General features: G+C 38.9%; 3 non-coding genes across 3 annotated transcripts; all 3 read left to right on the forward strand.

Moving 5' to 3' along the window:
- The first annotated feature begins 32,399 nt into the window (after nt 1–32,399).
- Nucleotides 32,400–32,473, forward strand: TRNAN-AUU (transfer RNA asparagine (anticodon AUU)). Its single transcript has one exon. It is a non-coding gene; the product is annotated as a tRNA-Asn (tRNA).
- A 5,771-nt stretch (nt 32,474–38,244) lies between these two features.
- On the forward strand, nt 38,245–38,318 carry TRNAN-AUU (transfer RNA asparagine (anticodon AUU)). The gene has a single exon. It is a non-coding gene; the product is annotated as a tRNA-Asn (tRNA).
- A 2,267-nt stretch (nt 38,319–40,585) lies between these two features.
- On the forward strand, nt 40,586–40,659 carry TRNAN-AUU (transfer RNA asparagine (anticodon AUU)). Its single transcript has one exon. It is a non-coding gene; the product is annotated as a tRNA-Asn (tRNA).
- The last annotated feature ends 25,084 nt before the right edge of the window (nt 40,660–65,743 follow it).

Consider the following 65,743-nt stretch of genomic DNA (forward strand, 5'->3'; position numbering starts at 1 on the left):
TCTTCATTTTCTGGCTTTATTTTTATGCTAACAAATTTGTTCTCTGAAAAGTGTCCACAAAGCCAAGTCTCTGATTAACACCTTTGTAGGGATGGTTTTTCACCTATTACTAAATTAAACTTGCTTCATTGGAAAGGCAGCAAGATGCATCCTCATTTCAATGTCTACTGAAATAATACAGGTTGAAACCAGGAAACATTAACGCCACTGCATCCTTGCTGCTTTCTCATGTGGAAGTCTGTTTAATGTGAAAACAAGGTGATATCTAATTAGCACACAGGTAAGGAATTACGAAAATCTTTATTTAAGGGTGAAGATGTTTCTCACAAAATAGTTGCCCCAATGCATCATTGAAATTTAAGCTGGAAAGATGATTTTAATATATCACTTGTACATTTTGTATTGCTCTTCTGGTGACAATGTAGTTTTTTTTGTCAATTACCATTTTAATAATAGGGTAAAGAAAATTAAGTGGATTTTTGAAAGAAAACTATACTGTCAATATACTATTAAAACAAATTAAAATGGTAAAAGTTATTGTACTTTAAGTAAAAATAAAAGAGCAAAAATATCAATCCCAGTTTTGATTACTTAAATTAACAAAAAAAAATGCATATAGCAAAGGATAGTTTCAATCTGCCTACCTCTGGGTTATGGGTCCAGCATGCTTCCATTGCAGTACTCTGCTGCACATGTAAGTGCAAGAGATCCTGAAGCACTCACTCATCATGGGAAAGTACCAATGTGTTTCTTCGTTGGTTGATGGAAGAAACATCTTACAAAAACTCTCCAGATTATTAACTTTTTAAAGTTTTTATAGGAAACGTTTTAGATGAATGCTTATTAGCCCTTGTCAGTATATACTTTTGCAATGTGTCTCTGTGGCGCAATCAGTTAGTGTGTACGGCTATTAACCAAAAGGTTGGTGGTTCAATCCCACCCAGGTACGTAATTGACCTTGTTATCAGATTTTGGTGATCTTTAAGTAGACAAGTCAAAATTTCAAACCCCCTGTTATGGTGTAGGGTACCTGGCCTTCTCTGATGTAATCAGAGTTAGATTTGATTCAGTGATTTATAAAAACAGCTAGGAAGCACAATTTAGCAGTGGGTTGTAGAGAAAAAGAAATATGCTGGCAGAAAAATCCAATTGAGTGATTAAACAGCTCTTCATTTTCTGGCTTTATTTTTATGCTAACAAATTTGTTCTCTGAAAAGTGTCCACAAAGCAAAGTCTCTGATTAACACCTTTGTAGGGATGGTTTTTCACCTATTACTAAATTAAACTTGCTTCATTGGAAAGGCAGCAAGATGCATCCTCATTTCAATGTCTACTGAAATAATACAAGTTGACACCAGGAAACATTCACGCCACTGCATCCTTGCTGCTTTCTCATGTGGAAGTCTGTTTAATGTGAAAACAAGGTGATGTCTAATTAGCACACAGGTAAGGAATTAAGAAAATCTTTATTTAAGGGTGAAGATGTTTCTCACAAAATCGTTGCCCCAATGCATCATTGAAATTCAAGCTGGAAAGATGATTTTAATATATCACTTGTACATTTTGTATTGCTCTTCTGGTGACAATGTAGTTTGTTTTTGTCAATTACCATTTTAATAATAGGGTAAAGAAAATGAAGTGGATTTTTGAAAGAAAACAATACTGTCAATATACTATTAAAACAAATTAAAATGGTAAGAGTTATTGTACTTTAAGTAAAAATAAAAGAGCCAAAATATCAATCCCAGTTTTGGATTACTTTAATTAACAAAAAAAAATGCATATAGCAGAGGATAGTTTCAATCTGCCTACCTCTGGGTTATGGGCCCAGCATGCTTCCATTGCTGTACTCTGCTGCACATGTAAGTGCAAGAGATCCTGAAGCACTCACTCATCATGGGAAAGTACCAATGTGTTTCTTCGTTGGTTGATAGAAGAAACATCTTACAAAAACTCTCTAGATTATTGACTTTTTTAAGTTTTTCTAGGAAACGTTTTAGATGAATGCTTATTAGCATTTGTCAGTATATACTTTTGCAAAGTGTCTCTGTGGCGCAATCAGTTAGTGTGTACGGCTATTAACCAAAAGGTTAGTGGTTCAATCCCACCCAGGGACGCAATTGACCTTGTGATCAGGTTTTGGTGATCTTTAAGTAGACAAGTCAAATTTCATACTCCCTGTTATTGTGTAGGGTACCTGGCCTTCTCTGATGTAATCAGAGTTAGATTTGATTCAGTGATTTTATAAAAAAAGCTAGGAAGCACAATTTAGCAGTGGGTTGCAGAGAAAAAAAATATGCTGGCAGAAAAATCCGAATGAGTGATTAAACAGCTCTTTATTTTCTGGCTTTATTTTTATGCTAACAAATTTGTTCTCTGAAAAGTGTCCACAAAGCCAAGTCTCTGATTAACACCTTTGTAAGGATGGTTTTTCACCTATTACTAAATTAAACTTGCTTCATTGGAAAGGCAGCAAGATGCATCCTCATTTCAATGTCTACTGAAATAATACAGGTTGACACCAGGAAACATTAACGCCACTGCATCCTTGCTGCTTTCTCATGTGGAAGTCTGTTTAATGTGAAAACAAGGTGATATCTAATTAGCACACAGGTAAGGAATTAAGAAAATCTTTATTTAAGGGTGAAGATGTTTCTCACAAAATCGTTGCCCCAATGCATCATTGAAATTCAAGCTGGAAAGATGATTTTAATATATCACTTGTACATTTTGTATTGCTCTTCTGGTGACAATGTAGTTTGTTTTTGTCAATTACCATTTTAATAATAGGGTAAAGAAAATTAAGTGGATTTTTGACAGAAAACAATACTGTCAATATACTATTAAAACAAATTAAAATGGTAAAAGTTATTGTACTTTAAGTAAAAATAAAAGAGCCAAAATATCAATCCCAGTTTTGGATTACTTTAATTAAAAAAAAAAAAGCATACAGCAGAGGATAGTTTCAATCTGCCTACCTCTGGGTTATGAGCCCAGCATGCTTCCATTGCTGTACTTTGCTGCACATGTAAGTGCAAGAGATCCTGAAGCACTCACTCATCATGGGAAAGTACCAATGTGTTTCTTCGTTGGTTGATGGAAGAAACATCTTACAAAAACTCTCCAGATTATTGACTTTTTAAAGTTTTTCTAGGAAACGTTTTAGATGAATGCTTATTAGCCTTTGTCAGTATGCACTTTCGCAAAGTGTCTCTGTGGCGCAATCAGTTAGTGTGTACGGCTATTAACTAAAAGGTTGGTGGTTCAATCCCACCCAGGGATGTAATTGATCTTGTTATCAGATTTTGGTGATCTTTAAGTAGACAAGTCAAAATTTCAAACCCCCTCTTATGGTGTAGGGTACCTGGCCTTCTCTGATGTAATCAGAGTTAGATTTGATTCATTGATTTTATAAAAACAGCGAGGAAGCACAATTTAGCAGTGGTTTGCAGAGAAAAAAAATATGCTGGCAGAAAAATCCAATTGAGTGATTAAACAGCTCTTCATTTTCTGGCTTTATTTTTATGCTAACAAATTTGTTCTCTGAAAAGTGTCCACAAAGCCAAGTCTCTGATTAACACCTTTGTAAGGATGGTTTTTCACCTATTACTAAATTAAACTTGCTTCATTGGAAAGGCAGCAAGATGCATCCTCATTTCAATGTCTACTGAAATAATACAAGTTGACACCAGGAAACATTAACGCCACTGCATCCTTGCTGCTTTCTCATGTGGAAGTCTGTTTAATGCGAAAACAAGGTGATATCTAATTATCACACAGGTAAGGAATTAAGAAAATCTTTATTTAAGGGTGAAGATGTTTCTCACAAAATCGTTGCCCCAATGCATCATTGAAATTCAAGCTGGAAAGATGATTTTAATATATCACTTGTACATTTTGTATTGCTCTTCTGGTGACAATGTAGTTTGTTTTTGTCAATTACCATTTTAATAATAGGGTAAAGAAAATTAAGTGGATTTTTGAAAGAAAACAATACTGTCAATATACTATTAAAACAAATTAAAATGGTAAAAGTTATTGTACTTTAAGTAAAAATAAAAGAGCCAAAATATCAATCCCAGTTTTGGATTACTTTAATTAACAAAAAAAAAGCATATAGCAGAGGATAGTTTCAATCTGCCTACCTCTGGGTTATGGGCCCAGCATGCTTCCATTGCTGTACTCTGCTGCACATGTAAGTGCAAGAGATCCTGAAGCACTCACTCATCATGGGAAAGTACCAATGTGTTTCTTCGTTGGTTGATGGAAGAAACATCTTACAAAAACTCTCCAGATTATTAACTTTTTAAAGTTTTTCTAGGAAACGTTTTAGATGAATGCTTATTAGCCCTTGTCAGTATATACTTTTGCAATGTGTCTCTGTGGCGCAATCAGTTAGTGTGTACGGCTATTAACCAAAAGGTTGGTGGTTCAATCCCACCCAGGTACGTAATTGACCTTGTTATCAGATTTTGGTGATCTTTAAGTAGACAAGTCAAATTTCATACCCCCTGTTATTGTGTAGGGTACCTGGCCTTCTCAGATGTAATCAGAGTTAGATTTGATTCAGTGATTTTATAAAAACATCTAGGAAGCACAATTTAGCAGTGGGTTGCAGAGAAAAAGAAATATGCTGGCAAAAAAATCAAATTGCGTGATTAAACAGCTCTTCATTTTCTGGCTTTATTTTTATGCTAACAAATTTGTTCTCTGAAAAGTGTCCACAAAGCCAAGTCTCTGATTAACACCTTTGTAGGGATGGTTTTTCACCTATTACTAAATTAAACTTGCTTCATTGGAAAGGCAGCAAGATGCATCCTCATTTCAATGTCTACTGAAATAATACAGGTTGAAACCAGGAAACATTAACGCCACTGCATCCTTGCTGCTTTCTCATGTGGAAGTCTGTTTAATGTGAAAACAAGGTGATATCTAATTAACACACAGGTAAGGAATTACGAAAATCTTTATTTAAGGGTGAAGATGTTTCTCACAAAATTGTTGCCCCAATGCATCATTGAAATTTAAGCTGGAAAGATGATTTTAATATATCACTTGTACATTTTGTATTGCTCTTCTGGTGACAATGTAGTTTTTTTTGTCAATTACCATTTTAATAATAGGGTAAAGAAAATTAAGTGGATTTTTGAAAGAAAACTATACTGTCAATATACTATTAAAACAAATTAAAATGGTAAAAGTTATTGTACTTTAAGTAAAAATAAAAGAGCAAAAATATCAATCCCAGTTTTGATTACTTAAATTAACAAAAAAAAATGCATATAGCAAAGGATAGTTTCAATCTGCCTACCTCTGGGTTATGGGTCCAGCATGCTTCCATTGCAGTACTCTGCTGCACATGTAAGTGCAAGAGATCCTGAAGCACTCACTCATCATGGGAAAGTACCAATGTGTTTATTCGTTGGTTGATAGAAGAAACATCTTACAAAAACTCTCCAGATTATTGATTTTTTAATGTTTTTCTAGGAAACGTTCTAGATGTATGCTTATTAGCCTTTGTCAGTATGTACTTTTTGCAAAGTGTCTCTGTGGCGCAATTGGTTAGTGTGTTCGGCTATTAACCAAAAGGTTGGTGGTTCAATCCCACCCAGGGACGTAATTGACCTTGTGATCAGATTTTGGTGATATTTAAGTAGACAAGTCAAAATTTCACACCCCCTCTTATTGTGTAGGGTACCTGGCCTTCTCTGATGTAATCAGAGTTAGATTTGATTCAGTGATTTTATAAAAAACTGCTAGGAAGCACAATTTAGCAGTGGGTTGCAGAGAAAAAAAATATGCTGGCAGAAAAATCCAATTGAGTGATTAAACAGCTCTTCATTTTCTGGCTTTATTTTTATGCTAACAAATTTGTTCTCTGAAAAGTGTCCACAAAGCCAAGTCTCTGATTAACACCTTTGTAGGGATGGTTTTTCACCTATTACTAAATTAAACTTGCTTCATTGGAAAGGCAGCAAGATGCATCCTCATTTCAATGTTTACTGAAATAATACAGGTTGACACCAGGAAACATTAACGCCACTGCATCCTTGCTGCTTTCTCATGTGGAAGTCTGTTTAATGTGAAAACAAGGTGATATCTAATTAGCACACAGGTAAGGAATTAAGAAAATCTTTATTTAAGGGTGAAGATGTTTCTCACAAAATCGTTGCCCCAATGCATCATTGAAATTCAAGCTGGAAAGATGATTTTAATATATCACTTGTACATTTTGTATTGCTCTTCTGGTGACAATGTAGTTTGTTTTTGTCAATTACAATTTTAATAATAGGGTAAAGAAAATTAAGTGGATTTTTAAAAGAAAACAATACTGTCAATATACTATCAAAACAAATTAAAATGGTAAAAGTTATTGTACTTTAAGTAAAAATAAAAGAGCCAAAATATCAATCCCAGTTTTGGATTACTTTAATTAACAAAAAAAATGCATATAGCAAAGGATAGTTTCAATCTGCCTACCTCTGGGTTATGGGCCCAGCATGCTTCCATTGCAGTACTCTGCTGCACATGTAAGTGCAAGAGATCCTGAAGCACTCACTCATCATGGGAAAGTACCAATGTGTTTCTTCATTGGTTGATGGAAGAAACATCTTACAAAAACTCTCCAGATTATTGACTTTTTAAAGTTTTTCTAGGAAACGTTCTAGATGAATGCTTATTAGCCTTTGTCAGTATGGACTTTTGCAAAGTGTCTCTGTGGTGCAATTGGTTAGTGTGTAAGGCTATTAACCAAAAGGTTGGTGGTTCAATCCCACCCAGGGACGTAATTGACCTTGTTATCAGATTTTGGTGATCTTTAAGTAGACAAGTCAAATTTCATACCCCCTGTTATTGTGTAGGGTACCTGGCCTTCTCAGATGTAATCAGAGTTAGATTTGATTCAGTGATTTTATAAAAACATCTAGGAAGCACAATTTAGCAGTGGGTTGCAGAGAAAAAGAAATATGCTGGCAAAAAAATCAAATTGCGTGATTAAACAGCTCTTCATTTTCTGGCTTTATTTTTATGCTAACAAATTTGTTCTCTGAAAAGTGTCCACAAAGCCAAGTCTCTGATTAACACCTTTGTAGGGATGGTTTTTCACCTATTACTAAATAAAACTTGCTTCATTGGAAAGGCAGCAAGATGCATCCTCATTTCAATGTCTACTGAAATAATACAGGTTGAAACCAGGAAACATTAACGCCACTGCATCCTTGCTGCTTTCTCATGTGGAAGTCTGTTTAATGTGAAAACAAGGTGATATCTAATTAGCACACAGGTAAGGAATTAAGAAAATCTTTATTTAAGGGTGAAGATGTTTCTCACAAAATCGTTGCCCCAATGCATCATTGAAATTCAAGCTGGAAAGATGATTTTAATATATCACTTGTACATTTTGTATTGCTCTTCTGGTGACAATGTAGTTTGTTTTTGTCAATTACCATTTTAATAATAGGGTAAAGAAAATTAAGTGGATTTTTGACAGAAAACAATACTGTCAATATACTATTAAAACAAATTAAAATGGTAAAAGTTATTGTACTTTAAGTAAAAATAAAAGAGCCAAAATATCAATCCCAGTTTTGGATTACTTTAATTAAAAAAAAAAAAAGCATACAGCAGAGGATAGTTTCAATCTGCCTACCTCTGGGTTATGAGCCCAGCATGCTTCCATTGCTGTACTTTGCTGCACATGTAAGTGCAAGAGATCCTGAAGCACTCACTCATCATGGGAAAGTACCAATGTGTTTCTTCGTTGGTTGATGGAAGAAACATCTTACAAAAACTCTCCAGATTATTGACTTTTTAAAGTTTTTCTAGGAAACGTTTTAGATGAATGCTTATTAGCCTTTGTCAGTATGCACTTTCGCAAAGTGTCTCTGTGGCGCAATCAGTTAGTGTGTACGGCTATTAACTAAAAGGTTGGTGGTTCAATCCCACCCAGGGATGTAATTGATCTTGTTATCAGATTTTGGTGATCTTTAAGTAGACAAGTCAAAATTTCAAACCCCCTCTTATGGTGTAGGGTACCTGGCCTTCTCTGATGTAATCAGAGTTAGATTTGATTCATTGATTTTATAAAAACAGCGAGGAAGCACAATTTAGCAGTGGTTTGCAGAGAAAAAAAATATGCTGGCAGAAAAATCCAATTGAGTGATTAAACAGCTCTTCATTTTCTGGCTTTATTTTTATGCTAACAAATTTGTTCTCTGAAAAGTGTCCACAAAGCCAAGTCTCTGATTAACACCTTTGTAAGGATGGTTTTTCACCTATTACTAAATTAAACTTGCTTCATTGGAAAGGCAGCAAGATGCATCCTCATTTCAATGTCTACTGAAATAATACAAGTTGACACCAGGAAACATTAACACCACTGCATCCTTGCTGCTTTCTCATGTGGAAGTCTGTTTAATGCGAAAACAAGGTGATATCTAATTATCACACAGGTAAGGAATTAAGAAAATCTTTATTTAAGGGTGAAGATGTTTCTCACAAAATCGTTGCCCCAATGCATCATTGAAATTCAAGCTGGAAAGATGATTTTAATATATCACTTGTACATTTTGTATTGCTCTTCTGGTGACAATGTAGTTTGTTTTTGTCAATTACCATTTTAATAATAGGGTAAAGAAAATTAAGTGGATTTTTGAAAGAAAACAATACTGTCAATATACTATTAAAACAAATTAAAATGGTAAAAGTTATTGTACTTTAAGTAAAAATAAAAGAGCCAAAATATCAATCCCAGTTTTGGATTACTTTAATTAACAAAAAAAAAGCATATAGCAGAGGATAGTTTCAATCTGCCTACCTCTGGGTTATGGGCCCAGCATGCTTCCATTGCTGTACTCTGCTGCACATGTAAGTGCAAGAGATCCTGAAGCACTCACTCATCATGGGAAAGTACCAATGTGTTTCTTCGTTGGTTGATGGAAGAAACATCTTACAAAAACTCTCCAGATTATTAACTTTTTAAAGTTTTTATAGGAAACGTTTTAGATGAATGCTTATTAGCCCTTGTCAGTATATACTTTTGCAATGTGTCTCTGTGGCGCAATCAGTTAGTGTGTACGGCTATTAACCAAAAGGTTGGTGGTTCAATCCCACCCAGGTACGTAATTGACCTTGTTATCAGATTTTGGTGATCTTTAAGTAGACAAGTCAAATTTCATACCCCCTGTTATTGTGTAGGGTACCTGGCCTTCTCAGATGTAATCAGAGTTAGATTTGATTCAGTGATTTTATAAAAACATCTAGGAAGCACAATTTAGCAGTGGTTTGCAGAGAAAAAGAAATATGCTGGCAAAAAAATCAAATTGCGTGATTAAACAGCTCTTCATTTTCTGGCTTTATTTTTATGCTAACAAATTTGTTCTCTGAAAAGTGTCCACAAAGCCAAGTCTCTGATTAACACCTTTGTAGGGATGGTTTTTCACCTATTACTAAATTAAACTTGCTTCATTGGAAAGGCAGCAAGATGCATCCTCATTTCAATGTCTACTGAAATAATACAGGTTGAAACCAGGAAACATTAACGCAACTGCATCCTTGCTGCTTTCTCATGTGGAAGTCTGTTTAATGTGAAAACAAGGTGATATCTAATTAGCACACAGGTAAGGAATTACGAAAATCTTTATTTAAGGGTGAAGATGTTTCTCACAAAATTGTTGCCCCAATGCATCATTGAAATTTAAGCTGGAAAGATGATTTTAATATATCACTTGTACATTTTGTATTGCTCTTCTGGTGACAATGTAGTTTTTTTTGTCAATTACCATTTTAATAATAGGGTAAAGAAAATTAAGTGGATTTTTGAAAGAAAACTATACTGTCAATATACTATTAAAACAAATTAAAATGGTAAAAGTTATTGTACTTTAAGTAAAAATAAAAGAGCAAAAATATCAATCCCAGTTTTGATTACTTAAATTAACAAAAAAAAATGCATATAGCAAAGGATAGTTTCAATCTGCCTACCTCTGGGTTATGGGTCCAGCATGCTTCCATTGCAGTACTCTGCTGCACATGTAAGTGCAAGAGATCCTGAAGCACTCACTCATCATGGGAAAGTACCAATGTGTTTATTCGTTGGTTGATAGAAGAAACATCTTACAAAAACTCTCCAGATTATTGATTTTTTAATGTTTTTCTAGGAAACGTTCTAGATGTATGCTTATTAGCCTTTGTCAGTATGTACTTTTTGCAAAGTGTCTCTGTGGCGCAATTGGTTAGTGTGTTCGGCTATTAACCAAAAGGTTGGTGGTTCAATCCCACCCAGGGACGTAATTGACCTTGTGATCAGATTTTGGTGATATTTAAGTAGACAAGTCAAAATTTCAAACCCCCTCTTATTGTGTAGGGTACCTGGCCTTCTCTGATGTAATCAGAGTTAGATTTGATTCAGTGATTTTATAAAAAACTGCTAGGAAGCACAATTTAGCAGTGGGTTGCAGAGAAAAAAAATATGCTGGCAGAAAAATCCAATTGAGTGATTAAACAGCTCTTCATTTTCTGGCTTTATTTTTATGCTAACAAATTTGTTCTCTGAAAAGTGTCCACAAAGCCAAGTCTCTGATTAACACCTTTGTAGGGATGGTTTTTCACCTATTACTAAATTAAACTTGCTTCATTGGAAAGGCAGCAAGATGCATCCTCATTTCAATGTTTACTGAAATAATACAGGTTGACACCAGGAAACATTAACGCCACTGCATCCTTGCTGCTTTCTCATGTGGAAGTCTGTTTAATGTGAAAACAAGGTGATATCTAATTAGCACACAGGTAAGGAATTAAGAAAATCTTTATTTAAGGGTGAAGATGTTTCTCACAAAATCGTTGCCCCAATGCATCATTGAAATTCAAGCTGGAAAGATGATTTTAATATATCACTTGTACATTTTGTATTGCTCTTCTGGTGACAATGTAGTTTGTTTTTGGCAATTACAATTTTAATAATAGGGTAAAGAAAATTAAGTGGATTTTTAAAAGAAAACAATACTGTCAATATACTATCAAAACAAATTAAAATGGTAAAAGTTATTGTACTTTAAGTAAAAATAAAAGAGCCAAAATATCAATCCCAGTTTTGGATTACTTTAATTAACAAAAAAAATGCATATAGCAAAGGATAGTTTCAATCTGCCTACCTCTGGGTTATGGGCCCAGCATGCTTCCATTGCAGTACTCTGCTGCACATGTAAGTGCAAGAGATCCTGAAGCACTCACTCATCATGGGAAAGTACCAATGTGTTTCTTCATTGGTTGATGGAAGAAACATCTTACAAAAACTCTCCAGATTATTGACTTTTTAAAGTTTTTCTAGGAAACGTTCTAGATGAATGCTTATTAGCCTTTGTCAGTATGGACTTTTGCAAAGTGTCTCTGTGGTGCAATTGGTTAGTGTGTAAGGCTATTAACCAAAAGGTTGGTGGTTCAATCCCACCCAGGGACGTAATTGACCTTGTTATCAGATTTTGGTGATCTTTAAGTAGACAAGTCAAATTTCATACCCCCTGTTATTGTGTAGGGTACCTGGCCTTCTCAGATGTAATCAGAGTTAGATTTGATTCAGTGATTTTATAAAAACATCTAGGAAGCACAATTTAGCAGTGGGTTGCAGAGAAAAAGAAATATGCTGGCAAAAAAATCAAATTGCGTGATTAAACAGCTCTTCATTTTCTGGCTTTATTTTTATGCTAACAAATTTGTTCTCTGAAAAGTGTCCACAAAGCCAAGTCTCTGATTAACACCTTTGTAGGGATGGTTTTTCACCTATTACTAAATAAAACTTGCTTCATTGGAAAGGCAGCAAGATGCATCCTCATTTCAATGTCTACTGAAATAATACAGGTTGAAACCAGGAAACATTAACGCCTCTGCATCCTTGCTGCTTTCTCATGTGGAAGTCTGTTTAATGTGAAAACAAGGTGATATCTAATTAGCACACAGGTAAGGAATTACGAAAATCTTTATTTAAGGGTGAAGATGTTTCTCACAAAATTGTTGCCCCAATGCATCATTGAAATTCAAGCTGGAAAGATGATTTTAATATATCACTTGTACATTTTGTATTGCTCTTCTGGTGACAATGTAGTTTTTTTTGTCAATTACCATTTTAATAATAGGGTAAAGAAAATTAAGTGGATTTTTGAAAGAAAACTATACTGTCAATATACTATTAAAACAAATTAAAATGGTAAAAGTTATTGTACTTTAAGTAAAAATAAAAGAGCAAAAATATCAATACCAGTTTTGATTACTTAAATTAACAAAAAAAAATGCATATAGCAAAGGATAGTTTCAATCTGCCTACCTCTGGGTTATGGGTCCAGCATGCTTCCATTGCAGTACTCTGCTGCACATGTAAGTGCAAGAGATCCTGAAGCACTCACTCATCATGGGAAAGTACCAATGTGTTTATTCGTTGGTTGATAGAAGAAACATCTTACAAAAACTCTCCAGATTATTGATTTTTTAATGTTTTTCTAGGAAACGTTCTAGATGTATGCTTATTAGCCTTTGTCAGTATGTACTTTTTGCAAAGTGTCTCTGTGGCGCAATCGGTTAGTGTGTTCGGCTATTAACCAAAAGGTTGGTGGTTCAATCCCACCCAGGGACGTAATTGACCTTGTGATCAGATTTTGGTGATATTTAAGTAGACAAGTCAAAATTTCAAACCCCCTCTTATTGTGTAGGGTACCTGGCCTTCTCTGATGTAATCAGAGTTAGATTTGATTCTGTGATTTTATAAAAAACTGCTAGGAAGCACAATTTAGCAGTTGGTTGCAGAGAAAAAAAATATGCTGGCAGAAAAATCAAATTCAGTGATTAAACAGCTCTTCATTTTCTGGCTTTATTTTTATGCTAACAAATTTGTTCTCTGAAAAGTGTCCACAAAGCCAAGTCTCTGATTAACACCTTTGTAGGGATGGTTTTTCACCTATTACTAAATTAAACTTGCTTCATTGGAAAGGCAGCAAGATGCATCCTCATTTCAATGTTTACTGAAATAATACAGGTTGACACCAGGAAACATTAACGCCACTGCATCCTTGCTGCTTTCTCATGTGGAAGTCTGTTTAATGTGAAAACAAGGTGATATCTAATTAGCACACAGGTAAGGAATTAAGAAAATCTTTATTTAAGGGTGAAGATGTTTCTCACAAAATCGTTGCCCCAATGCATCATTAAAATTCAAGCTGGAAAGATGATTTTAATATATCACTTGTACATTTTGTATTGCTCTTCTGGTGACAATGTAGTTTGTTTTTGTCAATTACCATTTTAATAATAGGGTAAAGAAAATTAAGTGGATTTTTGAAAGAAAACAATACTGTCAATATACTATCAAAACAAATTAAAATGGTAAAAGTTATTGTACTTTAAGTAAAAATAAAAGAGCCAAAATATCAATCCCTGTTTTGGATTACTTTAATTAACAAAAAAAATGCATATAGCAAAGGATAGTTTCAATCTGCCTACCTCTGGGTTATGGGCCCAGCATGCTTCCATTGCAGTACTCTGCTGCACATGTAAGTGCAAGAGATCCTGAAGCACTCACTCATCATGGGAAAGTACCAATGTGTTTCTTCATTGGTTGATGGAAGAAACATCTTACAAAAACTCTCCAGATTATTGACTTTTTAAAGTTTTTCTAGGAAACGTTCTAGATGAATGCTTATTAGCCTTTGTCAGTATGGACTTTTGCAAAGTGTCTCTGTGGTGCAATTGGTTAGTGTGTAAGGCTATTAACCAAAAGGTTGGTGGTTCAATCACACCCAGGGATGTAATTGACCTTGTGATCAGATTTTGGTGATATTTAAGTAGACAAGTCAAAATTTCAAACCCCATCTTATTGTGTAGGGTACCTGGCCTTCTCTGATGTTATCAGAGTTAGATTTGATTCAGTGATTTTATAAAAAACAGCTAGGAAGCACAATTTAGCAGTGGGTTGCAGAGAAAAAAAATATGCTGGCAAAAAAATCCAATTGAGTGATTAAACAGCTCTTCATTTTCTGGTTTATTTTTATGCTAACAAATTTGTTCTCTGAAAAGTGTCCACAAAGCCAAGTCTCTGATTAACACCGTTGTAGGGATGGTTTTTCACCTATTACTAAATTAAACTTGCTTCATTGGAAAGGCAGCAAGATGCATCCTCATTTCAATGTCTACTGAAATAATACAGGTTGACACCAGGAAACATTAACGCCACTGCATCCTTGCTGCTTTCTCATGTGGAAGTCTGTTTAATGTGAAAACAAGGTGATATCTAATTAGCACACAGGTAAGGAATTAAGAAAATCTTTATTTAAGGGTGAAGATGTTTCTCCCAAAATCGTTGCCCCAATGCATCATTGAAATTCAAGCTGGAAAGATGATTTTAATATATCACTTGTACATTTTGTATTGCTCTTCTGGTGACAATGTAGTTTGTTTTTGTCAATTACCATTTTAATAATAGGGTAAAGAAAATGAAGTGGATTTTTGAAAGAAAACAATACTGTCAATATACTATTAAAACAAATTAAAATGGTAAAAGTTATTGTACTTTAAGTAAAAATAAAAGAGACAAAATATCAATCCCAGTTTTGGATTACTTTAATTAACAAAAAAAAAATGCATATAGCAGAGGATAGTTTCAATCTAGCTATCTCTGGGTTATGGGCCCAGCATGCTTCCATTGCAGTACTCTGCTGCACATGTAAGTGCAAGAGATCCTGAAGCACTCACTCATCATGGGAAAGTACCAATGTGTTTCTTCATTGGTTGATGGAAGAAACATCTTACAAAAACTCTCCAGATTATTGACTTTTTAATGTTTTTCTAGGAAACGTTCTAGATGTATGCTTATTAGCCTTTGTCAGTATGTACTTTTTGCAAAGTGTCTCTGTGGTGCAATTGGTTAGTGTGTAAGGCTATTAACCAAAAGGTTGGTGGTTCAATCCCACCCAGGGACGTAATTGACCTTGTGATCAGATTTTGGTGATCTTTAAGTAGACAAGTCAAAATTTCAAACCCCCTCTTATTGTGTAGGGTACCTGGCCTTCTCTGATGTAATCAGAGTTAGATTTGATTCAGTGATTTTATAAAAAACAGCTAGGAAGCACAATTTAGCAGTGGGTTGCAGAGAAAAAAAATATGCTGGCAAAAAAAATCCAATTGAGTGATTAAACAGCTCTTCATTTTCTGGCTTTATTTTTATGCTAACAAATTTGTTCTCTGAAAAGTGTCCACAAAGCCAAGTCTCTGATTAACACCTTTGTAGGGATGGTTTTTCACCTATTACTAAATTAAACTTGCTTCATTGGAAAGGCAGCAAGATGCATCCTCATTTCAATGTCTACTGAAATAATACAAGTTGACACCAGGAAACATTAACGCCACTGCATCCTTGCTGCTTTCTCATGTGGAAGTCTGTTTAATGCGAAAACAAGGTGATATCTAATTAGCACACAGGTAAGGAATTAAGAAAATCTTTATTTAAGGGTGAAGATGTTTCTCACAAAATCGTTGCCCCAATGCATCATTGAAATTCAAGCTGGAAAGATGATTTTAATATATCACTTGTACATTTTGTATTGCTCTTCTGGTGACAATGTAGTTTGTTTTTGTCAATTACCATTTTAATAATAGGGTAAAGAAAATTAAGTGGATTTTTGACAGAAAACAATACTGTCAATATACTATTAAAACAAATTAAAATGGTAAAAGTTATTGTACTTTAAGTAAAAATAAAAGAGCCAAAATATCAATCCCAGTTTTGGATTACTTTAATTAAAAAAAAAAAAAGCATACAGCAGAGGATAGTTTCAATCTGCCTACCTCTGGGTTATGAGCCCAGCATGCTTCCATTGCTGTACTTTGCTGCACATGTAAGTGCAAGAGATCCTGAAGCACTCACTCATCATGGGAAAGTACCAATGTGTTTCTTCGTTGGTTGATGGAAGAAACATCTTACAAAAACTCTCCAGATTATTGACTTTTTAAAGTTTTTCTAGGAAACGTTTTAGATGAATGCTTATTAGCCTTTGTCAGTATGCACTTTCGCAAAGTGTCTCTGTGGCGCAATCAGTTAGTGTGTACGGCTATTAACTAAAAGGTTGGTGGTTCAATCCCACCCAGGGATGTAATTGATCTTGTTATCAGATTTTGGTGATCTTTAAGTAGACAAGTCAAAATTTCAAACCCCCTCTTATGGTGTAGGGTACCTGGCCTTCTCTGATGTAATCAGAGTTAGATTTGATTCATTGATTTTATAAAAACAGCGAGGAAGCACAATTTAGCAGTGGTTTGCAGAGAAAAAAAATATGCTGGCAGAAAAATCCAATTGAGTGATTAAACAGCTCTTCATTTTCTGGCTTTATTTTTATGCTAACAAATTTGTTCTCTGAAAAGTGTCCACAAAGCCAAGTCTCTGATTAACACCTTTGTAAGGATGGTTTTTCACCTATTACTAAATTAAACTTGCTTCATTGGAAAGGCAGCAAGATGCATCCTCATTTCAATGTCTACTGAAATAATACAAGTTGACACCAGGAAACATTAACACCACTGCATCCTTGCTGCTTTCTCATGTGGAAGTCTGTTTAATGCGAAAACAAGGTGATATCTAATTATCACACAGGTAAGGAATTAAGAAAATCTTTATTTAAGGGTGAAGATGTTTCTCACAAAATCGTTGCCCCAATGCATCATTGAAATTCAAGCTGGAAAGATGATTTTAATATATCACTTGTACATTTTGTATTGCTCTTCTGGTGACAATGTAGTTTGTTTTTGTCAATTACCATTTTAATAATAGGGTAAAGAAAATTAAGTGGATTTTTGAAAGAAAACAATACTGTCAATATACTATTAAAACAAATTAAAATGGTAAAAGTTATTGTACTTTAAGTAAAAATAAAAGAGCCAAAATATCAATCCCAGTTTTGGATTACTTTAATTAACAAAAAAAAAGCATATAGCAGAGGATAGTTTCAATCTGCCTACCTCTGGGTTATGGGCCCAGCATGCTTCCATTGCTGTACTCTGCTGCACATGTAAGTGCAAGAGATCCTGAAGCACTCACTCATCATGGGAAAGTACCAATGTGTTTCTTCGTTGGTTGATGGAAGAAACATCTTACAAAAACTCTCCAGATTATTAACTTTTTAAAGTTTTTATAGGAAACGTTTTAGATGAATGCTTATTAGCCCTTGTCAGTATATACTTTTGCAATGTGTCTCTGTGGCGCAATCAGTTAGTGTGTACGGCTATTAACCAAAAGGTTGGTGGTTCAATCCCACCCAGGTACGTAATTGACCTTGTTATCAGATTTTGGTGATCTTTAAGTAGACAAGTCAAATTTCATACCCCCTGTTATTGTGTAGGGTACCTGGCCTTCTCAGATGTAATCAGAGTTAGATTTGATTCAGTGATTTTATAAAAACATCTAGGAAGCACAATTTAGCAGTGGTTTGCAGAGAAAAAGAAATATGCTGGCAAAAAAATCAAATTGCGTGATTAAACAGCTCTTCATTTTCTGGCTTTATTTTTATGCTAACAAATTTGTTCTCTGAAAAGTGTCCACAAAGCCAAGTCTCTGATTAACACCTTTGTAGGGATGGTTTTTCACCTATTACTAAATTAAACTTGCTTCATTGGAAAGGCAGCAAGATGCATCCTCATTTCAATGTCTACTGAAATAATACAGGTTGAAACCAGGAAACATTAACGCAACTGCATCCTTGCTGCTTTCTCATGTGGAAGTCTGTTTAATGTGAAAACAAGGTGATATCTAATTAGCACACAGGTAAGGAATTACGAAAATCTTTATTTAAGGGTGAAGATGTTTCTCACAAAATTGTTGCCCCAATGCATCATTGAAATTTAAGCTGGAAAGATGATTTTAATATATCACTTGTACATTTTGTATTGCTCTTCTGGTGACAATGTAGTTTTTTTTGTCAATTACCATTTTAATAATAGGGTAAAGAAAATTAAGTGGATTTTTGAAAGAAAACTATACTGTCAATATACTATTAAAACAAATTAAAATGGTAAAAGTTATTGTACTTTAAGTAAAAATAAAAGAGCAAAAATATCAATCCCAGTTTTGATTACTTAAATTAACAAAAAAAAATGCATATAGCAAAGGATAGTTTCAATCTGCCTACCTCTGGGTTATGGGTCCAGCATGCTTCCATTGCAGTACTCTGCTGCACATGTAAGTGCAAGAGATCCTGAAGCACTCACTCATCATGGGAAAGTACCAATGTGTTTATTCGTTGGTTGATAGAAGAAACATCTTACAAAAACTCTCCAGATTATTGATTTTTTAATGTTTTTCTAGGAAACGTTCTAGATGTATGCTTATTAGCCTTTGTCAGTATGTACTTTTTGCAAAGTGTCTCTGTGGCGCAATTGGTTAGTGTGTTCGGCTATTAACCAAAAGGTTGGTGGTTCAATCCCACCCAGGGACGTAATTGACCTTGTGATCAGATTTTGGTGATATTTAAGTAGACAAGTCAAAATTTCAAACCCCCTCTTATTGTGTAGGGTACCTGGCCTTCTCTGATGTAATCAGAGTTAGATTTGATTCAGTGATTTTATAAAAAACTGCTAGGAAGCACAATTTAGCAGTGGGTTGCAGAGAAAAAAAATATGCTGGCAGAAAAATCCAATTGAGTGATTAAACAGCTCTTCATTTTCTGGCTTTATTTTTATGCTAACAAATTTGTTCTCTGAAAAGTGTCCACAAAGCCAAGTCTCTGATTAACACCTTTGTAGGGATGGTTTTTCACCTATTACTAAATTAAACTTGCTTCATTGGAAAGGCAGCAAGATGCATCCTCATTTCAATGTCTACTGAAATAATACAGGTTGACACCAGGAAACATTAACGCCACTGCATCCTTGCTGCTTTCTCATGTGGAAGTCTGTTTAATGTGAAAACAAGGTGATATCTAATTAGCACACAGGTAAGGAATTAAGAAAATCTTTATTTAAGGGTGAAGATGTTTCTCACAAAATCGTTGCCCCAATGCATCATTGAAATTCAAGCTGGAAAGATGATTTTAATATATCACTTGTACATTTTGTATTGCTCTTCTGGTGACAATGTAGTTTGTTTTTGGCAATTACAATTTTAATAATAGGGTAAAGAAAATTAAGTGGATTTTTAAAAGAAAACAATACTGTCAATATACTATCAAAACAAATTAAAATGGTAAAAGTTATTGTACTTTAAGTAAAAATAAAAGAGCCAAAATATCAATCCCAGTTTTGGATTACTTTAATTAACAAAAAAAATGCATATAGCAAAGGATAGTTTCAATCTGCCTACCTCTGGGTTATGGGCCCAGCATGCTTCCATTGCAGTACTCTGCTGCACATGTAAGTGCAAGAGATCCTGAAGCACTCACTCATCATGGGAAAGTACCAATGTGTTTCTTCATTGGTTGATGGAAGAAACATCTTACAAAAACTCTCCAGATTATTGACTTTTTAAAGTTTTTCTAGGAAACGTTCTAGATGAATGCTTATTAGCCTTTGTCAGTATGGACTTTTGCAAAGTGTCTCTGTGGTGCAATTGGTTAGTGTGTAAGGCTATTAACCAAAAGGTTGGTGGTTCAATCCCACCCAGGGACGTAATTGACCTTGTTATCAGATTTTGGTGATCTTTAAGTAGACAAGTCAAATTTCATACCCCCTGTTATTGTGTAGGGTACCTGGCCTTCTCAGATGTAATCAGAGTTAGATTTGATTCAGTGATTTTATAAAAACATCTAGGAAGCACAATTTAGCAGTGGGTTGCAGAGAAAAAGAAATATGCTGGCAAAAAAATCAAATTGCGTGATTAAACAGCTCTTCATTTTCTGGCTTTATTTTTATGCTAACAAATTTGTTCTCTGAAAAGTGTCCACAAAGCCAAGTCTCTGATTAACACCTTTGTAGGGATGGTTTTTCACCTATTACTAAATAAAACTTGCTTCATTGGAAAGGCAGCAAGATGCATCCTCATTTCAATGTCTACTGAAATAATACAGGTTGAAACCAGGAAACATTAACGCCTCTGCATCCTTGCTGCTTTCTCATGTGGAAGTCTGTTTAATGTGAAAACAAGGTGATATCTAATTAGCACACAGGTAAGGAATTACGAAAATCTTTATTTAAGGGTGAAGATGTTTCTCACAAAATTGTTGCCCCAATGCATCATTGAAATTCAAGCTGGAAAGATGATTTTAATATATCACTTGTACATTTTGTATTGCTCTTCTGGTGACAATGTAGTTTTTTTTGTCAATTACCATTTTAATAATAGGGTAAAGAAAATTAAGTGGATTTTTGAAAGAAAACTATACTGTCAATATACTATTAAAACAAATTAAAATGGTAAAAGTTATTGTACTTTAAGTAAAAATAAAAGAGCAAAAATATCAATACCAGTTTTGATTACTTAAATTAACAAAAAAAAATGCATATAGCAAAGGATAGTTTCAATCTGCCTACCTCTGGGTTATGGGTCCAGCATGCTTCCATTGCAGTACTCTGCTGCACATGTAAGTGCAAGAGATCCTGAAGCACTCACTCATCATGGGAAAGTACCAATGTGTTTATTCGTTGGTTGATAGAAGAAACATCTTACAAAAACTCTCCAGATTATTGATTTTTTAATGTTTTTCTAGGAAACGTTCTAGATGTATGCTTATTAGCCTTTGTCAGTATGTACTTTTTGCAAAGTGTCTCTGTGGCGCAATCGGTTAGTGTGTTCGGCTATTAACCAAAAGGTTGGTGGTTCAATCCCACCCAGGGACGTAATTGACCTTGTGATCAGATTTTGGTGATATTTAAGTAGACAAGTCAAAATTTCAAACCCCCTCTTATTGTGTAGGGTACCTGGCCTTCTCTGATGTAATCAGAGTTAGATTTGATTCTGTGATTTTATAAAAAACTGCTAGGAAGCACAATTTAGCAGTTGGTTGCAGAGAAAAAAAATATGCTGGCAGAAAAATCAAATTCAGTGATTAAACAGCTCTTCATTTTCTGGCTTTATTTTTATGCTAACAAATTTGTTCTCTGAAAAGTGTCCACAAAGCCAAGTCTCTGATTAACACCTTTGTAGGGATGGTTTTTCACCTATTACTAAATTAAACTTGCTTCATTGGAAAGGCAGCAAGATGCATCCTCATTTCAATGTTTACTGAAATAATACAGGTTGACACCAGGAAACATTAACGCCCCTGCATCCTTGCTGCTTTCTCATGTGGAAGTCTGTTTAATGTGAAAACAAGGTGATATCTAATTAGCACACAGGTAAGGAATTACGAAAATCTTTATTTAAGGGTGAAGATGTTTCTCACAAAATTGTTGCCCCAATGCATCATTGAAATTTAAGCTGGAAAGATGATTTTAATATATCACTTGTACATTTTGTATTGCTCTTCTGGTGACAATGTAGTTTTTTTTGTCAATTACCATTTTAATAATAGGGTAAAGAAAATTAAGTGGATTTTTGAAAGAAAACTATACTGTCAATATACTATTAAAACAAATTAAAATGGTAAAAGTTATTGTACTTTAAGTAAAAATAAAAGAGCAAAAATATCAATCCCAGTTTTGATTACTTAAATTAACAAAAAAAAATGCATATAGCAAAGGATAGTTTCAATCTGCCTACCTCTGGGTTATGGGTCCAGCATGCTTCCATTGCAGTACTCTGCTGCACATGTAAGTGCAAGAGATCCTGAAGCACTCACTCATCATGGGAAAGTACCAATGTGTTTATTCGTTGGTTGATAGAAGAAACATCTTACAAAAACTCTCCAGATTATTGATTTTTTAATGTTTTTCTAGGAAACGTTCTAGATGTATGCTTATTAGCCTTTGTCAGTATGTACTTTTTGCAAAGTGTCTCTGTGGCGCAATTGGTTAGTGTGTTCGGCTATTAACCAAAAGGTTGGTGGTTCAATCCCACCCAGGGACGTAATTGACCTTGTGATCAGATTTTGGTGATATTTAAGTAGACAAGTCAAAATTTCAAACCCCCTCTTATTGTGTAGGGTACCTGGCCTTCTCTGATGTAATCAGAGTTAGATTTGATTCAGTGATTTTATAAAAAACTGCTAGGAAGCACAATTTAGCAGTGGGTTGCAGAGAAAAAAAATATGCTGGCAGAAAAATCCAATTGAGTGATTAAACAGCTCTTCATTTTCTGGCTTTATTTTTATGCTAACAAATTTGTTCTCTGAAAAGTGTCCACAAAGCCAAGTCTCTGATTAACACCTTTGTAGGGATGGTTTTTCACCTATTACTAAATTAAACTTGCTTCATTGGAAAGGCAGCAAGATGCATCCTCATTTCAATGTTTACTGAAATAATACAGGTTGACACCAGGAAACATTAACGCCACTGCATCCTTGCTGCTTTCTCATGTGGAAGTCTGTTTAATGTGAAAACAAGGTGATATCTAATTAGCACACAGGTAAGGAATTAAGAAAATCTTTATTTAAGGGTGAAGATGTTTCTCACAAAATCGTTGCCCCAATGCATCATTGAAATTCAAGCTGGAAAGATGATTTTAATATATCACTTGTACATTTTGTATTGCTCTTCTGGTGACAATGTAGTTTGTTTTTGGCAATTACAATTTTAATAATAGGGTAAAGAAAATTAAGTGGATTTTTAAAAGAAAACAATACTGTCAATATACTATCAAAACAAATTAAAATGGTAAAAGTTATTGTACTTTAAGTAAAAATAAAAGAGCCAAAATATCAATCCCAGTTTTGGATTACTTTAATTAACAAAAAAAATGCATATAGCAAAGGATAGTTTCAATCTGCCTACCTCTGGGTTATGGGCCCAGCATGCTTCCATTGCAGTACTCTGCTGCACATGTAAGTGCAAGAGATCCTGAAGCACTCACTCATCATGGGAAAGTACCAATGTGTTTCTTCATTGGTTGATGGAAGAAACATCTTACAAAAACTCTCCAGATTATTGACTTTTTAAAGTTTTTCTAGGAAACGTTCTAGATGAATGCTTATTAGCCTTTGTCAGTATGGACTTTTGCAAAGTGTCTCTGTGGTGCAATTGGTTAGTGTGTAAGGCTATTAACCAAAAGGTTGGTGGTTCAATCCCACCCAGGGACGTAATTGACCTTGTTATCAGATTTTGGTGATCTTTAAGTAGACAAGTCAAATTTCATACCCCCTGTTATTGTGTAGGGTACCTGGCCTTCTCAGATGTAATTAGATTTGATTCAGTGATTTTATAAAAACATCTAGGAAGCACAATTTAGCAGTGGGTTGCAGAGAAAAAGAAATATGCTGGCAAAAAAATCAAATTGCGTGATTAAACAGCTCTTCATTTTCTGGCTTTATTTTTATGCTAACAAATTTGTTCTCTGAAAAGTGTCCACAAAGCCAAGTCTCTGATTAACACCTTTGTAGGGATGGTTTTTCACCTATTACTAAATAAAACTTGCTTCATTGGAAAGGCAGCAAGATGCATCCTCATTTCAATGTCTACTGAAATAATACAGGTTGAAACCAGGAAACATTAACGCCTCTGCATCCTTGCTGCTTTCTCATGTGGAAGTCTGTTTAATGTGAAAACAAGGTGATATCTAATTAGCACACAGGTAAGGAATTACGAAAATCTTTATTTAAGGGTGAAGATGTTTCTCACAAAATTGTTGCCCCAATGCATCATTGAAATTCAAGCTGGAAAGATGATTTTAATATATCACTTGTACATTTTGTATTGCTCTTCTGGTGACAATGTAGTTTTTTTTGTCAATTACCATTTTAATAATAGGGTAAAGAAAATTAAGTGGATTTTTGAAAGAAAACTATACTGTCAATATACTATTAAAACAAATTAAAATGGTAAAAGTTATTGTACTTTAAGTAAAAATAAAAGAGCAAAAATATCAATACCAGTTTTGATTACTTAAATTAACAAAAAAAATGCATATAGCAAAGGATAGTTTCAATCTGCCTACCTCTGGGTTATGGGTCCAGCATGCTTCCATTGCAGTACTCTGCTGCACATGTAAGTGCAAGAGATCCTGAAGCACTCACTCATCATGGGAAAGTACCAATGTGTTTATTCGTTGGTTGATAGAAGAAACATCTTACAAAAACTCTCCAGATTATTGATTTTTTAATGTTTTTCTAGGAAACGTTCTAGATGTATGCTTATTAGCCTTTGTCAGTATGTACTTTTTGCAAAGTGTCTCTGTGGCGCAATCGGTTAGTGTGTTCGGCTATTAACCAAAAGGTTGGTGGTTCAATCCCACCCAGGGACGTAATTGACCTTGTGATCAGATTTTGGTGATATTTAAGTAGACAAGTCAAAATTTCAAACCCCCTCTTATTGTGTAGGGTACCTGGCCTTCTCTGATGTAATCAGAGTTAGATTTGATTCTGTGATTTTATAAAAAACTGCTAGGAAGCACAATTTAGCAGTTGGTTGCAGAGAAAAAAAATATGCTGGCAGAAAAATCAAATTCAGTGATTAAACAGCTCTTCATTTTCTGGCTTTATTTTTATGCTAACAAATTTGTTCTCTGAAAAGTGTCCACAAAGCCAAGTCTCTGATTAACACCTTTGTAGGGATGGTTTTTCACCTATTACTAAATTAAACTTGCTTCATTGGAAAGGCAGCAAGATGCATCCTCATTTCAATGTTTACTGAAATAATACAGGTTGACACCAGGAAACATTAACGCCACTGCATCCTTGCTGCTTTCTCATGTGGAAGTCTGTTTAATGTGAAAACAAGGTGATATCTAATTAGCACACAGGTAAGGAATTAAGAAAATCTTTATTTAAGGGTGAAGATGTTTCTCACAAAATCGTTGCCCCAATGCATCATTAAAATTCAAGCTGGAAAGATGATTTTAATATATCACTTGTACATTTTGTATTGCTCTTCTGGTGACAATGTAGTTTGTTTTTGTCAATTACCATTTTAATAATAGGGTAAAGAAAATTAAGTGGATTTTTGAAAGAAAACAATACTGTCAATATACTATCAAAACAAATTAAAATGGTAAAAGTTATTGTACTTTAAGTAAAAATAAAAGAGCCAAAATATCAATCCCTGTTTTGGATTACTTTAATTAACAAAAAAAATGCATATAGCAAAGGATAGTTTCAATCTGCCTACCTCTGGGTTATGGGCCCAGCATGCTTCCATTGCAGTACTCTGCTGCACATGTAAGTGCAAGAGATCCTGAAGCACTCACTCATCATGGGAAAGTACCAATGTGTTTCTTCATTGGTTGATGGAAGAAACATCTTACAAAAACTCTCCAGATTATTGACTTTTTAAAGTTTTTCTAGGAAACGTTCTAGATGAATGCTTATTAGCCTTTGTCAGTATGGACTTTTGCAAAGTGTCTCTGTGGTGCAATTGGTTAGTGTGTAAGGCTATTAACCAAAAGGTTGGTGGTTCAATCACACCCAGGGATGTAATTGACCTTGTGATCAGATTTTGGTGATATTTAAGTAGACAAGTCAAAATTTCAAACCCCATCTTATTGTGTAGGGTACCTGGCCTTCTCTGATGTTATCAGAGTTAGATTTGATTCAGTGATTTTATAAAAAACAGCTAGGAAGCACAATTTAGCAGTGGGTTGCAGAGAAAAAAAATATGCTGGCAAAAAAATCCAATTGAGTGATTAAACAGCTCTTCATTTTCTGGTTTATTTTTATGCTAACAAATTTGTTCTCTGAAAAGTGTCCACAAAGCCAAGTCTCTGATTAACACCGTTGTAGGGATGGTTTTTCACCTATTACTAAATTAAACTTGCTTCATTGGAAAGGCAGCAAGATGCATCCTCATTTCAATGTCTACTGAAATAATACAGGTTGACACCAGGAAACATTAACGCCACTGCATCCTTGCTGCTTTCTCATGTGGAAGTCTGTTTAATGTGAAAACAAGGTGATATCTAATTAGCACACAGGTAAGGAATTAAGAAAATCTTTATTTAAGGGTGAAGATGTTTCTCCCAAAATCGTTGCCCCAATGCATCATTGAAATTCAAGCTGGAAAGATGATTTTAATATATCACTTGTACATTTTGTATTGCTCTTCTGGTGACAATGTAGTTTGTTTTTGTCAATTACCATTTTAATAATAGGGTAAAGAAAATGAAGTGGATTTTTGAAAGAAAACAATACTGTCAATATACTATTAAAACAAATTAAAATGGTAAAAGTTATTGTACTTTAAGTAAAAATAAAAGAGACAAAATATCAATCCCAGTTTTGGATTACTTTAATTAACAAAAAAAAAATGCATATAGCAGAGGATAGTTTCAATCTAGCTATCTCTGGGTTATGGGCCCAGCATGCTTCCATTGCAGTACTCTGCTGCACATGTAAGTGCAAGAGATCCTGAAGCACTCACTCATCATGGGAAAGTACCAATGTGTTTCTTCATTGGTTGATGGAAGAAACATCTTACAAAAACTCTCCAGATTATTGACTTTTTAATGTTTTTCTAGGAAACGTTCTAGATGTATGCTTATTAGCCTTTGTCAGTATGTACTTTTTGCAAAGTGTCTCTGTGGTGCAATTGGTTAGTGTGTAAGGCTATTAACCAAAAGGTTGGTGGTTCAATCCCACCCAGGGACGTAATTGACCTTGTGATCAGATTTTGGTGATCTTTAAGTAGACAAGTCAAAATTTCAAACCCCCTCTTATTGTGTAGGGTACCTGGCCTTCTCTGATGTAATCAGAGTTAGATTTGATTCAGTGATTTTATAAAAAACAGCTAGGAAGCACAATTTAGCAGTGGGTTGCAGAGAAAAAAAATATGCTGGCAAAAAAAATCCAATTGAGTGATTAAACAGCTCTTCATTTTCTGGCTTTATTTTTATGCTAACAAATTTGTTCTCTGAAAAGTGTCCACAAAGCCAAGTCTCTGATTAACACCTTTGTAGGGATGGTTTTTCACCTATTACTAAATTAAACTTGCTTCATTGGAAAGGCAGCAAGATGCATCCTCATTTCAATGTCTACTGAAATAATACAAGTTGACACCAGGAAACATTAACGCCACTGCATCCTTGCTGCTTTCTCATGTGGAAGTCTGTTTAATGCGAAAACAAGGTGATATCTAATTAGCACACAGGTAAGGAATTAAGAAAATCTTTATTTAAGGGTGAAGATGTTTCTCACAAAATCGTTGCCCCAATGCATCATTGAAATTCAAGCTGGAAAGATGATTTTAATATATCACTTGTACATTTTGTATTGCTCTTCTGGTGACAATGTAGTTTGTTTTTGTCAATTACCATTTTAATAATAGGGTAAAGAAAATTAAGTGGATTTTTGAAAGAAAACAATACTGTCAATATACTATTAAAACAAATTAAAATGGTAAAAGTTATTGTACTTTAAGTAAAAATAAAAGAGCCAAAATATCAATCCCAGTTTTGGATTACTTTAATTAAAAAAAAAAAGCATACAGCAGAGGATAGTTTCAATCTGCCTACCTCTGGGTTATGAGCCCAGCATGCTTCCATTGCTGTACTTTGCTGCACATGTAAGTGCAAGAGATCCTGAAGCACTCACTCATCATGGGAAAGTACCAATGTGTTTCTTCGTTGGTTGATGGAAGAAACATCTTACAAAAACTCTCCAGATTATTGACTTTTTAAAGTTTTTCTAGGAAACGTTTTAGATGAATGCTTATTAGCCTTTGTCAGTATGCACTTTCGCAAAGTGTCTCTGTGGCGCAATCAGTTAGTGTGTACGGCTATTAACTAAAAGGTTGGTGGTTCAATCCCACCCAGGGATGTAATTGATCTTGTTATCAGATTTTGGTGATCTTTAAGTAGACAAGTCAAAATTTCAAACCCCCTCTTATGGTGTAGGGTACATGGCCTTCTCTGATGTAATCAGAGTTAGATTTGATTCATTGATTTTATAAAAACAGCGAGGAAGCACAATTTAGCAGTGGTTTGCAGAGAAAAAAAATATGCTGGCAGAAAAATCCAATTGAGTGATTAAACAGCTCTTCATTTTCTGGCTTTATTTTTATGCTAACAAATTTGTTCTCTGAAAAGTGTCCACAAAGCCAAGTCTCTGATTAACACCTTTGTAAGGATGGTTTTTCACCTATTACTAAATTAAACTTGCTTCATTGGAAAGGCAGCAAGATGCATCCTCATTTCAATGTCTACTGAAATAATACAAGTTGACACCAGGAAACATTAACGCCACTGCATCCTTGCTGCTTTCTCATGTGGAAGTCTGTTTAATGCGAAAACAAGGTGATATCTAATTATCACACAGGTAAGGAATTAAGAAAATCTTTATTTAAGGGTGAAGATGTTTCTCACAAAATCGTTGCCCCAATGCATCATTGAAATTCAAGCTGGAAAGATGATTTTAATATATCACTTGTACATTTTGTATTGCTCTTCTGGTGACAATGTAGTTTGTTTTTGTCAATTACCATTTTAATAATAGGGTAAAGAAAATTAAGTGGATTTTTGAAAGAAAACAATACTGTCAATATACTATTAAAACAAATTAAAATGGTAAAAGTTATTGTACTTTAAGTAAAAATAAAAGAGCCAAAATATCAATCCCAGTTTTGGATTACTTTAATTAACAAAAAAAAAGCATATAGCAGAGGATAGTTTCAATCTGCCTACCTCTGGGTTATGGGCCCAGCATGCTTCCATTGCTGTACTCTGCTGCACATGTAAGTGCAAGAGATCCTGAAGCACTCACTCATCATGGGAAAGTACCAATGTGTTTCTTCGTTGGTTGATGGAAGAAACATCTTACAAAAACTCTCCAGATTATTAACTTTTTAAAGTTTTTCTAGGAAACGTTTTAGATGAATGCTTATTAGCCCTTGTCAGTATATAATTTTGCAATGTGTCTCTGTGGCGCAATCAGTTAGTGTGTACGGCTATTAACCAAAAGGTTGGTGGTTCAATCCCACCCAGGTACGTAATTGACCTTGTTATCAGATTTTGGTGATCTTTAAGTAGACAAGTCAAAATTTCAAACCCCCTGTTATGGTGTAGGGTACCTGGCCTTCTCTGATGTAATCAGAGTTAGATTTGATTCAGTGATTTATAAAAACAGCTAGGAAGCACAATTTAGCAGTGGGTTGTAGAGAAAAAGAAATTTGCTGGCAGAAAAATCCAATTGAGTGATTAAACAGCTCTTCATTTTCTGGCTTTATTTTTATGCTAACAAATTTGTTCTCTGAAAAGTGTCCACAAAGCAAAGTCTCTGATTAACACCTTTGTAGGGATGGTTTTTCACCTATTACTAAATTAAACTTGCTTCATTGGAAAGGCAGCAAGATGCATCCTCATTTCAATGTCTACTGAAATAATACAAGTTGACACCAGGAAACATTAACGCCACTGCATCCTTGCTGCTTTCTCATGTGGAAGTCTGTTTAATGTGAAAACAAGGTGATATCTAATTAGCACACAGGTAAGGAATTAAGAAAATCTTTATTTAAGGGTGAAGATGTTTCTCACAAAATCGTTGCCCCAATGCATCATTGAAATTCAAGCTGGAAAGATGATTTTAATATATCACTTGTACATTTTGTATTGCTCTTCTGGTGACAATGTAGTTTGTTTTTGTCAATTACCATTTTAATAATAGGGTAAAGAAAATGAAGTGGATTTTTGAAAGAAAACAATACTGTCAATATACTATTAAAACAAATTAAAATGGTAAGAGTTATTGTACTTTAAGTAAAAATAAAAGAGCCAAAATATCAATCCCAGTTTTGGATTACTTTAATTAACAAAAAAAAATGCATATAGCAGAGGATAGTTTCAATCTGCCTACCTCTGGGTTATGGGCCCAGCATGCTTCCATTGCTGTACTCTGCTGCACATGTAAGTGCAAGAGATCCTGAAGCACTCACTCATCATGGGAAAGTACCAATGTGTTTCTTCGTTGGTTGATAGAAGAAACATCTTACAAAAACTCTCCAGATTATTGACTTTTTTAAGTTTTTCTAGGAAACGTTTTAGATGAATGCTTATTAGCATTTGTCAGTATGTACTTTTGCAAAGTGTCTCTGTGGCGCAATCAGTTAGTGTGTACGGCTATTAACCAAAAGGTTAGTGGTTCAATCCCACCCAGGGACGTAATTGACCTTGTGATCAGATTTTGGTGATCTTTAAGTAGACAAGTCAAATTTCATACTCCCTGTTATTGTGTAGGGTACCTGGCCTTCTCTGATGTAATCAGAGTTAGATTTGATTCAGTGATTTTATAAAAAAAAGCTAGGAAGCACAATTTAGCAGTGGGTTGCAGAGAAAAAAAATATGCTGGCAGAAAAATCCAATTGAGTGATTAAACAGCTCTTTATTTTCTGGCTTTATTTTTATGCTAACAAATTTGTTCTCTGAAAAGTGTCCACAAAGCCAAGTCTCTGATTAACACCTTTGTAAGGATGGTTTTTCACCTATTACTAAATTAAACTTGCTTCATTGGAAAGGCAGCAAGATGCATCCTCATTTCAATGTCTACTGAAATAATACAGGTTGACACCAGGAAACATTAACGCCACTGCATACTTGCTGCTTTCTCATGTGGAAGTCTGTTTAATGTGAAAACAAGGTGATATCTAATTAGCACACAGGTAAGGAATTAAGAAAATCTTTATTTAAGGGTGAAGATGTTTCTCACAAAATCGTTGCCCCAATGCATCATTGAAATTCAAGCTGGAAAGATGATTTTAATATATCACTTGTACATTTTGTATTGCTCTTCTGGTGACAATGTAGTTTGTTTTTGTCAATTACCATTTTAATAATAGGGTAAAGAAAATGAAGTGGATTTTTGAAAGAAAACAATACTGTCAATATACTATTAAAACAAATTAAAATGGTAAAAGTTATTGTACTTTAAGTAAAAATAAAAGAGCCAAAATATCAATCCCAGTTTTGGAATACTTTAATTAACAAACAAAAAAATGCATATAGCAGAGGATAGTTTCAATCTGCCTACCTCTGGGTTATGGGCCCAGCATGCTTCCATTGCTGTACTCTGCTGCACATGTAAGTGCAAGAGATCCTGAAGCACTCACTCATCATGGGAAAGTACCAATGTGTTTCTTCGTTGGTTGATAGAAGAAACATCTTACAAAAACTCTCCAGATTATTGACTTTATTAAGTTTTTCTAGGAAACGTTTTAGATGAATGCTTATTAGCCTTTGTCAGTATGTAGTTTTGCAAAGTGTCTCTGTGGCGCAATCAGTTAGTGTGTATGGCTATTAACCAAAAGGTTGGTGGTTCAATCCCACCCAGGGACGTAATTGACCTTGTTATCAGATTTTGGTGATATTTAAGTAGACAAGTCAAAATTTCACACCCCCTCTTATTGTGTAGGGTACCTGGCCTTCTCTGATGTAATCAGAGTTAGATTTGATTCAGTGATTTTATAAAAACATCTAGGAAGCACAATTTAGCAGTGGGTTGCAGAGAAAAAGAAATATGCTTGCAAAAAAATCAAATTGCTTGATTTAACAGCTCTTAATTTTCTTGCTTTATTTTTATGCTAACAAATTTGTTCTCTGAAAAGTGTCCACAAAGCCAAGTCTCTGATTAACACCTTTGTAGGGATGGTTTTTCACCTATTACTAAATTAAACTTGCTTCATTGGAAAGGCAGCAAGATGCATCCTCATTTCAATGTCTACTGAAATAATACAGGTTGACACCAGGAAACATTAACGCCACTGCATCCTTGCTGCTTTCTCATGTGGAAGTCTGTTTAATGTGAAAACAAGGTGATATCTAATTAGCACACAGGTAAGGAATTACGAAAATCTTTATTTAAGGGTGAAGATGTTTCTCACAAAATTGTTGCCCCAATGCATCATTGAAATTCAAGCTGGAAAGATGATTTTAATATATCACTTGTACATTTTGTATTGCTCTTCTGGTGACAATGTAGTTTTTTTTGTCAATTACCATTTTAATAACAGGGTAAAGAAAATTAAGTGGATTTTTGAAAGAAAACTATACTGTCAATATACTATTAAAACAAATTAAAATGGTAAAAGTTATTGTACTTTAAGTAAAAATAAAAGAGCAAAAATATCAATCCCAGTTTTGATTACTTAAATTAACAAAAAAAATGCATATAGCAAAGGATAGTTTCAATCTGCCTACCTCTGGGTTATGGGTCCAGCATGCTTCCATTGCAGTACTCTGCTGCACATGTAAGTGCAAGAGATCCTGAAGCACTCACTCATCATGGGAAAGTACCAATGTGTTTATTCGTTAGTTGATGGAAGAAACATCTTACAAAAACTCTCCAGATTATTGATTTTTTAATGTTTTTCTAGGAAACGTTCTAGATGTATGCTTATTAGCCTTTGTCAGTAGGCACTTTTTGCAAAGTGTCTCTGTGGCGCAATCGGTTAGTGTGTTCGGCTATTAACCGAAAGGTTGGTGGTTCAATCCCACCCAGGGACCTAATTAAACTTGTGATCAGATTTTGGTGATATTTAAGTAGACAAGTCAAAATTTCAAACCCCCTCTTATGGTGTAGGGTACATGGCCTTCTCTGATGTAATCAGAGTTAGATTTGATTCAGTGATTTTATAAAAAACAGCTAGGAAGCACAATTTAGCAGTGGGTTGCAGAGAAAAAAAATATGCTAGCAAAAAAAATCCAATTGAGTGATTAAACAGCTCTTCATTTTCTGGCTTTATTTTTATGCTAACAAATTTGTTCTCTGAAAAGTGTCCACAAAGCCAAGTCTCTGATTAACACCGTTGTAGGGATGGTTTTTCACCTATTACTAAATTAAACTTGCTTCATTGGAAAGGCAGCAAGATGCATCCTCATTTCAATGTCTACTGAAATAATACAGGTTGACACCAGGAAACATTAACGCCACTGCATCCTTGCTGCTTTCTCATGTGGAAGTCTGTTTAATGTGAAAACAAGGTGATATCTAATTATCACACAGGTAAGGAATTAAGAAAATCTTTATTTAAGGGTGAAGATGTTTCTCACAAAATCGTTGCCCCAATGCATCATTGAAATTCAAGCTGGAAAGATGATTTTAATATATCACTTGTACATTTTGTATTGCTCTTCTGGTGACAATGTAGTTTGTTTTTGTCAATTACCATTTTAATAATAGGGTAAAGAAAATGAAGTGGATTTTTGAAAGAAAACAATACTGTCAATATACTATTAAAACAAATTAAAATGGTAAAAGTTATTGTACTTTAAGTAAAAATAAAAGAGACAAAATATCAATCCCAGTTTTGGATTACTTTAATTAACAAAAAAAAAATGCATATAGCAGAGGATAGTTTCAATCTACCTATCTCTGGGTTATGGGCCCAGCATGCTTCCATTGCAGTACTCTGCTGCACATGTAAGTGCAAGAGATCCTGAAGCACTCACTCATCATGGGAAAGTACCAATGTGTTTCTTCATTGGTTGATGGAAGAAACATCTTACAAAAACTCTCCAGATTATTGACTTTTTAAAGTTTTTCTAGGAAACGTTCTTGATGAATGCTTATTAGCCTTTGTCAGTATGTACTTTTTGCAAAGTGTCTCTGTGGTGCAATTGGTTAGTGTGTAAGGCTATTAACCAAAAGGTTGGTGGTTCAATCCCACCCAGGAACGTAATTGACCTTGTGATCAGATTTTGGTGATATTTAAGTAGACAAGTCAAAATTTCAAACCCCCTCTTATTGTGTAGGGTACCTGGCCTTCTCTGATGTAATCAGAGTTAGATTTGATTCAGTGATTTTATAAAAAACAGCTAGGAAGCACAATTTAGCAGTGGGTTGCAGAGAAAAAAAATATGCTGGCAAAAAAAATCCAATTGAGTGATTAAACAGCTCTTCATTTTCTGGCTTTATTTTTATGCTAACAAATTTGTTCTCTGAAAAGTGTCCACAAAGCCAAGTCTCTGATTAACACCTTTGTAGGGATGGTTTTTCACCTATTACTAAATTAAACTTGCTTCATTGGAAAGGCAGCAAGATGCATCCTCATTTCAATGTCTACTGAAATAATACAAGTTGACACCAGGAAACATTAACGCCACTGCATCCTTGCTGCTTTCTCAAGTGGAAGTCTGTTTAATGCGAAAACAAGGTGATATCTAATTAGCACACAGGTAAGGAATTAAGAAAATCTTTATTTAAGGGTGAAGATGTTTCTCACAAAATCGTTGCCCCAATGCATCATTGAAATTCAAGCTGGAAAGATGATTTTAATATATCACTTGTACATTTTGTATTGCTCTTCTGGTGACAATGTAGTTTGTTTTTGTCAATTACCATTTTAATAATAGGGTAAAGAAAATTAAGTGGATTTTTGAAAGAAAACAATACTGTCAATATACTATTAAAACAAATTAAAATGGTAAAAGTTATTGTACTTTAAGTAAAAATAAAAGAGCCAAAATATCAATCCCAGTTTTGGATTACTTTAATTAAAAAAAAAAAGCATACAGCAGAGGATAGTTTCAATCTGCCTACCTCTGGGTTATGAACCCAGCATGCTTCCATTGCTGTACTTTGCTGCACATGTAAGTGCAAGAGATCCTGAAGCACTCACTCATCATGGGAAAGTACCAATGTGTTTCTTCGTTGGTTGATGGAAGAAACATCTTACAAAAACTCTCCAGATTATTGACTTTTTAAAGTTTTTCTAGGAAACGTTTTAGATGAATGCTTATTAGCCTTTGTCAGTATGCACTTTCGCAAAGTGTCTCTGTGGCGCAATCAGTTAGTGTGTACGGCTATTAACTAAAAGGTTGGTGGTTCAATCCCACCCAGGGATGTAATTGATCTTGTTATCAGCTTTTGGTGATCTTTAAGTAGACAAGTCAAAATTTCAAACCCCCTCTTATGGTGTAGGGTACCTGGCCTTCTCTGATGTAATCAGAGTTAGATTTGATTCATTGATTTTATAAAAACAGCGAGGAAGCACAATTTAGCAGTGGTTTGCAGAGAAAAAAAATATGCTGGCAGAAAAATCCAATTGAGTGATTAAACAGCTCTTCATTTTCTGGCTTTATTTTTATGCTAACAAATTTGTTCTCTGAAAAGTGTCCACAAAGCCAAGTCTCTGATTAACACCTTTGTAAGGATGGTTTTTCACCTATTACTAAATTAAACTTGCTTCATTGGAAAGGCAGCAAGATGCATCCTCATTTCAATGTCTACTGAAATAATACAAGTTGACACCAGGAAACATTAACGCCACTGCATCCTTGCTGCTTTCTCATGTGGAAGTCTGTTTAATGCGAAAACAAGGTGATATCTAATTATCACACAGGTAAGGAATTAAGAAAATCTTTATTTAAGGGTGAAGATGTTTCTCACAAAATCGTTGCCCCAATGCATCATTGAAATTCAAGCTGGAAAGATGATTTTAATATATCACTTGTACATTTTGTATTGCTCTTCTGGTGACAATGTAGTTTGTTTTTGTCAATTACCATTTTAATAATAGGGTAAAGAAAATGAAGTGGATTTTTGAAAGAAAACAATACTGTCAATATACTATTAAAACAAATTAAAATGGTAAAAGTTATTGTACTTTAAGTAAAAATAAAAGAGCCAAAATATCAATCCCAGTTTTGGATTACTTTAATTAACAAAAAAAAAGCATATAGCAGAGGATAGTTTCAATCTGCCTACCTCTGGGTTATGGGCCCAGCATGCTTCCATTGCTGTACTCTGCTGCACATGTAAGTGCAAGAGATCCTGAAGCACTCACTCATCATGGGAAAGTACCAATGTGTTTCTTCGTTGGTTGATGGAAGAAACATCTTACAAAAACTCTCCAGATTATTAACTTTTTAAAGTTTTTCTAGGAAACGTTTTAGATGAATGCTTATTAGCCCTTGTCAGTATATACTTCTGCAATGTGTCTCTGTGGCGCAATCAGTTAGTGTGTACGGCTATTAACCAAAAGGTTGGTGGTTCAATCCCACCCAGGTACGTAATTGACCTTGTTATCAGATTTTGGTGATCTTTAAGTAGACAAGTCAAAATTTCAAACCCCCTGTTATGGTGTAGGGTACCTGGCCTTCTCTGATGTAATCAGAGTTAGATTTGATTCAGTGATTTATAAAAACATCTAGGAAGCACAATTTAGCAGTGGGTTGTAGAGAAAAAGAAATATGCTGGCAGAAAAATCCAATTGAGTGATTAAACAGCTCTTCATTTTCTGGCTTTATTTTTATGCTAACAAATTTGTTCTCTGAAAAGTGTCCACAAAGCAAAGTCTCTGATTAACACCTTTGTAGGGATGGTTTTTCACCTATTACTAAATTAAACTTGCTTCATTGGAAAGGCAGCAAGATGCATCCTCATTTCAATGTCTACTGAAATAATACAAGTTGACACCAGGAAACATTAACGCCACTGCATCCTTGCTGCTTTCTCATGTGGAAGTCTGTTTAATGTGAAAACAAGGTGATATCTAATTAGCACACAGGTAAGGAATTAAGAAAATCTTTATTTAAGGGTGAAGATGTTTCTCACAAAATCGTTGCCCCAATGCATCATTGAAATTCAAGCTGGAAAGATGATTTTAATATATCACTTGTACATTTTGTATTGCTCTTCTGGTGACAATGTAGTTTGTTTTTGTCAATTACCATTTTAATAATAGGGTAAAGAAAATGAAGTGGATTTTTGAAAGAAAACAAAACTGTCAATATACTATTAAAACAAATTAAAATGGTAAAAGTTATTGTACTTTAAGTAAAAATAAAAGAGCCAAAATATCAATCCCAGTTTTGGAATACTTTAATTAACAAACAAAAAAATGCATATAGCAGAGGATAGTTTCAATCTGCCTACCTCTGGGTTATGGGCCCAGCATGCTTCCATTGCTGTACTCTGCTGCACATGTAAGTGCAAGAGATCCTGAAGCACTCACTCATCATGGGAAAGTACCAATGTGTTTCTTCGTTGGTTGATAGAAGAAACATCTTACAAAAACTCTCCAGATTATTGACTTTATTAAGTTTTTCTAGGAAACGTTTTAGATGAATGCTTATTAGCCTTTGTCAGTATGTACTTTTGCAAAGTGTCTCTGTGGCGCAATCAGTTAGTGTGTATGGCTATTAACCAAAAGGTTGGTGGTTCAATCCCACCCAGGGACGTAATTGACCTTGTTATCAGATTTTGGTGATATTTAAGTAGACAAGTCAAAATTTCAAACCCCCTCTTATTGTGTAGGGTACCTGGCCTTCTCTGATGTAATCAGAGTTAGATTTGATTCAGTGATTTTATAAAAACATCTAGGAAGCACAATTTAGCAGTGGGTTGCAGAGAAAAAGAAATATGCTTGCAAAAAAATCAAATTGCTTGATTTAACAGCTCTTAATTTTCTTGCTTTATTTTTATGCTAACAAATTTGTTCTCTGAAAAGTGTCCACAAAGCCAAGTCTCTGATTAACACCTTTGTAGGGATGGTTTTTCACCTATTACTAAATTAAACTTGCTTCATTGGAAAGGCAGCAAGATGCATCCTCATTTCAATGTCTACTGAAATAATACAGGTTGACACCAGGAAACATTAACGCCACTGCATCCTTGCTGCTTTCTCATGTGGAAGTCTGTTTAATGTGAAAACAAGGTGATATCTAATTAGCACACAGGTAAGGAATTACGAAAATCTTTATTTAAGGGTGAAGATGTTTCTCACAAAATTGTTGCCCCAATGCATCATTGAAATTCAAGCTGGAAAGATGATTTTAATATATCACTTGTACATTTTGTATTGCTCTTCTGGTGACAATGTAGTTTTTTTGGTCAATTACCATTTTAATAACAGGGTAAAGAAAATTAAGTGGATTTTTGAAAGAAAACTATACTGTCAATATACTATTAAAACAAATTAAAATGGTAAAAGTTATTGTACTTTAAGTAAAAATAAAAGAGCAAAAATATCAATCCCAGTTTTGATTACTTAAATTAACAAAAAAAATGCATATAGCAAAGGATAGTTTCAATCTGCCTACCTCTGGGTTATGGGTCCAGCATGCTTCCATTGCAGTACTCTGCTGCACATGTAAGTGCAAGAGATCCTGAAGCACTCACTCATCATGGGAAAGTACCAATGTGTTTATTCGTTAGTTGATGGAAGAAACATCTTACAAAAACTCTCCAGATTATTGACTTTTTTAATGTTTTTCTAGGAAACGTTCTAGATGTATGCTTATTAGCCTTTGTCAGTAGGCACTTTTTGCAAAGTGTCTCTGTGGCGCAATCGGTTAGTGTGTTCGGCTATTAACCGAAAGGTTGGTGGTTCAATCCCACCCAGGGACCTAATTAAACTTCTGATCAGATTTTGGTGATATTTAAGTAGACAAGTCAAAATTTCAAACCCCCTCTTATGGTGTAGGGTACATGGCCTTCTCTGATGTAATCAGAGTTAGATTTGATTCAGTGATTTTATAAAAAACAGCTAGGAAGCACAATTTAGCAGTGGGTTGCAGAGAAAAAAAATATGCTGGCAAAAAAAATCCAACTGAGTGATTAAACAGCTCTTCATTTTCTGGCTTTATTTTTATGCTAACAAATTTGTTCTCTGAAAAGTGTCCACAAAGCCAAGTCTCTGATTAACACCGTTGTAGGGATGGTTTTTCACCTATTACTAAATTAAACTTGCTTCATTGGAAAGGCAGCAAGATGCATCCTCATTTCAATGTCTACTGAAATAATACAGGTTGACACCAGGAAACATTAACGCCACTGCATCCTTGCTGCTTTCTCATGTGGAAGTCTGTTTAATGTGAAAACAAGGTGATATCTAATTATCACACAGGTAAGGAATTAAGAAAATCTTTATTTAAGGGTGAAGATGTTTCTCCCAAAATCGTTGCCCCAATGCATCATTGAAATTCAAGCTGGAAAGATGATTTTAATATATCACTTGTACATTTTGTATTGCTCTTCTGGTGACAATGTAGTTTGTTTTTGTCAATTACCATTTTAATAATAGGGTAAAGAAAATGAAGTGGATTTTTGAAAGAAAACAATACTGTCAATATACTATTAAAACAAATTAAAATGGTAAAAGTTATTGTACTTTTAGTAAAAATAAAAGAGACAAAATATCAATCCCAGTTTTGGATTACTTTAATTAACAAAAAAAAATGCATATAGCAGAGGATAGTTTCAATCTACCTATCTCTGGGTTATGGGTCCAGCATGCTTCCATTGCAGTACTCTGCTGCACATGTAAGTGCAAGAGATCCTGAAGCACTCACTCATCATGGGAAAGTACCAATGTGTTTCTTCATTGGTTGATGGAAGAAACATCTTACAAAAACTCTCCAGATTATTGACTTTTTAAAGTTTTTCTAGGAAACGTTCTTGATGAATGCTTATTAGCCTTTGTCAGTATGTACTTTTTGCAAAGTGTCTCTGTGGTGCAATTGGTTAGTGTGTAAGGCTATTAACCAAAAGGTTGGTGGTTCAATCCCACCCAGGAATGTAATTGACCTTGTGATCAGATTTTGGTGATATTTAAGTAGACAAGTCAAAATTTCAAACCCCCTCTTATTGTGTAGGGTACCTGGCCTTCTCTGATGTAATCAGAGTTAGATTTGATTCAGTGATTTTATAAAAAACAGCTAGGAAGCACAATTTAGCAGTGGATTGCAGAGAAAAAAAATATGCTGGCAAAAAAAAATCCAATTGAGTGATTAAACAGCTCTTCATTTTCTGGCTTTATTTTTATGCTAACAAATTTGTTCTCTGAAAAGTGTCCACAAAGCCAAGTCTCTGATTAACACCTTTGTAAGGATGGTTTTTCACCTATTACTAAATTAAACTTGCTTCATTGGAAAGGCAGCAAGATGCATCCTCATTTCAATGTCTACTGAAATAATACAGGTTGACACCAGGAAACATTAACGCCACTGCATCCTTGCTGCTTTCTCATGTGGAAGTCTGTTTAATGTGAAAACAAGGTGATATCTAATTAGCACACAGGTAAGGAATTACGAAAATCTTTATTTAAGGGTGAAGATGTTTCTCACAAAATTGTTGCCCCAATGCATCATTGAAATTCAAGCTGGAAAGATGATTTTAATATATCACTTGTACATTTTGTATTGCTCTTCTGGTGACAATGTAGTTTTTTTTGTCAATTACCATTTTAATAACAGGGTAAAGAAAATTAAGTGGATTTTTGAAAGAAAACTATACTGTCAATATACTATTAAAACAAATTAAAATGGTAAAAGTTATTGTACTTTAAGTAAAAATAAAAGAGCAAAAATATCAATCCCAGTTTTGATTACTTAAATTAACAAAAAAAATGCATATAGCAAAGGATAGTTTCAATCTGCCTACCTCTGGGTTATGGGTCCAGCATGCTTCCATTGCAGTACTCTGCTGCACATGTAAGTGCAAGAGATCCTGAAGCACTCACTCATCATGGGAAAGTACCAATGTGTTTATTCGTTAGTTGATGGAAGAAACATCTTACAAAAACTCTCCAGATTATTGATTTTTTTAATGTTTTTCTAGGAAACGTTCTAGATGTATGCTTATTAGCCTTTGTCAGTAGGCACTTTTTGCAAAGTGTCTCTGTGGCGCAATCGGTTAGTGTGTTCGGCTATTAACCGAAAGGTTGGTGGTTCAATCCCACCCAGGGACCTAATTAAACTTGTGATCAGATTTTGGTGATATTTAAGTAGACAAGTCAAAATTTCAAACCCCCTCTTATGGTGTAGGGTACATGGCCTTCTCTGATGTAATCAGAGTTAGATTTGATTCAGTGATTTTATAAAAAAACAGCTAGGAAGCACAATTTAGCAGTGGGTTGCAGAGAAAAAAAATATGCTGGCAGAAAAATCCAATCGAGTGATTAAACAGCTCTTCATTTTCTGGCTTTATTTTTATGCTAACAAATTTGTTCTCTGAAAAGTGTCCACAAAGCCAAGTCTCTGATTAACACCTTTGTAAGGATGGTTTTTCACCTATTACTAAATTAAACTTGCTTCATTGGAAAGGCAGCAAGATGCATCCTCATTTCAATGTCTACTGAAATAATACAAGTTGACACCAGGAAACATTAACGCCACTGCATCCTTGCTGCTTTCTCATGTGGAAGTCTGTTTAATATGAAAACAAGGTGATATCTAATTAGCACACAGGTAAGGAATTAAGAAAATCTTTATTTAAGGGTGAAGATGTTTCTCACAAATTTGTTGACCCAATGCATCATTGAAATTCAAGCTGGAAAGATGATTTTAATATATCACTTGTACATTTTGTATTGCTCTTCTGGTGACAATGTAGTTTGTTTTTGTCAATTACCATTTTAATAATAGGGTAAAGAAAATGAAGTGGATTTTTGAAAGAAAACAATACTGTCAATATACTATTAAAACAAATTAAAATGGTAAAAGTTATTGTACTTTAAGTAAAAATAAAAGAGACAAAATATCAATCCCAGTTTTGGATTACTTTAATTAACAAAAAAAAATGCATATAGCAGAGGATAGTTTCAATCTGCCTACCTCTGGGTTATGGGCCCAGCATGCTTCCATTGCAGTACTCTGCTGCACATGTAAGTGCAAGAGATCCTGAAGCACTCACTCATCATGGGAAAGTACCAATGTGTTTCTTCGTTGGTTGATGGAAGAAACATCTTACAAAAACTCTCCAGATTATTGACTTTTTAAAGTTTTTCTAGGAAACGTTTTAGATGAATGCTTATTAGCCTTTGTCAGTATGGACTTTTGCAAAGTGTCTCTGTGGCGCAATCAATTAGTATGTACGGCTATTAACCATAAGGTTGGTGGTTCAATCCCACCCAGGGACCTAATTTCCCTTGTTATCAGATTTTGGTGATCTTTAAGTAGACAAGTCAAAATTTCAAACCCCCTGTTACGGTGTAGGGTACCTGGCCTTCTCTGATGTAATCAGAGTTAGATTTGATTCAGTGATTTTATAAAAACAGCTAGGAAGCACAATTTAGCAGTGGGTTGCAGAGAAAAAAAATATGCTGGCAGAAAAATCCAATTGAGTGATTAAACAGCTCTTCATTTTCTGGCTTTATTTTTATGCTAACAAATTTGTTCTCTGAAAAGTGTCCACAAAGCCAAGTCTCTGATTAACACCTTTGTAAGGATGGTTTTTCACCTATTACTAAATTAAACTTGCTTCATTGGAAAAGGCAGCAAGATGCATCCTCATTTCAATGTCTACTGAAATAATACAAGTTGACACCAGGAAACATTAACGCCACTGCATCCTTGCTGCTTTCTCATGTGGAAGTCTGTTTAATATGAAAACAAGGTGATATCTAATTAGCACACAGGTAAGGAATTAAGAAAATCTTTATTTAAGGGTGAAGATGTTTCTCACAAAATCGTTGCCCCAATGCATCATTGAAATGCAAGCTGGAAATATGATTTTAATATATCACTTGTACATTTTGTATTGCTCTTCTGGTGACAATGTAGTTTGTTTTTGTCAATTACCATTTTAATAATAGGGTAAAGAAAATTAAGTGGATTTTTGAAAGAAAACAATACTGTCAATATACTATTAAAACAAATTAAAATGGTAAAAGTTGTTGTACTTTAAGTAAAAATAAAAGAGCCAAAATATCAATCCCAGTTTTGGATTACTTTAATTAAAAAAAAAAAATGCATATAGCAGAAGATAGTTTCAATCTGCCTACCTCTGGGTTATGGGCCTAGCATGCTTCCATTGCTGTACTCTGCTGCACATGTAAGTGCAAGAGATCCTGAAGCACTCACTCATCATGGGAAAGTACCAATGTGTTTCTTCGTTGGTTGATGGAAGAAACATCTTACAAAAACTCTCCAGATTATTGACTTTTTAAAGTTTTTCTAGGAAACGTTTTAGATGAATGCTTATTAGCCTTTGTCAGTATGTACTTTTGCAAAGTGTCTCTGTGGCGCAATCAGTTAGTGTGTACGGCTATTAACCAAAAGGTTGGTGGTTCAATCCCACCCAGGGACGTACTTGACCTTGTTATCAGATTTTGGTGATCTTTAAGTAGACAAGTCAAATTTCATACCCCCTGTTATGGTGTAGGGTACCTGGCCTTCTCTGATGTAATCAGAGTTAGATTTGATTCAGTGATTTTATAAAAACATCTAGGAATCACAATTTAGCAGTGGGTTGCAGAGAAAAAGAAATATGCTGGCAAAAAAATCAAATTGCGTGATTAAACAGCTCTTCATTTTCTGGCTTTATTTTTATGCTAACAAATTTGTTCTCTGAAAAGTGTCCACAAAGCCAAGTCTCTGATTAACACCTTTGTAAGGATGGTTTTTCACCTATTACTAAATTAAACTTGCTTCATTGGAAAGGCAGCAAGATGCATCCTCATTTCAATGGTAAGTCAACCTTCTTGCCCTATGTTCCCTGTCAACGGATGAAGACGCATCATTATCTACCGCAGTCATTTTGGCCCAATAGATATGCAAGAAGTTTAGATTCCCCTTTCTTTGCAGGTAGAGGAAGGAAAAGGAAGAGGTCTGTAGCCTCTTCAAGATCGCAGGACCAGAGATTGTCCTCTGCTTCTGCCAAATCCACTGCATGACACTGGGGCTTTCTTGCAGGAGCCCACACCAGTGGGGGCACGTCTAAAACTCTTCAGTCAGTTCTGGATTCATTCGGACCTGGACTCGTGGGTTTTACAAATAGTGTCCCAAGGGTACAAACTGGGGTTTCAAGACGTTCCCCCTCACCGATTGTTCAAATTGGCCTTTGTCAGCAGGGAGAAGGTTTTTATTCAAGCCTCTTCGTGGTCCCGAAGCCGGACGGCTCAGTCAGACCAATCTTAAATCTGAAATCCCTCAATTTCTTCCTAAAGAAATTCAATTTCAAGATGGAATTTCTCAGGGCAGTGATCTCCAGTCCGGAGGACGGAGATTTCATGGTTTTGGTAGACATAAAGGATGCCTACTTACATGTTCCCATTTAGCCACTGCCTCAAGCTACCTAAGGTTTGCAATTCAGGATTGTCATTACCAATTTCAGACATTGCCGTTTGGTCTGTCCACGGCTCCGAGGATTTTCACCAGGGTGATGGCGGAAATTATGGTTCTCCTTCGCAAGCAAGGAGTCACAATTATCCCGTACTTGGATGATCTCCTGATAAAGGCGAGATCCAGGGACCAGTTGGTGCAAAACATTGCACTCTCCCTGACAGTTCTTCAACAACATGGTTGGCTCCTAAACTTGCCAAAATCGCAGTTGGTCCCAATGACGCGGTTGTTGTTTTTGGGAGTCATACTGTTAGGCGCCAGGGTCCGCATGATGGTCTGCGCGGCCCGGCGCCTAGCAACTAGAGACGCCGTGCACGTACAGCCGCCGGCTCCCTAGCAACGCTAGACGCCGGGCGCGCTGAGCCGCACGGACCCTAGCAACGGGGACGCCACTGGCGGATCGCGTTCCCCATTGCTAGGCTTTAGGAAATTAAGATATTCACCTGCTCTCTGGCCGTGCAGCAAGGCAGCTGCACGGCATTTATTCTAATCAGCCTTTAGCAGCTGATTGGAGGACTCCTTGTTAAATACACTCCCAGGGCTTCTCACAGACGCCGGTAATAGCTTCCTGCATGCTGCCTTTGTTTGCTGAGAGTCTGTTTCCAGTCCTGCTGTATCCGGTCATTCCAGTCCGCAGAAGTCCGGTATTCGGGAGTTGTCATCTCATCCCAAGAGGTCGTTTGGTTCCCTGGAGTCCTGACTGATCACCGTTTTATATCCAGTGGTGTTCGTGAGTTGCGGCTCTGCCGTGTGCTGCGGCTCAGCCGCTTTACCTTTTATATTTTGTGTTTGGAGCATTTGCGGAGGGTTCCGCTTCCACAAGTCATCTCTGGTACTTGGCGGTGCCGGGTAGGAGAATTGGACAAGTGGATATTTTGGTTGTCCTTTTTCCTGGCGGTTTCTCCGCACATATTATAGTTTTGAGTTTGCTTAGCCCCTGGCCTGGTTGTTTAGTTAGAGGGCCTCTTGTTATCACCCTGTCTCAGGTTTCCCTTTGTCTCTCATTAAGACCGGGGGGCATCGAAGTTGGGCAGACATAATCCGCCCTTCAAACGCGGCTGCCAAGGGCTCAAGAAACCATAGTCTCGCAGGGGATTTCTGACAACACGGGTGAGACAACAGAGTTAGGGCGCCAGGGGCTATTTTCCTGTCCTGCTCCCTTCCCCAGCATTCCGTTCCAGTGCTCCAGTCCTTGCCATAAGATCTTCTCTGACCAGAGTGCTGGAATCATAACATTATTACCGGCCATACCAAAACTTAAAATTAAACAGGGTTTAATTTTTGCTCATTCAGTTTTGTGAGAGTTTATCGGCCTCATGAATCCAACAGGTTTAGGGCCAAATCCTGGTCAGCTCTTAGTCAGCCAGATTCAAGAACTTACTCAGATGGTTCAGGATCTTTCTCTTCGGGTGAAGTCGCAGGAAGATCTTTTGCGAGCTTCCCCAAGGGTAGTCCCTGAACCAAAGATGCATTTGCCTGACCGTTTTTCTGGTGATAGAAAATAGTTTTTTTAATTTTAAAGAATCCTGTAAACTTTATTTTCGTTTAAGACCGACTTCCTCGGGTACTGAATCTCAGCGGGTCGGGTTTATTATTTCTTTGCTCCAGGGGGATCCTCAGACCTGGGCATTTGGTTTAAGAGCAGAGGATCCGGCATTGTTGTCAATTGACGCTTTTTTTGAGTCTTTAGGGCTCTTGTATGATGACCCTGATAGAGAGGCGTCCGCTGAAAGTCAGTTGCGCGCTCTCAGACAGGGTAGAAATCCTGCAGAGGTTTATTGTACGGAGTTTCGCCGTTGGTCGAACGACTGTGGCTGGAATGACCCAGCCCTGCGCAGTCAGTTTCGCCTCGGCTTATCAGAGTCTATAAAAGACAGTCTCCTTCAGTACCCCGCTCCTGAGACTCTCGATAAACTCATGGAGCTTTCTATTAAGATTGATCGTCGTCTCAGAGAGCGGAGGGCTGAAAAAGGAGCACCTGTAAGGTCAAGTCCGTGTGTATATTCCATTCCTGAAGACGTAGAGGAGACCATGCAGATGGGTCTCTCCCGGCTGTCTCCTGAAGAAAGAGCCAGAAGGCAAAATTCTGGTCTTTGTCTGTACTGTGGGGGTAAGGGACATTTTGCTCGTAATTGTCCGAACAAGTCGGGAAACGCTTTGACCAGGTGAATTGTGAGGGGGTTCACCTAGGTCTGCAGCTTATCTCCTCGAATAACTCCCTTTTAGTCCCAGTTAAAGTTTCCTTTGGCAGCCTCAGTTCTTTGGTGTCGGCTTTTGTTGACAGTGGAGCTGCAGGAAACTTTATGGATTTAACTTGGGCTAAGGCCTTAGGCATTCCTCAGTTACCTTTGGGTAGGTGTGTCACCATGCATGGCTTAGATGGGAGTCCGCTGTCTAATGGGATTATTTCTCTCCGTACACCTCCTGTACTACTTACAGTAGGAGCTCTACATTCCGAGAAAATCGAGTTCTTTCTTACACATTGCCCAGCAGTTCCAGTTGTTCTGGGTCACCCTTGGCTGGCCTTTCATAATCCCACCATTGATTGGCGGTCGGGGGAGATTTCACATTGGGGTACTTTTTGTGATAAGGAATGTATCACGTTTCCAGTCAGAGTAGCAGCTATCATTCCAGAACTCATTCCGGTGGAATACCAGGAGTTTGCTGATGTTTTCTCCAAAGGCAATGCGGACATTCTGCCTCCCCATCGGCCTTATGATTGTGCTATTGAGTTAATTCCTGGTGCCGCATTGCCAAAGGGAAGATTATATGCATTATCCGGGCCAGAAACTGCGGCTATGAATGATTATGTAAAGGAGAGCCTTGAGAAAGGATTTATTAGACCATCAAAATCTCCTTTAAGTGCAGGCTTCTTCTTTGTGGAGAAAAAGGATGGCTCGCTTAGACCTTGCATTGATTTTAGAGCCCTGAATAAGATCTCAGTTAAAAACACCTATCCTTTGCCGTTGATTTCTGTACTCTTTGATCAGTTACGTTCTGCTGTGATTTTTTTCTAAAATTGACCTTAGAGGAGCGTACAACCTCATCCGAATTAAATCTGGAGATGAGTGGAAAACGGCCTTCAGTACTCAGTCGGGTCACTACGAATACCTGGTGATGCCGTTCGGCCTGTCCAATGCTCCGGCAGTTTTTCAAGACCTCATTAACGATGTGCTCCGTGACTTCCTAGGGAAATTCGTGGTCGTTTACTTAGACGACATCCTGATTTTTTCTAAATCAATGGAACAACATGTTACCCAGGTGCGTCTGGTTCTTCAAAAGTTATGTGAGAATCATTTATATGCCAAGCTGGAGAAGTGTGAGTTTCATGTCACGGAAGTATCTTTTTTAGGGTACATAATTTCCCCTCAGGGATTTTCCATGGAACCAAAGAAACTCCAGGCCATCCTTAGTTGGGCGCAACCCACCAATTTAAAAGCAATTAAGCGTTTTTTAGGGTTTGCGAATTATTATAGGAGGTTCATTCATTCTTTTTCTGACCTGGTTGCTCCCATTGTAGCTCTGACAAAGAAAGGAGCGGATCCTACCAACTGGTCGCGTGAAGCTGAGTTGTCCTTCCGGGCCTTGAAACAAGCCTTTGTCTCGGCTCCAGTCCTCAGACTTCCTAATCCGGAATTGCCCTTTGTGGTGGAGGTTGATGCCTCGGAGGTTGGAGTGGGGGCTATCCTTTCTCAAAAGGATCCGGAGTCTCTGGAGTTACATCCTTGTGCCTTTATGTCCAGGAAATTCTCCTCCGCTGAATCCAACTATGACGTTGGTAATCGGGAGTTACTGGCGGTAAAATGGGCTTTCGAGGAGTGGAGGCATTGGCTGGAGGGAGCAAAACATACTATTTCGGTATTGACTGACCATAAGAACCTGCAATAGATTGAATCGGCTAAGCGGCTTAATGCCCGGCAGGCACGTTGGGCATTATTTTTTACGCGTTTCAAATTTATAATCACTTTCAGGCCTGGTTCCAAGAATACTAAGGCTGATGCCCTGTCACATAGCTTTCTTCCGGTTCACAATAACAATCCTGTTACCCCCATACTTCCATCTTCGGTCATCTGGGCGGGCCTCACACAAGATTTATTTACCCAGTTAAAACAGCTTCAACACCAAGCTCCTAGAATTACCCCTGCTGGTCGTCTTTACGTCCCTGAGTTTTTGAGAGTTACTGTTTTAACGGAATTCCATGATAACAAAGTTTCAGGGCATCCAGGAGTCTCTAAGACATTGGAGTTAGTCTCTCGCTCAGTATGGTGGCCTGGTCTTTCTAAAGACGTCAAGGAATTTGTTTATTCATGTCAGGTTTGTGCACAGCATAAGGTTCCCCGTTCCTTGCCCATCGGGCAACTTATGCCCTTAAATGTTCCTCTCAGGCTGTGGTCTCATATTTCCATGGATTTTGTGGTTGACCTTCCCCTTTCAGCCGGATTCCGAGTCATATGGGTGGTAGTGGACCGTTTTAGTAAAATGGCTCATTTTATTGCTCTTCCCCGATTGCCTTCTGCCCAAGGGTTGGCAGTTTTGTTTCTCCGCCATGTATTCAGGCTTCATGGGTTGCCTACTGATATTGTTTCTGATCGGGGTCCACAATTCATCGCACAATTCTGGAAATGTTTTTGTGCCTCATTGAAGATGAAATTGTCGTTAACATCCGGTTACCACCCACAATCCAACGGGCAAACCGAACGAGTTAACCAATCATTGAAACAATATTTGCGCTTGTATTCAGCCAAACTCCAGAATGATTGGTCCGAGTTTCTTCCGTTGGCTGAATTTGCTTACAATAATTCTTGTCATTCCTCCACTAAAGAGTCTCCATTCTTTTCAGTTTTTGGTTTTCACCCCAGAGCTAATTCTTTTTTTCATCATTCCTCAGTCTCCTCGCTTACCTTAACCTCCCATCTCAGAGCCATTTGGAAAAAGGTGCACCTTGCTCTCAGAAAAGCGGCCTTTCGAGAGAAGAAATTTTCTGACAGGCTCCGACGTCCTTGCACTTTTAAGGTGGGAGATAGGGTGTGGTTGTCGACTCGCAACATCAGGCTTCGACAATCCTCAGCTAGACTGGGACCCAAATTTATTGGGCCATTTCTTATTATTAAAAGAGTCAACCCAGTTGCCTTTCGGTTACGTTTACCAAGATCTCTCAGGATTGGAAATACGTTTCATTGTTCCCTGTTGAAACAATACGTTTCTTCCAGTAGATTTCCTCGGAAGATCTCTCAGGGTAGATCTCCAGTGGATGTACAGGGACAACAGGAGTTCTTGGTAGAGAAGGTTCTCGATTCCAAATTGTCCCGGGATCGGCTGTATTTTCTGGTTCACTGGAAAGGCTATGGTCCGGAGGAAAGGTCTTGGGTCCAGGATAAGGATCTTCATGCCCCGAGGCTCAAGAGGGCATTTTTTCGGGAATTTCCTCAGAAACCTGGCTTTAGGGGTTCCTTGACCCCTCCTCAAGGGGGGGGTACTGTTAGGCGCCGGGGTCCGCTTGATGGTCTGCGCGGCCCGGCGCCTAGCAACTAGAGATGCCGTGCACGTACAGCCGCCGGCTCCCTAGCAACGCTAGACGCCGGGCGCGCTGAGCCGCACGGACCCTAGCAACGGGGACGCCACTGGTGGACCGCGTTCCCCGTTGCTAGGCTTTAGGAAATTAAGATATTCACCTGCTCTCTGGCCGTGCAGCAAGGCAGCTGCACGGCATTTATTCTAATCAGCCTTTAGCAGCTGATTGGAGGACTCCTTGTTAAATACACTCCCAGGGCTTCTCACAGATGCCGGTAATAGCTTCCTGCATGCTGCCTTTGTTTGCTGAGAACCACAGAGAGAAGCGCTGTCACTAAAGTATTAATATATTTTATTAAAAATGACCTTATTCATATATAAAAATTATGAGAAAACCTAAACATCCTGTGACTTTAAAAAATCTTTTAGCAGCAACACATCAAAACATGTAACAATTTGTATTCCTCACTAAGGTCTCCTTTGGAACAATGTATCAATCTACCCTTTATATAATGTATAGTAACTCTTGTGATTAACAGGAATTCCTTAGAGTAAGCTCCACGCGTGGGCTGATTGAAACACTTGAAACCATATATTGGTAGAGGGTTTAAAAGTTCATCCGTGATGTATATAGGGATTATTCACATTGATGTCATCCGCTCCATTATTTGTGAAATCCCTATTTAGCTCTTATTTCTCAATAATGCCGTCCAGAATTGATCAGCTTTTCTTATGAAGCTTATAATTGCACAATAACAGATTAAGCATGTGACGCTATTTTGGAGTCTGTTATTATACTTAACCCAACTTATGCAATGGGCAACAATTGTGTTATGTCCGTAGGGCGCCGGCTGCCCGCTCTGGGACACTGCAACAGAATGTGCAGGGCTTGTGAGAAATAATAGATAAAATGCTCACAGTCTCATTCAGATCGGCATAAAAATTCAAAGACTATAATGCTCTCTCACCACTTTCCATCAAGCTTCACCTGGAGCATACTGCTAGCTGTCATAAGCTGAATCTCCGTTTGGTGCGGTGAGCCAAATGCCGAACAGATGCTGGGTGAGGCGCTGAGCGGCGGATGCTGTCGGGGACGTGCTGCAGAAATCAGTCTCTGTTCGTGATGGTTAGCTGGATGCCATGCAGAATGTCGGGCAATGTAATCAGACGGATTGCTTGACGCGTTTCTCAGCCTCAATCCTGGGGCTGTTTCCTCAGAAGTACCGCCTCTAGAGCCCCTGGTCTCCTTTATACTCCTCTGCTTCCTTAATTGGCAATACACCTGTCTGTTGGTAATCACTTGTAATCAGAAGGAGCTCAGCTGCCATCATTTAATTTAATCTATTAATGACTTGCAGACTCCTATTCAAGCAGTGGCAGTCAAAAAATTTCTTATACATATATATATTAACACATTTGCAGAGAAACAAAGGAGAGTGGACTCGAATTATTTAAAATACACTTAAATGAACTATTAAAAAACAATAATATAAAAACCAATGTCTCATAGCCAGAAGTTACTTTAAATCACGATTAAACAATAACGATACTCTCAATCATTATGTTTATAAATCTTTCATAAACCTCCTAATTTTTATTACTCTTATGAGAATGATGCTCATGGAATTTTTATTACCCTTAAAACCAAGAAGCTCTTTTAACCATATATTAATGCCAGATTGACCATTCAGATCTGTAGAAATCCATGAATATAGACAGTAAAATTACCCAACCTAATACCAAATAATCTCTAAATCTTAAAGTATTTCAAAAAAACTCTTAAATCTAGAACCAAATAAGATCATTTTAGTCAGAATACAATTGATGCAGTTATATTTCTTTGTAGATTTGTTTGCTGAGAGTCTGTTTCCAGTCCTGCTGTATCCGGTCATTCCAGTCCGCAGAAGTCCGGTATTCGGGAGTTGTCATCTCATCCCAAGAGGTCGTTTGGTTCCCTGGAGTCCTGACTGATCACCGTTTTATATCCAGTGGTGTTCGTGAGTTGCGGCTCTGCCGTGTGTTGCGGCTCAGCCGCTTTACCTTTTATATTTTGTGTTTGGAGCATTTGCGGAGGGTTCCGCTTCCACAAGTCCTCTCTGGTACTCGGCGGTGCCGGGTAGGAGAATTGGACAAGTGGATATTTTGGTTGTCCTTTTTCCTGGCGGTTTCTCCGCACATATTATAGTTTTGAGTTTGCTTAGCCCCTGGCCTGGTTGTTTAGTTAGAGGGCCTCTTGTTATCACCCTGTCTCGGGTTTCCCTTTGTCTCTCATTAAGACCGGGGGGCATCGAAGTTGGGCAGACATAATCCGCCCTTCAAACGCGGCTGCCAAGGGCTCAAGAAACCATAGTCTCGCAGGGGATTTCTGACAACACGGGCGAGACAACAGAGTTAGGGCGCCAGGGGCTATTTTCCTGTCCTGCTCCCTTCCCCAGCATTCCGTTCCAGTGCTCCGGTCCTTGCCATAAGATCTTCTCTGACCAGAGTGCTGGAATCATAACACATACTGGACACAGAAGAGGTTTTCTTCCAGTGGAAAGGCTATGGAGATCCAGAGTCTGGTCAAACAAATTCTGAAACCAGCAAGAGTGTTAATCCATCAATGCATTCAGTTGCTGGGGAAGATGGTTGTGGCCTACAAGGCCATTCAGTTTGGCAGGTTCCATGCCAGAGTGTTCCAGTGGGACCTGTTGGACAATTGGTCCGGATCCCACCTACACATGCACCGGAGGATAATCCTGTCTTCCAAGACCAGAATCTCACTCCATTGGTGGCTGCACAGTTCTCACCTCCTAGAGGGGCGATGGTTCGGGATCCAGGACTGGATCCTAGGGACCACAGATGCAACCCTCCGAGGCTGGGGAGCAGTCACACAGGGGGAAAACGTCCAAGGAAGATGGTCAAGTCAGGAAAGTTGTCTCCACATAAATGTTCTGGAGTTAAGGGCCATTTAATAACTGCAGACACAGTACACACTGGGACGGGTGCCCAGCATCCTCAACAGACTAAGAGAAAAGGATTTACCGGTAGGTATTAAAATCCTAGTTTCTCTAACGTCCTAGAGGATGCTGGGGACTCCGTAAGGACCATGGGGATAGACGGGCTCCACAGAGTTCATGATCTTCACTGAGGTAGCGCACAGCACTGCAGCTGTGCGCCATTGCTCCCATACACCTCACATACTCCGGTCACTGTAAGGGTGCAGGGCGCAGGGGGGGCGCCCTGGGCAGCAATATAAACCTCTTTTTGGCAAAAATATAACATATATACAGCTGGGCACTGTATATATGTATGAGCCCCCACCAATTTTACAGTTTAAGCGGGACAGAAGCCCGCCGCCGAGGGGGCGGGGCTTCTCCCTCAGCACTCACCAGCGCCATTTTTTCTCCTCAGCACCGCTGAGAGGAAGCTCCCCGGACTCTCCCCTGCTTATACCACGGTAGAGAAGAGGGTTGAAAAGAGAGGGGGGGCACATAATTCGGCGCAAATTACATACAGCAGCGCTACTGGACAAACATTAAGTTACTGTGTTATTCCTGGGTTATATAGCGCTGGGGAGTGTGCTGGCATACTCTCTCTCTGTCTCTCCAAAGGGCCTTGTGGGGAAACTGTCTTCAGAAAAAGTATTCCCTGTGTGTGTGGTGTGTCGGTACACATGTGTCGACATGTCTGAGGAAGAAGGCTATATTAGAGAGGAGCGGGAGCAAATGAATGTGGTGTCTCCGCTGACACCTGATTGGATGGATATGTGGAATGTTTTAAATGCTAGTGTAAACTCATTGTACAAAAGATTAGACAAGGCTGAAGCTTTGGGACAGTCAGGGACTCAACCCATGCCTGATCCTATGTTGCAGGGACTGTCAGGGTCTCATAAGCGCCCACTATCCCAGATTGTTGACATAGATACCGACACGGATTCTGACTCCAGTGTCGATTACGATGATGCAAAGTTACAGCCAAAATTGGCAAAATCCGTTCGATATATGATTATGGCAATAAAAGATGTTTTGCACATCACAGAGGAACCCCCTGTCCCTGACAAGAGGGTACATATGTACAAGGGAAAGAAGCCTGAGGTAACCTTTGAGGGGGTCACACGAGCTGAACGAGTTATGTGAAAAAGCTTGGGAATCTCCAGATAAAAGACTGCAGATTTCCAAAAGGATTCTTATGGCGTATCCTTTTCCATCAACGGATAGGTTACGATGGAAATCCTCCCGTAGGATGGACAAAGCATTAACACGCACAGCTACAGTTGGAAAATCAAATTTTTTACCTTATGTTCCCTCACAGCATAAGAAAGCTCCGCATTATCAAATGCAGTCCTTTCGGTCACAAAGAAACAAGAAAGTGCGAGGTGCGTCCTTTCTTGCCAGAGGTAGGGGCAGAGGAATAAAGCTGCACAACACAGCTAGTTCCCAGGAACAGAAGTCCTCCCCGGCCTCTACAAAATCTACCTCATGACGCTGGGGCTCCACTGGCAGAGTCCGGCCCATGTGATGTCATGCAGCTGCTCTGACCACGCCTCCTGTTTCTCCGTTGCCGACCCCATTTTGAAACCGTGCCCCCGCACCGCTCCATCTCCGACTTGGAAATGGAGTGTTGTTGACCCCCCTCCACCCCCCCCTTCACCGATTCACAGGCAGAGGTGATCGCATTATCTGCGGGGTGCCGCAGAAAATGCAGGCGGATGCGTATGCTCTTAGCAGTTTTTGCAGTTGGATTGCGATCCAACCTGAATCAGGCCCCATTACCTATCACAATGCACTGCGGGTAGTACAAAATGGGGTTAATATAGGAGAAAAAACCCCAGAGCTGTGCTCCTTAACTGTCCCTGGTGGCTAGTGGAGCGGCTGCCCAGTAATCAGTGTCCACGCCAGTGCGCACACGGCCCGCCCCCATCAGCGGCCTCGTGATCCCGGAGGGCGGTGTGTGTGTGACTGACCTTAGGAAGAAACCGGAGCCTCCGCTGCAGTGACCCAGCAACCGGGGCACGGGAGTATACTGCGCCACTGGGAGTGATGGAGCTGCAGTAAAGAGGTCTATTAGACCTAGCCTGCTGCAGCCCTTGTAGATTCTTATAAAAAAAGTTATTCTTTTCTTGCCAAAATTAATAGCTAAGAATAGGCTGCCTGAGGCAGCCCCCTGTTAAGTGGCCTGCTACTGAAGGCACCAACTACAAACTGAGCTCCCTGTTCATGGAAGCGAGGTTATAGAGGAGGGGGCGCTGAGCATCTTGGGAACAGTCAAAAGCTTTGAGCCTGTGGGTGCCTCAGATCAAGATCCTACTCTGGTGTACATACAATGTGAATCCTTGTGGAGTCCAGTGTACCCCACAGAAGAAATGAATGCGTCACACCCATTGGCAGCAACATTAGAATAGCTGCTGATGGGCACAATTGAGAAAGGAAGGGGGGAAAACATTTGAATCCAGCACATATATGTAATTTGAATATGTAATTTGTACCTTCCTACTTTAAAATGTAATGGATGAAACTCACCCTGTGAGAACTATCTTCATGATCAAGAGATCTCATATGCAAGATAAGTATGTGTTGGGATAGGGCTGTGGAGGGCGGCTGCTCGGGCACACCCCTGTCAAGTTAAGGAGATTCAACTGAGGAAGCACAAGGGAACTCTCATCTGGGAACAACAACTGCAGGGAGAACACATTTTCAGACGAATGTGGGAGGGCAGAAGGCTGCCTAATACTGAAACACCCCCTAACAACAAACCAAATGCAACAACTACTGCAAGCATTCCTGGGGGAAGGCCTGCAGCAGATGGATTTGCATATAGTGATGTCATCCAAGCAGTGGGCATAGTTGGCTGCAACCCTCGTCTGCATATGAAAAGAGAAAAGGGTCACGCAGGGCATGGCGGCCTTTGTGGGGTTGCGCTTGGATGACCCCTAAATCGCTTTATACACCCCCACCCCCCATCAGTGTGGGCTCATGTTGGCCATGCCCCAGCCCCTGAAGCATTCAAGCTGATTTCTTGCAGCAGCTGGACCCAGAAACAGCTCCAGAGTTGCTCTACAAGACAAGTAAAAGGGTGTGAGCCCTGCAGCACCACCTGTAGTTTGCATACACACATATATAGGACAGCATCTCTTATATGCCCCAGGGTCAATAAAATAGTATCCTTATCTAGGGTATCCATCCCCTCAGATAAGGTATCCGTCCATGCCGCTACAGCACTACACACCCAGGCCGACGCAATTGCCGGTCTGAGTAAGGTACCTGAATGTGTATAAATGGACTTCAGGGTAATCTCCTGTTTGCGGTCAGCAGACTCTTTGAGGGTAGCCGTATACTGGGACGGGAGGGCTTTCTTCTTGGATAAGCGTGTTAATGCTTTGTCCACCCTAGGGGAGGATTCCCATCGTAACCTATCCATTGATGGGAAAGGATACGCCATAAGAATCCTTTTGGAAATCTGCAGTCTTTTATCTGGAGATTCCCAAGCTTTTTCACATAACTCGCTCAGCTCGTGTGACCCCCTCAAAGGTTACCTCAGGCTTTTTCACCTTGTACATATGTACCCTCTTGTCAGGGACAGGGGGTTCCTCTCTGATGTGCAAAACATCTTTTATTGCCATAATCATATATCGAATGGATTTTGCCAATTTTGGCTGTAACTTTGCATCATCGTAATCGACACTGGAGTCAGAATCCGTGTCTGTATCTGTGTCAACAATCTGGGATAGTGGGCGCTTATGAGACCCTGACAGTCCCTGCAACATAGGATCAGGCATGGGTTGAGACCCTGACTGTCCCAAAGCTTCAGCCTTGTCTAATCTTTTGTGCAATGAGTTTACACTAGAATTTAAAACATTCCACATATCCATCCAATCAGCTGTCGGCGGAGACACCACATTCATTTGCTCCTGCTCCTCTCTAATATAGCCTTCTTCCTCAGACATGTCGACACACGTGTACCGACACACCACACACACAGGGAATGCTTTTTCTGAAGACAGTTTCCCCACAAGGCCCTTTGGAGAGACAGAGAGAGAGTATGCCAGCACACACCCCAGCGCTATATAACCCAGGAATACACAGTAACTTAATGTTTGCCCAGTAGTACTGCAGCATGTAATTTGCGCCAAATTATGTGCCCCCCTCCCCTCTTTTCAACTCTCTTGTCTACCGTGGTATAAGCAGGGGAGAGTCCGGGGAGCTTCCTCTCAGCGGTGCTGTGAAGAAAAAATGGCGCTGGTGAGTGCTGAGGGAGAAGCCCCGCACCCTCGGCGGCAGGCTTCTGTCCCGCTTAAACTGTAAAATTGGCGGGGGCTCATACATATATACAGTGCCCGGCTGTATATGTGTTATATTTTTGCCAAAAAGAGGTTTATATTGCTGCCCAGGGTGCCCCCCCCCCCTGCGCCCTGCACCCTTACAGTGACCGGAGTGTGTGAGGTGTATGGGAGCAATGGCGCACAGCTGCAGTGCTGTGCGTTACTTCAGTGAAGATCATGAAGTCTTCTGCCGCCTCTGAAGTCTTCTTTTCTTCTCATACTCACCCGGCTTCTATCTTCCGGCTCTGCAAGGGGGACGGAGGCGCGGCTCTGGGACGGACGGCGAGGGTGAGATCCTGCGTACCAATCCCTCTGGAGCTAATGGTGTCCAGTAGCCTAAGAAGCAGGACCTTGCAACTCAGAGAGTAGGGCTGCTTCTCTCCCCTCAGTCCCTCGATGAGGGAGTCTGTTGCCAGCAGTGCTCCCTGAAAATTAAAAACCTAACAAAATACTTTCTGTCAGAAAGCTCAGGAGAGCTCCTGAAAAGCACCCAGTCTCCACTGGGCACAGTATCAAACTGAGGTCTGGAGGAGGGGCATAGAGGGAGGAGCCAGTGCACACCCAGAACTAAAGTCTTTCTTAAAGTACCCATGTCTCCTGCGGAGCCTATCTATCCCCATGGTCCTTACGGAGTCCCCAGCATACTCTAGGACGTTAGAGAAAATAGGATTTTAATACCTACCGGTAAATCCTTTTCTCTTAGTCCGTAGAGGATGCTGGGCACCCGTCCCAGTGCGTACTGTGTCTGCAGTTATTAAATGGCCCTTAACTCCAGAACATTTATGTGGAGAAAACTTTCCTGAATTGACCATCTTCCTTGGATGTTTTCCCCCTGTGTGACTGCTCCCCAGCCTCGGAGGGTTGCATCCATGGTCCCTAGGATCCAGTCCTGGATCCCGAACCATCGCCCCTCTAGGAGGTGAGAACTGTGCAGCCACCAATGGAGTAAGATTCTGGTCTTGGAAGACAGGATTATCCTCCGGTGCATGTGTAGGTGGGATCCGGACCACTTGTCCAACAGGTCCCACTGGAACACTCTGGCATGGAACCTGCCAAACTGAATGGCCTCGTAGGCCGCAACCATCTTCCCCAGCAACAGAATGCATTGATGGATTAACACTCTTGCTGGTTTCAGAATTTGTTTGACCAGACTCTGGATCTCCAGAGCCTTTCCACTAGAAGAAAACCTCTTCTGTGTCCAGTATCACTCCCAAAAACAACAACCGCGTCATTGGGACCAACTGCGATTTTGGCAAGTTTAGGAGCCAACCATGTTGTTGAAGAACTGTCAGGGAGAGTAGATGTTTTGCACCAACTGGTCCCTGGATCTCGCCTTTATCAGGAGATCATCCAAGTACGGGATAATTGTGACTCCTTGCTTGCGAAGGAGAACCATCATTTCCACCATCACCCTGGTGAAAATCCTCGGAGCCGTGGACAGACCAAACGGCAACGTCTGAAATTGGTAATGACAATCCTGAATTGCAAACCTCAGGTAGCTTGATGCAGTGGCTAAACGGGAACATGTAATTAGGCATCCTTATGTCTACCAAAACCATGAAATCTCCTTCCTCCGGACTGGAGATCCCTACCCTGAGAGATTCCATCTTGAAATTGAATTTCTTTAGGTAGAAATTGAGGGATTTCAGATTTAAGATTGGTCTGACTGAGCCGTCCGGCTTCGAGAGCACGAAGAGGCTTGAATAAAAACCTTCTCCCTGCTGACTAAGGCCGATTTGAACAATCGGTGAGGGGGAACGTCTTGAAACCCCAGTTTGTACCCTTGTGACACTATTTGTAAAACCCACGAGTCCAGGTCCAAATTAATCCAGAACTGACTGAAGTGTTTTAGACGTGCCCCCACTGGTGTGGGCTCCTGCAAGAGAGCCCCAGCGTCATGCAGTGGATTTGGCAGAAGCAGAGGACGATCTCTGCTCCTGCGATCTTGAAGAGGCTACAGACCTCTTCCCTCTTCTCCTTCCTCTACCTGCAAAGAAAGGGGAATCTTAACTTCTTGCATATCTATTGGGACAAAATGACTGCGTTAGACAATGATGCGTCTTCATCCGTTGAGAGGGAACATAGGGCAAGAAGGTTGACTTACCTGCGGGAGCTGCCGAGATCAAATTAACTAAATGGTTGAAAATCTCTGTGCTACAGTATCCCCCTCACCGATTGTTCAAATCAGCCTTAGTCAGCAGGGAGAAGGTTTTTATTCAAGCCTCTTCGTGGTCCCGAAGCCGGATGGCTCAGTCAGACCAATCTTAAATCTGAAATCCCTTAATTTCTACCTAATGAAATTCAATTTCAAGATGGAATCTCTCAGGGTAGTGATCTCCAGTCCGGGGGATAAAGGAGATTTCATGGTTTTGGTAGACATAAAGGATGCCTACTTATATGTTCCCATTTAGCCACTGCATCAAGCTACCTGAGGTTTGCAATTCAGGATTGTCATTACCAATTTCAGACGTTGCCGTTTGGTCTGTCCACGGCTCCGAGGATTTTCACCAGGGTGATGGCGGAAATGATGGTTCTCCTTCGCAAGCAAGGAGTCACAATTATCCCGTACTTGGATGATCTCCTGATAAAGGCGAGATCCAGGGACCAGTTGGTGCAAAACATCTACTCTCCCTGACAGTTCTTCAACAACATGGTTGGCTCCTAAACTTGCCAAAATCGCAGTTGGTCCCAATGACGCGGTTGTTGTTTTTGGGAGTGATACTGGACACAGAAGAGGTTTTCTTCTAGTGGAAAGGCTCTGGAGATCCAGAGTCTGGTCAAACAAATTCTGAAACCAGCAAGAGTGTTAATCCATCAATGCATTCAGTTGCTGGGGAAGATGGTTGCGGCCTACGAGGCCATTCAGTTTGGCAGGTTCCATGCCAGAGTGTTCCAGTGGGACCTGTTGGACAAGTGGTCCGGATCCCACCTACACATGCACCGGAGGATAATCCTGTCTTCCAAGACTAGAATCTCACTCCATTGGTGGCTGCACAGTTCTCACCACCTAGAGGGGCGATGGTTCGGGATCCAGGACGGGATCCTAGGGACCACGGATGCAACCCTCCGAGGCTGGAGAGCAGTCACACAGGGGGAAAACATCCAAGGAAGATGGTCAAGTCTTCCTTGGATGTTTTCATCTCCACATAAATGTTCTGGAGTTAAGGGCCATTTAATAACTGCAGACACAGTACGCACTGGGACGGGTGCCCAGCATCCTCTACGGACTAAGAGAAAAGGATTTACCGGTAGGTATTAAAATCCTATTTTCTCTAACGTCCTAGAGGATGCTGGGGACTCCGTAAGGACCATGGGGATAGACGGGCTCCGCAGGAGACATGGGCACTTTAAGAAAGACTTTAGTTCTGGGTGTGCACTGGCTCCTCCCTCTATGCCCCTCCTCCAGAACTCAGTTTGATACTGTACCCAGTGGAGACTGGATGCTTTTCAGGAGCTCTCCTGAGCTTTCTGACAGAAAGTATTTTGTTAGGTTTTTAATTTTCAGGGAGCACTGCTGGCAACAGACTCCCTCATCGAGGGACTGAGGGGAGAGAAGCAGCCCTACTCTCTGAGTTGCAAGGTCCTGCTTCTTAGGCTACTGGACACCATTAGTTCCAGTGGGATTGGTACGCAGGATCTCACCCTCGCCGTCCGTCCCAGATCCGCGCCGCCGTCCCCCTCGCAGAGCCGGAAGATAGAAGCCGGGTGAGTATGAGAAGAAAAGAAGACTTCAGAGGCGGCAGAAGACTTCATGATCTTCACTGAGGTAACGCACAGCACTGCAGCTGTGCGCCTTTGCTCCCATACACCTCACATACTCCGGTCACTGTAAGGGTGCAGGGCGCAGGGGGGGCGCCCTGGGCAGCAATATAAACCTCTTTCGCAAAAATATAACATATATACAGCTGGGCACTTTATATATGTATAAGCCCCCACCAATTTTACAGTTTAAGCGGGACAGAAGCCCGCCTCCGAGGGGGCGGGGCTTCTCCCTCAGCACTCACCAGCGCCATTTTTTCTCCACAGCACCGCTGAGAGGAAGCTCTCCGGACTCTACCCTGCTTATACCACGTTAGACAAGAGGGTTGAAAAGAGGGGTGGGGGGGGGCACATAATTCGCAAATTACATACAGCAGCACTACTGGGCAAACATTAAGTTACTGTTTTATTCCTGGGTTATATAGCGCTGGGGGGTGTGCTGGCATACTCTCTCTCTGTCTCTCCAAAGGGCCTTGTGGGGAAACTGTCTTCAGAAAAAGCATTCCCTGTGTGTGTAGTGTGTCGGTACACGTGTGTCGACATGTCTGAGGAAGAAGGCTATATTAGAGAGGAGCGGGAGCAAATGAATGTGGTGTCTCCGCCGACAGCTGATTGGATGGATATGTGGAATGTTTTAAATGCTAGTGTAAACTCATTGCACAAAAGATTAGACAAGGCAGAAGCTTTGGGTCAGTCAGGGTTTCAACCCATGCCTGATCCTATGTTGCAGGGACTGTCAGGGTCTCATAAGCGCCCACTATCCCAGATTGTTGACACAGATACCGACACGGATTCTGACTCCAGTGTCGATTACGATGATGCAAAGTTACAGCCAAAATTGGCAAAATCCATTCGATTTATGATTATGGCAATAAAAGATGTTTTGCACATCACAGAGGAACCCCCTGTCGCTGACAAGAGGGTACATATGTACAAGGGAAAGAAGCCTGAGGTAACCTTTCCCCCCTCACACGAGCTGAACGAGTTATGTGAAAAAGCTTGGGAATCTCCAGATAAAAGACTGCAGATTTCCAAAAGGATTCTTATGGCGTATCCTTTCCCATCAACGGATAGGTTACGATGGGAATCCTCCCCTAGGGTGGACAAAGCATTAACACGCTTATCCAAGAAGGTAGCCCTCCCGTCCCAGGATACGGCTACCCTCAAAGAGTGTGCTAACCGCAAACAGGAGATTACACTGAAGTCCATTTATACACATTCAGGTACCTTACTCAGACCGGCAATTGCGTCGGCCTGGGTGTGTAGTGCTGTAGCGGCATGGACAAATACCTTATCTGAGGGGATGGATAGCCTAGACAAGGATACTATTTTATTGACCCTGGGGCATATAAGAGATGCTGTCCTATATATGTGTGTATGCAAACTACAGGTGGTGCTGCAGGGCCCACACCCTTTTACTTGTCTTGTAGAGCAGCTCTGAAGCTGTTACAGTGCCCAGCTGCTGCAAGAAATCAGCTTGAATGCTTCAGGGGCTTGGGCATGGCCAACATGAGCCCCACACCGAAGGAGGGTGGGGGTGTTTAATGCAAACTTGGGGTTATACAAGCGCCGCAAAAGGCCGCCATGCCCTGCATGCCCCTTTTCTCTTTTCATATACAGATGAGGGTTCCAGCCAACTTTGGCCCACTGCTTGGATGACATCACCGTATGCAAATCCGTCTGCTGCAGACCTTCCCCAAGGAATGCTTGCAATAGTTGTTGCATATGGTTTAATGTCTGAGGGTGCTTCAGTATTAGGCAGCCTTCCGCCCTCCCATGTTCATCTGAAAAGATGTGGTCTCCCTGCAGTTGTTGTCCCCAGACGAGAGTTCCCTTGTGCTTCCTCAGTTAAATCTCCTTAACTTGACGGGGGGGTGCCCGAGCAGCCGCCCTCCCCAGCCCTATTCCAACACATACTTATCTTGCATATGAGATCTCTTGATCATGAAGATAGTTCTCACAGGTTGAGGTTCATCCTGGCCCCGCTCCCCGCTGGAGAGCGCTGATGGGGACAGCAGCGGGGCTTCAGCAGAAGGGTGAGTATGTGTGGCCAGAGACCTCCCTTCCCATGTGCAGGCCTGCAGAGTCTGCCACGCAAGATGGGGCATGTGGCACTCTCCCTCCCAGGGGCTCTTCCAGATGTAGCTCCTCAGCAGTATTTTTCCCGGGCTGCGCGGCGCTCTCCCCGACTGGCATCCGCCCTGGAACACTGCCTTCCTCAATGCAACATCAGCAGGGGGCCCTGGCCTCATCACCATCCCAGGTCTTTCTCATGTATGTATCATGTATGTGTGTGTGATATATGTATGAATCATATATGTTTGTGATATATATATATATATATATGTGTATCTATCTATCTATCTATCTATCTATCTATCTATCTATCTATCTATCTATCTATCTATCTATCGTATGTGTGTGTATATATATGTATCTATCTATCTTGTATGTATGTGTTCTATCTATCTATCTATCTATCTATCTATCTATCTATCTATCTATCTATCTATCTATCTATCGTGTGTGTGATATATGTATGTATCTATCATGTATGTGTTATATGTATGTATCACACCTTCCTCTATACATATACATACATACATACATACATACATACACACACCTATATCTGTACGTACACTGACATACACACACCAACATCTATACATAAACACGCTGACCCCTAAACGTACACCAACGTACCCACACCTGCATCTATACCTACACATGCTGACACGTGGACGTACACCGGCTTACCCACATGTGAATCTATACATACATGTGCTGACACCTGGACATACACTGATGTACCCACACCTAACATCTATACATACACATGCTAACACCTGGACGTATACAGACGTACCCACATTTGCATCCATGCATATATAGATGTAGGTGTGTGTACGTCAGTGTACGTCCAGGTGTCAACGCGTGTATGTATAGATGCAGGTGTGGGTACGTCTGTGTATGTCCAGGTGTCAGAATGTGTATGTATAGATGCAGGTGTGGGAAGGTCAGTGTAGGTTCAGGTGTCAGCGCGTGTATGTATAGATGCAGGTGCTTGTATGTCCAGATGTCAGTGCATGTATGTATAGATGCAAGTGTGGGTACGTCGGTGTATGTCCATTTGTCAGCGCGTGTATATATAGATGCAGGTGCTTGTATGTTGGTGTATGTCCAGGTGTCAGCATGTGTATGTATAGATGCAGGTGTGGAAATGTTGGTGTATGTCCAGGTGTCAGGGCGTGTATGTATGGATATTAGGTGTGGGTACATCAGTGTATGTCCAGGTGTTAGCGCATGTATGTATAGATGCAGGATAATAATCACACAGCGTGCCCCCCACCAACCACAAACCTCCCCAACCCCCCTGTATGACATAAACACCGCTAATTCCACTTACACACAATAATTTCAGTTTGCGACCAGGAGCCGGCAATGTATGTGCACCCAAATGAAGCCACTGTACATGCCCTGCAGGCTGCTATGTACTGCACAGGTGCAACAAATGTAAATGCCCTATCTTTAAAATGGGGCATATTTTACTAAATTAAAAAAACCTGTAACTTTCTGTAAAACCTTAACCCCAAAAGGCACTACACTAACATCGGGGTGTAGAGTTGGATCTTGATCCAAGGCACCAACAGGCTAAAGCTTTGACTGTTCCCAGGATGCCTTGCACCGCCTCCTCTATAACCCTGCCCAGTGGCGTAACTAGACCTTTGTGGGCCCCATAGCAAAATTCTGAATGGGCCCACCAGCACTCAACAAGAATGAGTGGCGTTTGGGGTCAGAAAAGTAGAGGGGAAGGGGTCTGACAGAGTAGGGGGCAGGACATGAATGAATAGAAACTGAGGTGTCCATTATATAAAGAAATACAGTATGTGTGTCTGTGTGTATATCACACACACACACACACACATATAAGGGAAATTCAAATGCCCTCAATTATTGCGCCCATTACACTCTGGTTTAGGTGCACAAAGCACCTAAACCTGAATAAAGTAATGGGCGCGATCATGAAAAGACACCGTTTGGTTGCCCAAATGGGTCTCTTTGCACACATTTCAGCTTGTTTCCCCTGGGGGTAGCGAGCTGAAATAAACATGTCGCACCCGTTGGCAGCAACATTAGAATAGCTGCTGACGGGCACGATTGAGGGAGGAAAGGGACATTTGAATCCAGCCCATAGATGCAATGTGAATATGTAATTTGTACCTTCCTATCTTAAAATGTATATAGTAGTGTTTACACTAGAGGTCTTTCCGAACCCCCTAATCCTAACATTGTAATTTGCTTTAGGGCGCACCTCCAATTAGTCTAGTGTTTCGTATTTTCACATTAAATACTTTCTTGCATTGGTTGGTTAAAGATTAGATCATATATTTTTCTAGATATAGCTGTGCATAGTCTACAAGGCTACATGCTTCTCCCCTAACTAGAGATGTGCAGCGGGCATTGTTCGTGTTTCATGTTTTGGTTTTGGTTTCGGATCCGCAGTTGTGTTTTGGATACGGACGCGTTTTGGCAAAACCACCCTTTCGGATTTTGTATTCGGGTGATTTTTTTTAAAAACCTCAAACAGCTAAAATCATAGAATTTGGGGGTAATTTTGATCCTATAGTATTAAGCTCAATAACCTGGTCTGAATAAGCCTCAATGTCTATTCACGGGAGACAGAGGGGCTGGGGCATGGCCAGCAGCTCACAGAGCACCTATAATGACAAAAATGGGAGACATGGCTCATGATCGCGATATACCTGCGAAGGTACGCCCTCTACTGATTGACAGGCAGAGGCATTCGCATTTTCTGCGGGGCACCCGGAGAAAATGTAGGCACACGCACAGGATGGACCCTGCGTATATGCCCCCATCCTCTTCATAGGTTTTGCGGTTGGAACGCGTATTACGATCCAAACTGAATTAGGCCCTATGTCTTATATACACGAGCAGTGTGAAAACATCAATCGATGGGGGTAATTCCAAGATAATCGCAGCAGGAATTTTGTTAGCAGTTGGGCAAAACCATGTGTACTGCAGGGGAGGCAGATATAACATGTGCAGAAAGAGTTAGATTTGGGTGAGTTATTTTGTTTCTGTGCAGGGTAAATACTGACTGCTTTATTTTTACACTG

Source organism: Pseudophryne corroboree, unplaced genomic scaffold (assembly GCF_028390025.1).
Source record: "Pseudophryne corroboree isolate aPseCor3 unplaced genomic scaffold, aPseCor3.hap2 scaffold_618, whole genome shotgun sequence".
NCBI lineage: Eukaryota > Metazoa > Chordata > Amphibia > Anura > Myobatrachidae > Pseudophryne > Pseudophryne corroboree.